This window comes from Phalangium opilio, unplaced genomic scaffold, assembly GCF_054372755.1.
Source record: "Phalangium opilio isolate 3A_F unplaced genomic scaffold, DU_Popi_V2 ptg000061l_1, whole genome shotgun sequence".
Classification (NCBI taxonomy): Eukaryota; Metazoa; Arthropoda; class Arachnida; order Opiliones; family Phalangiidae; genus Phalangium; species Phalangium opilio.
The window spans coordinates 1,843,456-1,915,544 of record NW_028324178.1 but is presented as its reverse complement, the minus strand read 5'-3'; the positions used below and the strand labels follow the sequence as shown (position 1 = coordinate 1,915,544).

The window sequence follows — 72,089 nt, the reverse complement described above, 5'->3', positions numbered from 1 at the left end:
CTGATGGAACCATATAGGCTTCGACACTAATACAAAATCTAATAATTTATACACAAATGTCCCCAGATATAAGGTTGGAAGACGGTTTAGGTCCCCACTTGTAAATCTGAAATCAGCTCAGAACTTAAGTGTTAAGCCTTTAAAAGGTCCGATTACCTAAATTTCATTATAATAATCAATATTTAAACTATAAAATTAAAATATACATGAAATTAGAAAATGTGTGTTTAAAAGACCCCACTTGTCTGTTGAAATGACTGTGAAGGTCCCCACTTGTAAATTTATCGAGTGTGAAAAATGAAATTGAAATACCTGATGGAACCATATAGGCTTCGACACTAATACAAAATGTAATATTTTAAACATAAATGTCCCCAGATATAAGGTTGGAATACGGTTTAGGTCCCCACTTGTAAATCTGAAATCAGCTCAAAACTTAAGTGTTAAGCCTTTAAAAGGTCCGATTACCTAAATTTTATTATAATAATCAATATTTAAACTATAAAATTAAAATATACATGAAATTAGAAAATGTGTGTTTAAAAGACCCCACTTGTCTGTTGAAATGACGGTGAAGGTCCCCACTTGTAAATTTATCGAGTGTGAAAAATGAAATTGAAATACCTGATGGAACCATATAGGCTTCGACACTAATACAAAATCTAATAATTTATACACAAATGTCCCCAGATATAAGGTTGGAAGACGGTTTAGGTCCCCACTTGTAAATCTGAAATCAGCTCAAAACTTAAGTGTTAAGCCTTTAAAAGGTCCGATTACCTAAATTTCATTATAATAATCAATATTTAAACTATAAAATTAAAATATACATGAAATTAGAAAATGTGTGTTTAAAAGGTCTCACTTGTCTGTTGAAATGACTGTGAAGGTCCCCACTTGTAAATTTATCGAGTGTGAAAAATGAAATTGAAATACCTGATGGAACCATATAGGCTTCGACACTAATACAAAATCTAATAATTTATACACAAATGTCCCCAGATATAAGGTTGGAAGACGGTTTAGGTCCCCACTTGTAAACCTAAAATTAGCTCAAAACTTAAGTGTTAAGCTAGAAATAGGACTGATTACTTTAATTTCATTCTGATAATCAGTATTTTAACTATAAAATTATAATATACATGAAATTTGAAAATGTGTGTTTAAAAGACCCCACTTGTCTGTTGAAATGACTGTGAAGGTGACTTGTAAATTTATCGAGTGTGAAAAATGTAATTGAAATACCTGATGGAACCATATAGGCTTCGACACTAGTACAAAATCTAATAATTTATACACAAATGTCCCCAGATATAAGGTTGGAAGACGGTTTAGGTCCCCACTTGTAAATCTGAAATCAGCTCAAAACTTAAGTGTTAAGCCTTTAAAAGGTCCGATTACCTAAATTTCATTATAATAATCAATATTTAAACTATAAAATTAAAATATACATGAAATTAGAAAGTGAGTGTTTAAAAGACCCCACTTGTCTGTTGAAATGACTGTGAAGGTCCCCACTTGTAAATTTATCGAGTGTGAAAAATGAAATTGAAATACCTGATGGAACCATATAGGCTTCGACACTAATACAAAATCTAATATTTTATACACAAATGTCCCCAGATATAAGGTTGGAAGACGGTTTAGGTCCCCACTTGTAAATCTGAAATCAGCTCAAAACTTAAGTGTTAAGCCTTTAAAAGGTCCGATTACCTAAATTTCATTATAATAATCAATATTTAAACTATAAAATTAAAATATACATGAAATTAGAAAATGTGTGTAAAAGACCCCACTTGTCTGTTGAAATGACTGTGAAGGTCCCCACTTGTAAATTTATCGAGTGTGAAAAATGAAATTGAAATACCTGATGGAACCATATAGGCTTCGACACTAATACAAAATGTAATATTTTAAACACAAATGTCCCCAGATATAAGGTTGGAATACGGTTTAGGTCCCCACTTGTAAATCTGAAATCAGCTCAAAACTTAAGTGTTAAGCCTTTAAAAGGTCCGATTACCTAAATTTTATTATAATAATCAATATTTAAACTATAAAATTAAAATATACATGAAATTAGAAAATGTGTTTTTAAAAGACCCCACTTGTCCGTTGAAATGACGGTGAAGGTCCCCACTTGTAAATTTATCGAGTGTGAAAAATGAAATTGAAATACCTGATGGAACCATATAGGCTTCGACACTAATACAAAATCTAATAATTTATACACAAATGTCCCCAGATATAAGGTTGGAAGACGGTTTAGGTCCCCACTTGTAAATCTGAAATCAGCTCAAAACTTAAGTGTTAAGCCTTTAAAAGGTCCGATTACCTAAATTTCATTATAATAATCAATATTTAAACTATAAAATTAAAATATACATGAAATTAGAAAATGTGTGTTTAAAAGACCCCACTTGTCTGTTGAAATGACGGTGAAGGTCCCCACTTGTAAATTTATCGAGTGTGAAAAATGAAATTGAAATACCTGATGGAACCATATAGGCTTCGACACTAGTACAAAATCTAATAATTTATACACAAATGTCCCCAGATATAAGGTTGGAAGACGGTTTAGGTCCCCACTTGTAAATCTGAAATCAGCTCAAAACTTAAGTGTTAAGCCTTTAAAAGGTCCGATTACCTAAATTTCATTATAATAATCAATATTTAAACTATAAAATTAAAATATACATGAAATTAGAAAATGTGTGTTTAAAAGACCCCACTTGTCTGTTGAAATGACTGTGAAGGTCCCCACTTGTAAATTTATCGAGTGTGAAAAATGAAATTGAAATACCTGATGGAACCATATAGGCTTCGACACTAATACAAAATCTAATAATTTATACACAAATGTCCCCAGATATAAGGTTGGAAGACGGTTTAGGTCCCCACTTGTAAATCTGAAATCAGCTCAAAACTTAAGTGTTAAGCCTTTAATAGGTCCGATTACCTAAATTTCATTATAATAATCAATATTTAAACTATAAAATTAAAATATACATGAAATTAGAAAATGTGTGTTTAAAAGACCCCACTTGTCTGTTGAAATGACTGTGAAGGTCCCCACTTGTAAATTTATCGAGTGTGAAAAATGAAATTGAAATACCTGATGGAACCATATAGGCTTCGACACTAATACAAAATCTAATAATTTATACACAAATGTCCCCAGATATAAGGTTGGAAGACGGTTTAGGTCCCCACTTGTAAATCTGAAATCAGCTCAAAACTTAAGTGTTAAGCCTTTAAAAGGTCCGATTACCCAAATTTCATTATAATAATCAATATTTAAACTATAAAATTAAAATATACATGAAATTAGAAAATGTGTGTTTAAAAGACCCCACTTGTCTGTTGAAATGACTGTGAAGGTCCCCACTTGTAAATTTATCGAGTGTGAAAAATGAAATTGAAATACCTGATGGAACCATATAGGCTTCGACACTAATACAAAATCTAATAATTTATACACAAATGTCCCCAGATATAAGGTTGGAATACGGTTTAGGTCCCCACTTGTAAATCTGAAATCAGCTCAAAACTTAAGTGTTAAGCCTTTAAAAGGTCCGATTACCTAAATTTTATTATAATAATCAATATTTAAACTATAAAATTAAAATATACATGAAATTAGAAAATGTGTGTTTAAAAGACCCCACTTGTCTGTTGAAATGACGGTGAAGGTCCCCACTTGTAAATTTATCGAGTGTGAAAAATGAAATTGAAATACCTGATGGAACCATATAGGCTTCGACACTAATACAAAATCTAATAATTTATACACAAATGTCCCCAGATATAAGGTTGGAAGACGGTTTAGGTCCCCACTTGTAAATCTGAAATCAGCTCAAAACTTAAGTGTTAAGCCTTTAAAAGGTCCGATTACCTAAATTTCATTATAATAATCAATATTTAAACTATAAAATTAAAATATACATGAAATTAGAAAATGTGTGTTTAAAAGGTCTCACTTGTCTGTTGAAATGACTGTGAAGGTCCCCACTTGTAAATTTATCGAGTGTGAAAAATGAAATTGAAATACCTGATGGAACCATATAGGCTTCGACACTAATACAAAATCTAATAATTTATACACAAATGTCCCCAGATATAAGGTTGGAAGACGGTTTAGGTCCCCACTTGTAAACCTAAAATTAGCTCAAAACTTAAGTGTTAAGCTAGAAATAGGACTGATTACTTTAATTTCATTCTGATAATCAGTATTTTAACTATAAAATTATAATATACATGAAATTTGAAAATGTGTGTTTAAAAGACCCCACTTGTCTGTTGAAATGACTGTGAAGGTGACTTGTAAATTTATCGAGTGTGAAAAATGTAATTGAAATACCTGATGGAACCATATAGGCTTCGACACTAGTACAAAATCTAATAATTTATACACAAATGTCCCCAGATATAAGGTTGGAAGACGGTTTAGGTCCCCACTTGTAAATCTGAAATCAGCTCAAAACTTAAGTGTTAAGCCTTTAAAAGGTCCGATTACCTAAATTTCATTATAATAATCAATATTTAAACTATAAAATTAAAATATACATGAAATTAGAAAATGTGTGTTTAAAAGGTCCCACTTGTCTGTTGAAATGACTGTGAAGGTCCCCACTTGTAAATTTATCGAGTGTGAAAAATGAAATTGAAATACCTGATGGAACCATATAGGCTTCGACACTAATACAAAATCTAATAATTTATACACAAATGTCCCCAGATATAAGGTTGGAAGACGGTTTAGGTCCCCACTTGTAAATCTGAAATCAGCTCAAAACTTAAGTGTTAAGCCTTTAAAAGGTCCGATTACCTAAATTTCATTATAATAATCAATATTTAAACTATAAAATTAAAATATACATGAAATTAGAAAGTGAGTGTTTAAAAGACCCCACTTGTCTGTTGAAATGACTGTGAAGGTCCCCACTTGTAAATTTATCGAGTGTGAAAAATGAAATTGAAATACCTGATGGAACCATATAGGCTTCGACACTAATACAAAATCTAATATTTTATACACAAATGTCCCCAGATATAAGGTTGGAAGACGGTTTAGGTCCCCACTTGTAAATCTGAAATCAGCTCAAAACTTAAGTGTTAAGCCTTTAAAAGGTCCGATTACCTAAATTTCATTATAATAATCAATATTTAAACTATAAAATTAAAATATACATGAAATTAGAAAGTGAGTGTTTAAAAGACCCCACTTGTCTGTTGAAATGACTGTGAAGGTCCCCACTTGTAAATTTATCGAGTGTGAAAAATGAAATTGAAATACCTGATGGAACCATATAGGCTTCGACACTAATACAAAATGTAATATTTTAAACACAAATGTCCCCAGATATAAGGTTGGAATACGGTTTAGGTCCCCACTTGTAAATCTGAAATCAGCTCAAAACTTAAGTGTTAAGCCTTTAAAAGGTCCGATTACCTAAATTTTATTATAATAATCAATATTTAAACTATAAAATTAAAATATACATGAAATTAGAAAATGTGTTTTTAAAAGACCCCACTTGTCTGTTGAAATGACGGTGAAGGTCCCCACTTGTAAATTTATCGAGTGTGAAAAATGAAATTGAAATACCTGATGGAACCATATAGGCTTCGACACTAATACAAAATCTAATAATTTATACACAAATGTCCCCAGATATAAGGTTGGAAGACGGTTTAGGTCCCCACTTGTAAATCTGAAATCAGCTCAAAACTTAAGTGTTAAGCCTTTAAAAGGTCCGATTACCTAAATTTCATTATAATAATCAATATTTAAACTATAAAATTAAAATATACATGAAATTAGAAAATGTGTGTTTAAAAGACCCCACTTGTCTGTTGAAATGACGGTGAAGGTCCCCACTTGTAAATTTATCGAGTGTGAAAAATGAAATTGAAATACCTGATGGAACCATATAGGCTTCGACACTAGTACAAAATCTAATAATTTATACACAAATGTCCCCAGATATAAGGTTGGAAGACGGTTTAGGTCCCCACTTGTAAATCTGAAATCAGCTCAAAACTTAAGTGTTAAGCCTTTAAAAGGTCCGATTACCTAAATTTCATTATAATAATCAATATTTAAACTATAAAATTAAAATATACATGAAATTAGAAAATGTGTGTTTAAAAGACCCCACTTGTCTGTTGAAATGACTGTGAAGGTCCCCACTTGTAAATTTATCGAGTGTGAAAAATGAAATTGAAATACCTGATGGAACCATATAGGCTTCGACACTAATACAAAATCTAATAATTTATACACAAATGTCCCCAGATATAAGGTTGGAAGACGGTTTAGGTCCCCACTTGTAAATCTGAAATCAGCTCAAAACTTAAGTGTTAAGCCTTTAATAGGTCCGATTACCTAAATTTCATTATAATAATCAATATTTAAACTATAAAATTAAAATATACATGAAATTAGAAAATGTGTGTTTAAAAGACCCCACTTGTCTGTTGAAATGACTGTGAAGGTCCCCACTTGTAAATTTATCGAGTGTGAAAAATGAAATTGAAATACCTGATGGAACCATATAGGCTTCGACACTAATACAAAATCTAATAATTTATACACAAATGTCCCCAGATATAAGGTTGGAAGACGGTTTAGGTCCCCACTTGTAAATCTGAAATCAGCTCAAAACTTAAGTGTTAAGCCTTTAAAAGGTCCGATTACCCAAATTTCATTATAATAATCAATATTTAAACTATAAAATTAAAATATACATGAAATTAGAAAATGTGTGTTTAAAAGACCCCACTTGTCTGTTGAAATGACTGTGAAGGTCCCCACTTGTAAATTTATCGAGTGTGAAAAATGAAATTGAAATACCTGATGGAACCATATAGGCTTCGACACTAATACAAAATCTAATAATTTATACACAAATGTCCCCAGATATAAGGTTGGAATACGGTTTAGGTCCCCACTTGTAAATCTGAAATCAGCTCAAAACTTAAGTGTTAAGCCTTTAAAAGGTCCCATTACCTAAATTTTATTAGAATAATAATAAACATGCAAATCACAGAGCAAGCGGTAGTTATACCACAAAAAGATTAAGTAGACCTGAGCATTTCATAGATCTGAGCACCAACAGATGTCAAAGAATTGTGCACCAACATAAGTCATATGCTTATCGGTAATCTAGCTTAATTACCCGCCATCGGTAATCTAGCTTAATTACCCGTCATCGGTAATCTAGGTTAATTACCTGTAATCGTTAATCTAGCTTAATTACCTGTAATCGTTAATCTAGCTTAATTACCTGTAATCGTTAATCTAGCTTAATTACCTGTAATCGTTAATCAAGCTTAATTACCAGTAATCGTTAATCTAGCTTAATTACCTGTAATCGTTAATCTAGCTTAATTACCAGTAATCGTTAATCTAGCTTAATTACCTGTAATCGTTAATCTAGCTTAATTACCTGTAATCGTTAATCAAGCTTAATTACCTGTAATCGTTAATCTAGCTTAATTACCTGTAATCGTTAATCAAGCTTAATTACCTGTAATCGTTAATCTAGCTTAATTACCTGTAATTGTTAATCTAGCTTAATTACCTGTAATCGTTAGTCCAGCTTAATTACCTGCAATCGTTACTCTAGCTTAATTACATAAAATCATTTAGTTTTTGCAACGAAAGAGAGTAATAACGGTTTAAATAACATCCATGATGGGAATAATAACGGTTAAAATATTATACATGATGGGAATAATAACGGTTTAAATAACATCCATGATGGGAATATTAACGGTTAAAATATTATTCATGATGGGAATAATAACGGTTTAAATAACATCCATGATGGGAATAATAACGGTTAAAATATTATACATGATGGGAATAATAACGGTTTAAATAACATCCATGATGGGAAAAATAACGGTTCAAAAAACATCCATGATGGGAATAATAACGGTTTAAATAACATCCATGATGGGAATAATAACGGTTCAAAAAGCGTACATGATGGGAATTATAACGGTTAAAATATCATCCATGATGGGAATAATAACGGTTTAAATAACATCCATGATAGGAATAATAACGGTTGAAATATCATCTATGATGGGAATAGTAACGGTTTAAATAACATCCATGATAGGAATAATAACGGTTGAAATATCATCCAAGATGGGAATAATAACGGTTCAAAAAACATCCATGATAGGAATAATAACTCTTGAAATATCATCCATTATGTCAATAATAACTGTTTAAATAACATCCATGATAGGAATAATAACGGTTGGAATATCATCCATGATGGAAATAATAACGGTTCAAAAAACATCCATGATAGGAATAATAACTCTTGAATTATCATCCATTATGTCAATAATAACTGTTTAAATAACATCCATGATAGGAATAATAACGGTTGAAATATCATCCATGATGGGAATAATAACTGTTTAAATAACATCCCTGATAGGAATAATAACGGTTTAAATAACATCCATGATAGGAATAATAACGGTTGAAATATCATCCATGATAGGAATAATAACGGTTGAAATATCATCCATGATGGGAATAATAACGGTTTAAATAATATCCATAATGGGAACAATAACGTTTTAAATAACATCCATGATGGGAATAATATTGGTGTTGTACCAATCCATTACATATGCCCATAATGGTTCAAAACCAAACCGCATAGGGTTTGGTTTTCTGACAAAAGTGAAATATCCATTAATGGAGTAGAACTAAACCATTATTTTTTACAGTGTATGGCTTTGGAAACGAAAACCGACAGTAAAAATATTTTTGCTTCTCAACTCAGTGACTCATGTCACGTGTACTAGCCACTTTCCTCCCCCTTCCCCACAAAGCCTTTCATAATCAGGGCTCTACATAAGGATGTTTTTTTAGTAGTCAGCCTGACTAGTGATCCCCTTATCCCAATTTTTTTTAGTAGTCACTGACTAGTGAGACGCATGGTTTACGAATATTTGGGACATTTTTTACTAGTCAAGCTGACTAGTGAACCCCCAGATTTCGATTTATTTTAGTAGTCAAGGCATTTTTAGTAGTCAAATGCCTTGACTAGTGCCTTATGTAGAGCCCTGTTCATAATGTTTTGAAGCTTTTCTCTCTGTGGCTATATTGGCGTGGGCCGTGGGTCGGTGGGAACCAATTTTTTACGATTGTAAATTTGTAAAGAGCGGTCGTAAAGCTTACTTTCGCCTAGGCTGCTAATATCATATAGAAAAAAATACAAGTCCAATGGCTTGCATTGCCTTGCAAGTTCATAACCTTCTTTTTGAGCCATCTTCCCCCAATTTACTATCTTTTTGTTTTGAAACTGTTTTTGAATTGATTCAAAATAAAAATTACCAAACAATTAGTACTAAAACATTTAGATAAACGCCACGGCCAGTCGGCGTGGCCGATCGACCGGCCCCCAAAACCCTTATTTTGCCTCCGGCCCCGTGGGATATTGCCCACCAGCCCCCGTGGCCAGTCCGCCCCTGATTCTTAGTATATAGAAGGGAAAATTCTTAAATAACAAACTTTCATTGAAATGTGCGCGTGGTGGCGCATGGTTTAGAAATAACTTTTTTTAAAACCTATACAAAAAGGTTAACTAAACTTTACACTGAGAGATGTGCCTTTGCTAATCTATTGCTGTAAAGTTTTTTTGTGAAAAAAGTGCACCCCCTTGGTTGCTCTAACTCTGAAAATTCTTTTCACGTCGTATTCTTAAACCAGAAAATCTATTGAAAATTTTTGAAATTTTAAAATTTTAATTTAACCAGGACCCTTTTGTATATAAGATACTATCTTAAAAGGATATCCTCAATAAAAAGCATTTTTATTATTATTATTATTATTATGTAATGTTAAGCTCCGTAGAGATTAACAATAAGAGTTAGGATTGAGTATAAATTGAAAATCCCTGACGTGATTTTCTAAATTATGGGTCATTTAAAAATTTTATTGGACAAAGTTCTGTGAGCTGTTTTTATTTCCGGTCCAGGTCAGGATAGGTGAAACTATCTCAGGGCCGTAAATAAGCACAGGACACTGGACATTGTCCAATAAATATTTAAAATATTCCATAATTTTTATTTAAAACTAAAGGGGTCACCGGACGGTTGATCATGAATTTTTCCGAAGTTTTGATGGCTTGACCATTGATAAAGGATTGATTCGTCACTCTATAGGATGTGCAACTCCCTATACTAAATAGTAGACAAGTAGATACTAGCGCCACCAGGCTACCATGGCTGGAAAGCATAGCGTGAAAAATAAAATGTAATTAATACAAATTAAGGCTGAAGGAACAGATATTATATAAAAAAGACTTCGTTTGCCCAAGTCTTAAAAACAAAACGATAAGAGTTTTTCCAGTTGACTGAAGCGTGGATATTATTTTTTTCTATTGAATTTTAAAGACAATCCGTATTTTACTCCTCTTTAGAATTTAATTCAATCTCCTGATTTTACTGCTAATGGATTAGTTTCCTATAAATTAATTGAAATAAAAAATTACTTATCTCAGATTTTTCAACAATTCCATTTTCCTGAAACATTTTATCGTGCAGCTATTATTTTGAGGGATATCGTGTAAATTTAATCAAATTTAATCTTAATTTTTTAATTACCGGGAATATTCCTTTCAACACATCAAGTTTTCATAATGTTGTCAACTAAACAGCAACTCAACCAACACGTATAAAATCTTCTGAACAAGTACTGATATACACAGTTCAATAATTGTCACTGTGCTTAAAGAAACGGACCCCTTTATTAAATATAAGAAAGGTGATAACAGCCCCCTTTTGTATTAGAAAAGACCGCATATAATACATTATTAATGAGAGTATTATTTGAAAATTATAGTACGTTCTCCCTTGAAACATGGAGAAAGGGGGGAGGAGTCGAAATCTTGAGCCGAACTCTGGCCCGATCCGCGATATAATTTCCCACAAAAACGGGAGGATGGGGTGGGTTGAAATAGTGGGGGTCGCATCATCAACATCGTGGTAAACACACGTGACCTAGTTAGCTGGCGCCGTCTGTGGCACCATGGTTGCAAGTTTAATTTAATTGCCTTCTGCTACTTCGTGGCGCGTAGATTTCAACGGAGGAACGGAGGTAAGCTTTTTGTGAATTAGGTAATATTTCACGTATTAATTATTTGAATATGGGCATATACTGCGTGTATTTGAAACGATGGAAGCCTGGAACCATGTTGCCACTATATTTTGAATTTGCTAAGTCGAGACATGTTCGAGAGAGGACGTGATAAATGTAGCCAAAGAATCATAATGGTGGTTTTACCACGGTGTGAAAGAATCTTTCCCCATTCCATCCCCCACAGTTTTCTCCCACTTGGGGGTGAAACTTACTACGCATAGTGACCGAGAAACGCTACTCAATTCGACTCCTCCCCCTTTTCTCCATGCTTGAAAAGAGAACATTTCAGGCAAATGGAATTGTTGTTGAAAAATCTGAGATAAGTAATTTTTAATTTCAATTAATTTATAGGAAACTAATCCATTAGCAGTAAAATCAGGTGATTGAATTAAATTCTAAAGAGAAGTAAAATACGGATTGTCTTTAAAATTCAATAGAAAAAAAATAATATCCACGCTTCAGTCAACTGGAAAAACTCTTAGCATCTATTGCTATAAACAGATTTTAAATTTTAAGAGTAATTACTGTTAGTTTTAGGATTGTTCGGTCGTCTCTCTCTGTAAAGTTTAACGAGATCTTTTTCGTTTTTCCCAGGACAGATTTTGAAATAATCCAACTTTTTCAATAGGTTATATATGTCCAAATTACACTCGATTTTCAAAGTCTTATCAATTTTATCATTAGATATTTTTTTTAAGGCAATAATGGTCATACTAACGGGATCATCATTGACATCAGAATAACACTACTTCATGGTTCCTATTTTTAGTAAACACAACACCATCAAAGAGAATTTCCATCGACCATCCAGTTGGTGGTAATTCTAGAGGGCCGGTAGGCCCTTCTAGATAAGAACCCACACCCTCGCGTAATGTTAAATGAAAATTCACAGATTTTAGCTGCTTTTCCCATAGGAATAACATGGGATTTTTGGTACTCCAGCTTATCGAATCATTTAAAAACTAAAGCGAAGTTACGTTTCGGAATACTTTGAAATTAACAAGTAACTACTCAAGGTGTGCCTTTTTCAAGTTTCATCAAAATCAATTAAGTCTAAGTATGTTAATTTAATTAAAAATGTAAGTACCTCAAAAGATAATTCTACAGCAGACGACACACATTTTTCATTACACTACTGTAGACGACGCTAATTTGCCATTTAACCGCCTTGAAACTTTTACTTGATATTTTTCAATTAATATAACACTATATTTACTAAAAACTTCACTGGCGAGTCTAATTTTTGTTTAATTATGTGTCTCAGTTGAAATTCTTTACTTAAGATACCGTTTTAATTTATTTTTTAGATGTCAGTTTTGACCAAGGCTTAAGGTGCCTTACTTTGGCAGACTATTGAGTGAGTCTCTGCATCTGCAATGGGTGATTGTAAAAGCTTGAAGGATAGATGGATGGTTTCTAATTTTAGGATTTTCTTATTCTTACGAGATCTTAGCTACGTAGACTCCAGTGTCGTCTAGTTTTTTAAACAGATTCCCGGGATACACGGATTAGTCATAAAACAGTAATGGTGGTTAATTTTCTACAGCAGTTGTTTATGATTAATTTTCGGGATAGTGACCAGTCTTGGAAATAGCACAAGTCCTAATTCCACAGGTCCAAAACAAGTTTATTAATTGCTCGAACCAGTTTTTTATTCGAAATCCGGGGGTTACTGGTACTTGGGACCAGTTTATTAATTGAGAACTTTTATGAAAACTCAGGAGGGTACAGTTTCAAAATTCTAACTCCACGGATATAGACTCCTAGCCTTGACTGGTACTCATTTTTGCGGCTCTTGCCTTCCTTACTACAACCACAGCCCACTCGATCACGCTTTGGCTTCACAAGCTATGGAAGCCCCTCCACACAAATGTTTTTCCTATGTATGCGCGTGTTGGTAGTTTTGGACTTTTTCGCTCGATCAATCAAAGGAGCCAGCTTTTAACCTGAACGGCTATGGGAGTAACACAGTTATTTAGCCCTAATTTTAAACTGCTGGTTAAAATCTCTTGAAACCTTTAAAGATATGTGCAAAACTACGTTTGCTATTTTGTGGAAATTTTCAAAAGTTTCTCTTTTATAGTTTTTTGTATAAATATTAGAACGAAAATTAGCCCTAATTAAAGGGCTTGGTCTTCGAACGGTTTAATAAGTTTCTTTCGTTTTACTTGATCTAATCTCTTGAAATTTTAGTGAGAGGCATATTGAAGGGTTTTAAATTATGATGCAAAGTTTTCAAACAAACAATTCTTTTCCAAAAAGTTCATTAAAATTTTGTTTTACCAATGTATTGAAACAAACATTTGACTTCCAAAAAATTCATTATAAATTTGCTTTACCTATTTAGTCGCTAAGGGAAATTTTAGGAAAATAACTATTGGTTTTAAAACGTCGAAATTTTGCACGATAATTTAAAACTTTTCAATATGTGTTTCACTTAAATTTCAAGAGATTCGAACCAGTGAAACTGAAGGAAACAAATTTAAACTGTTTGAGACTAAGCCATTAAAGTATGGTCACTTTTCGCTTTAATGTTCATACAAAAAGCTTTGAAAGCGAAAAACTTCGCACAAAAATACCAAACATTATTTTGCAAATCTCATTAAAATTTTAACCAGTACTTTCAAATTTAGGACCAAAAAACGGTGTTCCTCCCATTAACGGCAATGTTAAGAGTTAACTCTGATTTGTGACATAATTTTGTGTATTTGGCGTTTTGAGGCCAATTGGGTTCTATAGCCCGTGAATCCAAAGTGTGATCGAATGGGCTGTGCATCAGCAAAATCAATTTTTAAAAGGATTAGCGAAAAATAAATTAGGGATAGGGTCACTGGTCCCAAAAACCAGTTTAATATTGTAGACGCTGGGGGTCACTGGTCCCGAGGACTAGTTTAAAAAAATCCTTATTTCCAAGACTGATAGTGGCATTGCAACGGTTTACGCCTACCGTTGCAGACGACAGTGTACCGAAGCTTCAATTTTTTGACCTTTGCTTTATACTCAGTAGTGTTGTGCGAGTATTCGATAAGACTCGAGTACTCGATAAGAGATTTTCTGAGACTCTAAAGCGTTTCGAGTATCAAATCAAGGCTCGATAAACACTCAAACCTGCTTTTGGAAGACCTTTTTTAACTCTGAAAATGGGATGTAGGAGCTATAAAAATCTACTAGACAGTCACGTTTATTAATTAATAGACGCATGTTATTGCCCTTTGGGTAGTTTAGATCATAATACAAGTGTAATGTAGTAGGGTAGTAGCTCCCAGCTGGTTCAATAGTAGAAGTAGAAGTAATAAAATACAGTTAAAAGGTCGTTGACTGTTATTATTATTATAGCTTTATTTTATTAATTTATTTTTCTAAAGCGACAAATTAACAGAAATTGTGGAAATACTAGAAAATCACTTCCCAATTGCTCGATAAATACTCGAAACAAATTTTCCAACTACTCGATAAATACTCGAAACAAATTTTCCAACTACTAGATACTCGATTCGAGTACTAGAGACTCGGCTCGATACTCGATAAGGGAAAATTTCAATACTCGAGACTCGAAATCAAAAATTCAAGGCTCGCACTGCCCTAATACTCAGTCCGCTGCCGTCAAGTAACTACCTCGACCCCAAACATCAAGTTCGTTCCTGTTACCACTAGGACCGTGCAGACTATTCGTTACTATTTGGTCGGATCAAATAATTTGGTCAAAATTGAGGTTTACTATTCGCACTAACGAATCAAATAATGGTTTTCAAAATTCTAGAATGCCAAATAATGAGCTTCGAAAAACCGACTATTCTATAGCGAATAAAACCACTAAAAAATGAATGTTTTTGTCAGTCAATTGACCAAATTATTTGGTATTCGAAACACGTTTTTTGAATTATTCTGTTGATTTTGTGAACTTGAGTGCAATGTGATATCGCTCCGCAGGCCCTGACGTGACTAGGCAGACAGCCTAAAAATTCTGATGAGGCTATTGTTAAATCGCTGCCTAGATAACGTAGGCGTTTGTCGAGTCGCGTGATCTATTAGGCTATAGCTGAAATCTGCCACTCAAGTCTTTAGAACTTCATAGACAAGAAAAATCCATTAAACGTTTAAAGGGTAATGAGTATTATGAACTTGTCGTTGAAATTCATTGTAACATGTCACTAAAGTATACTTATTAAAAAGTATGGTATCACCATGGAAGAGCTCATAAAGTGCAAAGCGAGTAGGAATATATTGAAAACTAACCTCATTTTGATTAAAATAAAACATTGGTTTGTTCTAAAGTTAAGGTTTGGAATGCTTTTGAATTATGAAGCAACTATTGAATGTTAAATTAAAAAGTAGAAGTTAGCCCCTCTGGTTTGCTAACGACCAGACGGGGGAAGATTTGCCCAACATCATTGGTTGGAACGAAAATCCAATGAAATTCGAGGTGGCTCTCATGTGACCGGAAACTCGCCTGCCCTGAAAGCTCAAGATTCATTCTCTCTGATGCAACGCGACGTCTTATTCGGGCGTCATAACATTTAACAGAGTCAAAGGGGGGCTTCTACTCCCTTTGTAAATTCTCTCTGATACAATAACACGGCTGGGCATCAATCCCTGGTTGTAGGAATCGACCGCCAGCGGGAAAAGTGGCCCGCAAAGGAAAAATAGACCTACTAGCGTCAATAGGCCCAAAAAGGTGGGAAAGACATATTTTTTGAGGGGAGATGGAATGCCGCCAATTCAAAACCTTCTTGCAGGAAACAGGTGAGATGGAGTTGAAACGAAATCCTCCCAGCGTTTCGGTAGAGTCGACGTGCGGTTTTATATTTCATTTATATTTTAAATCCTTGCCTGTCACGTGTTAAACAATCAAGCGCTACGTCACGCCATCAAAAAAAACCATATCGATGAGATGGTTTTTTTTTTATGGGCAAGCGCTGAGAATCATGATGTCAAAACCGGAAACGCGAAAAGGTGTAGAGTAGGGAAAATCTGACATGGCTTTGAGGGTTACTGAAATGTAAAATTTATCATTCGGCGATATTCTTAACTAAAATATTATTCGAGCTAAAAATAGATGGCGTAGCTAAATAAGGTTTTCCGCGCTAAAAATGAATTTTTGGCGTGAAAAATGAACTTTTTGCGCTAAATCTGTAACTTTTTCGAACTTGTTTCAGTTGACGGACCTTATATCATTTTATTTCTTCTTAACTATCTAAATAAATGTTTCCAAAGTATATTTAAAAGTTTTATTTTATTTCTGTTCAAAATTTAACAAAATGGGTAAAAAATGCGCTGTTTCCTCTTGTAAAAATACAGGAAGAAACAAAAAGGTTTCATGGCATAGGTAAAAACCCAATAAATTAAACTTTGACATTACTAATTTATTAGGTGAAAACCCAATAAATTAAACTTTGACATTACTAATTTATTAGGTGAAAACCCAATAAATTAAACGTTGACATTATTAATTTATTAAACTTAAAGTTTTTATCACAATAAGATTTCCAGATAAAGCAACTCGGTTAAACAAATGGCTTAAAACCATAGGAAAAACAGACTGGGTTCTAACTGCAAATGACGCGATTTGCGGAGATCATTTTGAGGCAAATGCCTTTCGGGAAAATATTTCCATTAAAGTACTGACAAGAACCGCGATTCCTTCTTTATTTTTACCGGAATCAAATGAGGATCTCCTAAATTCTCATTTTAGAGCTGGCATTGTAGTGTTTTGCAAAATAACTTTAGGTGCTTATTTACCTTGTTAATACAACTTACAGAAAACATACGCTAGAACAATCCCAAACGAAACCTTTCCCCAAACCACTCACGCGACGGTAAATGAAACGGTTGAAAATAGGCCTACTTTATTGCCAACTACTCAAGCGGTGATCAATATCACACTCCAAACTAGCCTACCTATGCCAAGTTAAATTGAGGACAACGAACCCGCGGAGCATAATCTAGACGAAAATGCAATAGAGGATATCGCATTAACTGTACAAGTTGGAACATCTTCCCAACGCACAGAAATGTATGACATCCCAATGGACATTGAAGAACACGATAGCACTTTGTTTGTTGAATGTACAGAGCTACACACTATATCATTGTAATTTTAGGGGGTTTGTCAAACATAAACGTATTTCCACAGCCTACACAAAACACACAAGCAGCTGAAAGTGTGTACAATTTAACCGATAATGAAGACCATCTCACTTTCACACACCCAAAAATGTCTGATCATGTATGTTAGTAATCACTCAGTCATCAACATAACATGTATTCAAGAACATTACTTTGCAGACTTATAACACAACCTATGAAAAACCACTTAGGAAATTGCAGGAAATGACTAGAAGAAAGGTTAAATAAATAAGCATGCACACGTTAATATAAATTAGTTTTTAATGAAAGTTGGTATCCATCATTAAGGATCGAGATATTCTCCATTTAAAAATGCAGTTAGCCAGTCAAATTAAAAAGAGAAGAGGAATCCAAAAGACATTGAGAGTGGCGAAGCAAAAGATCAGGCGTAGGACCAGAACGCTGGGAAGTTTGAAAGACATTTTGATGGCATTGCGGAAGGAGAAGCTAGTATTGGAGGAGAATCTTTCAAAAATTGAAGATCTGTATTCTCCATTTGCTAAAGACCTATTTCAACAATTGAAAGAAGCGGACCCAAAAAATCTGGGGAAAAAATCTTACAGTTCAACAGTTCGAGAATTTGCGATTACGCTTCATTTCTACAGCCCAAAAGCTTATCGTTACCTTCGAAAGTTCTTCTGCTTACCACACCTCAACACTAGGAATTGGGCTAGTAGAATTGATGGAGAGCCAGGCTTCATTGCACAAAGTTTCCAGTTTTTGACTAAAGCTGCTGAGAAATCACAGCACCCAGTTCTCGTAACACTTATGATGGATGAAATGTCTATTCGCAAAGAAGTCGGATGGAATGGTAAAGCCTTCGATGGGTACATCAATTATGGAACTAGCCTAGAAGCATCTGCTGATAACGACACCATAGCAACTTCAGCTTTAGTGTTCATGGTGGTTGCGATTAATAGCAGTTGGAAGATTACAATTGGTTATTTCTTTGTGCACGGAACACCTGCTTGGTTACTGGAAAGACTGGTGCGAGAAGCCTTCCATCATCTCGACTCAACTGGTGTTCAATGTTTTGCATTAGTATGCGACGGACTATCTTCCAACATTTCCATGGCTCAACGATTGGGTGTAGTTATCACATCTACAGAGATAAAATCATTATTTCCGAATCCTGGTAAAATTCAAAACATCATTAGTGATATACATATATAATTTGACAAGTAATTTCTCGGTGACTTTGCAAACAGCAAATCCAACAAAACAGGTAGTATTCATCCTGGATACTTGTTACATGCTGAAACTTTTAATGAACATGTTGGGAATTTTTCAAGTCATTTGAGATAAGAGAAACGGCTAAGTACTTCTTGCGTTGATCTGAAAAAAAAACCGTATCACTAATATATTAAATATTTCAATGTTAACAGCCAATACAGTGGGCATTAGTTGAGAGCCTTGAGCTCATCCAGGAAGAAGAGGGTCTGAGTTTGGTCAATAAACTAGGCCGATTTCATATAAAGTTCCACTCACAAAGGATGAAGGTAACTTTGGCAGCTCAAACTTTGATCGCTTCAGTGGTAAGTGCCATTAAACTTCTCAAACAAATCAGTGAGATTTTCAACACTGCGAAGGAAAAGTAAACTTTACTGAGACTGTTCATCGGTGAAGATCATAAAGGATTAAAGAAAGCTTTAAGCATTCTAATATTCCTTTATTTATCAAAGAACATTTGATATCCTCAATTCGAGAAATCCTTACGCTAAAGGATACAAGTCACCAATCAACAATTGTAACAAAGAAAAAGACAGAATAAGCCTCCTTAAATCGAAAGATTTAATGTTAAACCTTTGCGACGCCGAAGGGAACTTGATTTCAGAATCAACGAGAAAAACAGGACCTCTTGCTTTTGCTGTTTACAATACTGCTCTCATGCATTTAAGGAACACTTTATTTACCACCGAAGGACCATAAAATATTGATTAGCGTTAAAGTAAACAATAAGGGAAAAACTTTAATCGAATAATGTATTTTGCACAGATATCTTCCAACTTATGTCGCAAGATTATTAAGAGCTACAATTAGGTTGTTATCGACAAATGGGAGGTTCAAATAACAACCCCACAGTACAGTGGCGTAACGACGTTTGTTGGGCCCGCCCGCAGTTCGACAATTAGGGCCCCTTCCTGGGTGTCGAGATTTCAAAAAGTATGAAAGCATCACGAGAACGTTACTACTTTTCGCTTTCGTAATTTATAGCAATGCGTCTTGTTGCCACTCTCGACTAAAATTTCTGGCACATACATGGCTCACTCCCCTAAACTGCAATGCAGCAAAGTCCTGCATCGGTCGAGCCGGGCTTTCCACTTTTGAAAATTGTATCGGGCCGGGCCGGGTCGGGCTTTTAAAATTTTGGAAATTAACGGGCCGGGCCGAACTTGATTCTCATTTAATCCAAAATTCAAATGAAAGACAATTTAAATGAGTATAAGCTTCTAAAGGCCCGTTCGCAAAGGCGCTTTTAGCTCAAGCTGATTGAACAGAATGCAGTTCCCGCTTCCATTTACTCGATAAGCGTCTGCTTTACGCCGTCAGCTTCAGCTTCCGCGAATTTGTTCACATAAACGCTGGCTTGGTCGCACTGATTCCTGAATCTAATCTCTGGCGTCAAGAAAATAGAGGACAAACACAGGGAGCCCTATCAAATCTTCAAATAAATTTCATGAAAAAAAGGATTTTATTGGAGAAAAACTGTGCTTTTTTAGGAAAATATTGGAACAAAATTGCTTATATTTAGGCGTAAATTATGTAGAAAAATCTCATAATTAAAAATACTCCACTTTGAAAAGAGGAACTTAATTAAAGTATAATATAAAAAAATCTGACCAAGCAAAGCCAGCCCCGCAATTTCGGTGTATAGTCAAATGTGTTCGCGATAAAACAGCTAGATATTGATACATTAGATGTTAAAATACACGAAAATTTCGACATAGTCAAAAATACCGGATATTTTGGGACCTTTCATGAAATTATGTTATAATATAGGACATGTTCAAAAATATAAGATTTGAAATGGAATGATGCGAAGATAAAAATCGAGCTGAAGTATTGCTTTTATTGAATAAAAAGTATTTTTTGTTAAATAGGAAAAAAAGCTAAACCAAAATTTTCAATATATTTCTCTCTGTGTTCAGCTTTTAAAGTCTTTTCGGGACGAAAAGTTCGCTTAACTGTGCATTTTAGCAGACGACATGAAATAGCGCTGATCAGCTATATATCTAGCAGCGATAGATCGAGGCTGATTCCGACAATCAGTCTCTGCTACCAGCGTACGCCTGTATAAAACCCGCCAAAGCTCTTTTGAGAACAGTCATGGAAGACGCCGAAAGCGAACTCCGCCTACTCTCTCAGCAATCAGCTTGAGCTAAAAGCGCCTTTGCGAACGGGCCTTAAGAACAAATGTGACGAACAATTATCGAAAGAAATGAATAATACACGATGCTAAAGCAAATCTGAATTGAATTCATTGATTTTATGTAAAAAAATATAAAAATTACATCTTCACTACGTGTAACGGGCCGGGCCGGGCCTGTTCAATTCATGCAATGTGTCGGACCGGGCCGGGCTTGGTTAATGCATGTAACGGGCCGGACCGGGCCGAAAAACGAACTATGTACTCGGACTCGGGCCGGGTTTCGGGCTTATCCAAAATGCTAAAACCGGGCCGGGCTTGGGTTGGGCCTGAAAAACTCGGCCCGTGCAGGTCTCTGCAATGCAGGGCCTTAAAGTGTTAGTGTCATGATTTTCGTCATCCACAAACTAAAAATGCAAAAAATACTTGAAAAACCTAGTTTATTATAATATATTTACTTCTTTTTTTGGTTTCGTAGCAATTTATAAAATTGCAATCAAAGTATTGTGTTTTGAAAAGGCCTAGTTAAAATTTTGTTTCGTTTGTTAACGTAGTAAGGAGAAATTTTGACTCTTGATGTCGCTAACGTGACGCCTGTTCGCACCTGTTAGTGTCTCAGCGCCGCGTTAAGCCTATTTTTTCATATTCGCGCGGCATTAATAGTTTCGGGAGTCTCGGCCGCTCGCGCTTGGCTTTTCCGCTAGATGTTGTGAGTGACGTATCAAGGAAAAAAACCCGCCAAAAATCTTCGCAAATTTTTTTTTGCCCCCCAAATTTCAAGCTTTCGAAGTGTTTTTTCTGTGTTTTCCCTCATATTTAGATATTTATCAAGCATATTTTTGGAATCAGAAGAGTTTAAAGTCTCAAAAAAGTAAGGTTTTCTTTAGATTTGAGATAATTTTTAAACCTCGTCGCTATTCCTTTAACTGTTTCGGAGCATTTTTAAGAAAAACAAGATGGTCTAGCCCATAATTAAACCACATCGTTTACGTACTCTCACTATCCCTACTACAATAAATATACCTCTAGTGAAATATCCCCTAATATACCGGTCAGGGGGAATAATTTTCCAATGGCTGCTTGACAAAGTGAATCGCATATCACCAACGCCGGTTACTAATTTAACTACTAATACTACTACTACTACCACTAGTCTTCGGGTAAAACTATTAGTCCCATCGACACCTTGTAGCTAAGAAGAAACCAAAAAATTGCCAAAGCGCGCTGCTAGAATTCTCGTCCGCTCGGACCGGTTCTAAATCCCTCAAATTCCTCTCTCCATTGTAATTCACGATGACTCATAACTGACATGATTTAGAGTGTAGGTAATTCTATTTTATTGAGAACTTAAGATTCTTTAAATGAACGTATACCTCGCACCTAGATCTAAATATATGCTGAATGGATCACACAGATGTACTTTTTGATTTACTTGAAAAAGTGGCAATGTAGTAAAAAGAGACCAAATGACCAAATCAAGCTATTTAAAAAGGTCAGGTAGGAAGAGAGGTTTTCAGAGAAAACAAATTTTCAAAACAATATTTTACAACTAAACATATTTTAAAGCTCTGTGCAATAATTCAGTTCAAACTGTTGGCTTATATATTTAAATGTAAGGTCTGAGGCAAAATTATGTTGAGTTATTTTGGAGTGCAGCTCAGAATTCAAATTGTTATCATTTCATACAAAAACCTTAAAAAATCGTATAAATTCAATTATGTGAAAATTGTAAATAAAAAATTCCTGAGCGATTTCTTGATCTGACCAAATGAGATATCACTAATTCTGCGCTTAAAACGTCATACACCTGGGATTTTAAATAATAACTTAGAAATCTCAAAAATATAGGACTTTATTGGACAATTTGTGGAATTATAGGACACTTAAAAATATGGGACAATCAGTCTATAAGCAAAATTTGGAAAGGGCCCCCAAAAGCCTTGGGCCCGCCCGCAGTTGCGGGCTCTGCACCCCTGTAGTTACGCCACTGCCACAGTAGCGCAGTTTAAGTCTGTCTATAAGAGATTTTTCATGGCAAAGTTAGAAGCTTCCGGCTTTGTAAATATATTGGCCCTGAATGAAACATCGTTTCCTAACTTGTATGAAGCTTCTAACAATTTCCTCGAAAATTAATACCAACAAATCTCATGAGACAATTACTAATGAAAAAGAACAAGATGATGAGGCTGACATGGAGTTTTACTTCGATGGATCTAACTTGATCAGGGACAACATCCTTTGTCGTAAGAAAGCTTCGCAAAAATCGGAAATGCCATCAATGCAAAGCAGCGCTAGAAGAAACTCCAAATGAACCCATACTAGTTTCCATGATTATTGTCTTTCATCAAAAACGTTGATTTTGATTCGCGACCACGGTGGTTTGATCCATCCATCTAAGGATATTGTCAAAATCATTGATCTTACTGAAAAATGCATTAGAAGTCTTAATCTAGAAAAATGTGGTGGTTGCATTAAAAACCTTCCACTCAAAATTGAAACTCTTGGTTAGACTATGCTTAATGCATGAAAGCATATTTCCCACTCTTAACGGAGCACATGTATGACCAAGAGTTTCGATGGAACCACCATTTAAATCACATTGTTAAAAAGGCTATGAACATCTACACAGATATCAGGCTGAGGAAAATAGCAAAGAATATGAACGAGAAAATGAAAAGAGAGATTATTAGAAAATGACTGACCAAACTGATTTTATTCCAAGGACAATAATAGTCTATTTATAATTTGAATTTATTTATTAGTTGGTAACTTGGTACATTACACATTATATACGTACATTTTACATTCAGCGTTCATGGTTCGTTCATTCACTCCAAAAAAAATAATGTTTGTTTAACTAACCTGACAAATCACCATCAATTTGTTTAAATAATTAATTATCACTTCCCTCGAATTTCCTAGAATAAAATACACGCACAGACACAGTAGCAGACTACGCCGTTGAAAATATATTAAAATAGTTCTTCCCTTTTTGCACAGATGGCGCTGGGTGCATTTGATAAAGAATACTGTTTTTAACGTTGTATACTCACTAATGATAAGGTTAAAGTCTATGGGGACGCTTCCATGTTGTGACACTAGAGGTATTTATGTTCCTATCTCTATGGAAAAAGGATGGGGGAAATGACGTTGACGGCAGTGGACTGAACATATTCCCAAAAATCGTAAAGCGCAAAGTTCAGCTCTCCGTCGTCTGCAACGCGCGAAACCCAGTGGCGGCGACAGGGGTAGGCGACACAGGCTATAGGCTACTTTTCGTTTCAGTTTGGGGCCTATTACTTAAGCTATACTACATCTGTATATAGAATAATCCTTGCCATAGTTATTAAAATAAGAACGCTAAGGCTTACAATCTGTCGGTTAAATCAAGTATTAACCGTAATAGGCCTAGTGAACAAAAGTGTGTATAATTGAGGCGCAAGGTGTAGTAAACCATGGGTTTTAATTTTCGTGTCTGAATTGAAGAGACATTAACGGTTCAGAGTGAGCCGAAAGTTAAATACACGTTTAAATAATCAGGTTTGGGTTTTAGAATAGAAGAAAAGAGCGTGGTGGCCATTAGACCAGTGAAAGAGCCAATGGTAAACGGGTAGTAGCTACGGAGTGTTCATTCTTTTTATGGTGCGCAAGACTTTCAGTGCGTCTAGCCACAAATCAGCTTTGGTGTTATTTAACGTTAACACTCATGTTGGCAAACTAAGAATATTGTTGAGGTGAGACGAGACGATAGTGTTTACACTGCAGACCAGTTGTGTAAACAGCTGAAGTGTAGACAATTGGGCCTTTAAAACACATAAAGGTTATTTCTCTCCAAAATTTATACACTTCATTTCCTGTTCTTTTATCCATTGACTGACTTCCATGTGTCCAAGATTTATCCTTATTGGATGTTAAATGTCGTCTGCTTTACTATGTATTCTCTATTCTTGGAATGCTGCTTTATTAATTTGTAAATTTTTACTTCAAAAAAAAAAAGAGAAATAATTCCATATCTAGGTAAATAAGTTTGTTGTAGTAGACCTCTTGACTCGGAAAGGTAATATTTTGGTTTTTCCAACTTGTTTGATTATACTCTCAATCTCGTCCCACCTTTTAATGTTGGTGTGATCAGGGATAGATATAATTTTTAGAAGCAGGAAAAGGCAAGGCCTAACTTTTCGGTATTCAATTTGGAACAAACTATTCGATTCTGTATTTGATAAGGAAATTTTTTTGGTATTCCGTAACTAGTTTGATACCCAAAAGGTGGTGTTCGCACACCCCTACTTTTTACCTCTCCGAGTGACGATGACGTCACGGTGTTGAAAAAAGGTTAGAGTTCCCCAAAAAATAACCTTAAAGGTTTAAAAATAGAAACTGAAGTTCAAAAGAGTTAAAAAAACCGCAACCAATCGCCTTTAAAAATAAAACCAAATCATCTATAGAAGAGGCGTGAACGCCTGATCCTAACTTTACATTTCGGTGGAAGGGGACGTTCAGGTGTGGTGGGTCAAGAACCTAAAAGGATACCCCCCATTTCCCCAATTTAAAACACCCAATTCCCATTTACCCAAACCTCATTTAACCCAATTCCCAGTTCTCCTATCCCAATTAACCCAATATTGCATACCCAAAAAGACTCAAATAGAGTAGAATTTGATGGTTTTATTTATTTTTTTTTTCATTCCATAAGGGATAAATTTACTTGAAGTGTATAACCGCTCCAAAGAGAAAGAGACGTCCTCCTAACCAAACCTAACCTAACTTAACATAACGTAACAGTAATGTTTAGGAAAAGGGTTGTCATTTGAGAAGTCAATGAAGCTAAACATCAATATTTTGGAAAAGGCGTAACATTGTTAAATGATTTATAAAATATTACTAACCTAACATGACCAAACCAAACCTAAACTAACCTAACATAAAAGTAATGCTTTGGAAAAATCATATTATTTGAGTAGTCAATGAAGCTAAACATCAATATTTTGGAAAAGGCGTAACATTGTTAAATGACTTATAAAATATTACTAACCTAACTTAACCAAACCTAACCTAACCTAACCTGACAGTAATGTTTTGGAAAAGGCATATTATTTGAGAAGTCAATGAAGCTAAACATCAATATTTTGGAAAAGGCGTAACATTGTTAAATGATTTCTAAATTATTACTAACCTAACTTAACGAAACCAAACCTAGCCTAACATAACCGTAATGTTTTGGAAAAGGCATATTATTTGAGAAGTCAATGAAGGTAAACATCAATATTTTGGAAAAAGCATATTATTTGAGAAGTCAACGAAGGTAAACATCAATATTTTGGAAAAGGCGTATCATAGTTAAATGATTTATAAAATTTTACTAACCTAACTTAACCAACCCAAACCTAACCTAACATAAAAGTAATGTTTTGGAAAAATCATATTATTTGAGTAGTCAATGAAGCTAAACATCAATATTTTGGAAAAGGCGAACTATAATTAAATGATTTATAAAATATTACTAAGCTAACTTAACTAAACCCTAACCTACCTAACCCTAACTCAGAAAAAGGTATTATATATTTATTTTAAAATATTGCTTTTTTAATGGAAAATACGAATTAATAAAACGGATATGTTATTTGTGCCAAATTCCTGTGTTATCGCCTTTTGTGGCAAACGGGAATTGGGAGAAATACATTTGGTTGAATCAGGAATATATGATTTGGGTTAAATTCTTCCGATTGGGACGAATGAGATTGGGCGATATGGGGGGACACCACCTAAAAGACGTCATCCTATCTTTAGAAAAACTCTCCCTCTCGAAGCGTAGTCCATATCACACGTGCAAATAAATTTGTTTTTCTTTGTATATAAGTTCACGGACTTTAAAAAGCCTACGGGCCCCTTTGAAACTCACAACACTTTTGGAATTCAAACAAGGAGCTCTGCTCCAGTAAAAATAAAACTTAGAATACAACCTTAGTACTTTAATTTAGATAGTAAAAACTAAGAACCTTAGGAAGCAAATAAATGCTTCAAAATTTAGTATTTAGAAAACGTAGACCAGAAACTTAATTCTGGTAAATCTCGCGCAAAACAAAAAATATTTAGCGCGATTGGGATTTTTCAGTCGGTCCCGATTACGAATCTTACCGCCCAGCTCTCCCAGCTGTACATCAACATTACTTTATGGTGCCTCAGAAACCCGGGAAAATCTTAGGATTAAAGTCACGGTAAGGAGAAAAACTTTATAAAAATGCGAGTAGATATATAGTGGGCGTTCTGGGACAATGTTAATCTTATGGGGCTGCAACCATAGGAATAAAATGGGCTGCATGCAACTATTTTTTTGATATCAAAGGTCACGTGATCTGACGTCATAGGTCACGTGATCTGACGTCATAGGTCACGTGATCTGACGTCATAGGTCACGTGATTTGACCTCATAGGCCACGTGAGGCAGCCATTTTTTTAAAGATAAGATAAGTACGATGAAGTCACTGATAGGAGATAAGATAAGCACGATAACGTCACAGGAGCCAAACCCGGAAGTAAGGCGCGTGACGATGACGCGTCGGGAAATGCGCGCGACGTTGACGTGGCGGAGATAAGAAAACGCTTGACCGGCGGAATAAGATTTTTTAAGTTAGCGACGTTTACCACGCTCGGCATGAACACTAACGCACGTACATCGACGTTGAAATATGTTAAAGTTTCCGATAACGCGTATACACCGACTAGAGCGTCGAGCATGGCAGCGGGTTACGACTTGTACAGGTAAATTAACAAATGCCGTTAATACTTGACCCCTATATCTATAAGTCATAATTTATTATAGCGCGTACGATTACTCGGTGGCTCCAATGTCACGAACGTTGGTAAAAACTGATTTACAGTTATCGGTACCCGACGGCTGCTACGGAAGACTCGGTTTGTTTAAAAAAAACCTATTTTACGTAAAAGCGTTCGTCTATTTCATAGTTTATACTATTTTTTTTTAGCTCCAAGATCTGGTCTGGCGCTACGAAATTTCATCCATATTGGAGGTACGATTTAAAAAAATACATAAAACGGGCGTAGTAGCATTTCGCATAATCTTTCGCGCTATTGCAGGTGGTGTAATTGATCGAGATTATAATGGAAATGTGGGTGTTATAGTTTTTAATTTTGGTCAAAGCGAATAAAGGCACGAGAATCGCTCAACTTATTTGCGAGAAAATCGCGTACCCAGATCTAGAAGAGTGTAAAGTAAGGTAAAACATCTCATTAAATCGTCTCGAGTTGATAAAATAATTTATATTTTAAGACGTTACAAGACACGAGTAGAGGAAATAAAGGGTTCGGATCTTCGGGGTTAAATTAAGACGCAAAAAATTAACGTACTCGGAACTTTAATTAATCGCGAAATATATTTCTCGAAAATTTATTGTATTCTCGAATAATTAGACGAGCAATAAAATGATTGAGAAATATGGTTTTATCGTTTATTTACATTCGAGTGTTTTGTTTTGAGATGAGTACGGCGAATGACGTAGGGAGTACATTTCCGGTGACTGTATGATCTTGCTCCTCTTGTTTGAACTGATAAGATTAACTCGACCGTCGATAAGATATTTATGGAAAATTCCGTTGTAAATAAATACCGGTTAGATCCGGTTTACCAATTTCTAAAATAGCATTTCCCAAGATAAGATAAGATAAGGAACCTTCTAAAGAGATTTCGAGTTTATAAGCAGGTTCTGATGCGTAGCTCCGAAATCATTTTGTGTCGGGTTTTCCATGGATTAACAATCGAGATGTATAACTGCGAAAAGTGTTCCGAGACATTTAAGTCGCGTAAATATTAAAACCAGCACGTTCGTTCGCGACCGACGGAATAAGATTTTCTTGTTCGACGTTTCCGCTTCTTTTACTCGTCGAAATAATTTACATAACCACGTACGAAGAAGTCACCCCGGCGCGTCGGACGAGCTTCCATCCACTTCCCGCGGAGAGAAACGACGTCATTCGGACGAATAGGATCTCCCGCCCGCCAAACGCTCGTCACCACCACCACCACCACCACCACTACCGTCGTCGGAAGACGAATGCGAGGAAGTTCAAGCGCTGGACGGGGTAGTTTTCGCCGCGCGCGTGACGCCGAGGGAGATGGAAACCGACCCGGTAAAAATAATCAAAGCGCACGAGAATTCTATTTCTAGATATATTAACGATAGACTTCGTTTAAACCGCGGTGTTAAATGGTATCTAGTCGCACACGCGCGATTCATCCGCAAGCTAGCCGATACGGATTTGATCGCGGAAACCTTTCCTTACTTTCGCGGATTTAATTGCACCTCCTTAGGGTGCCGAAGTAATTCCGCGTCAAATCATCGAAAGTCTCCAAAAAATTGAACAATCCCTGTCGGAATTCGAACATGCCGGTAGCGGGTGGGTCCTAGATAAAATCATGCATTTACAACTAAATATTATCGCGTACGTCCCGCTCCGCGGTGGATCGTATATCGAACTACCTAAATGGATCGCCGATAAAAAGGCCGTTGTAAATATTAAAAATTTGGACGATAAGTGTTTCTTGTATAGTATTTTAGCTAAATTACATCCCGTTGATATTCACTCCGAGCGCGTAAATAACTATACAAATTACGTCGACGAACAAAATTTAGACTCTATATCGTTTCCTTTCAAATTCGACTCTTACAAACTATCGAAATTCGAACGAACGAACCAACTGACGGTAAACGTCTTCGCGTTGGAAAAATTTATTTTTCCGCTGTACGTCAGCGAAAACCGAGTCGCGAAAGACCGGCAAATCGATTTATTATTAGTTTCTCGGGGCAAGAACCAACATTATTGTCTGATTAAAAGCTTAAGCCGCCTATTGAGCGACGTTAAGAGACACCACAACACCGCCTATTATTGTCGCTACTGTTTGCATCGTTTTTCCGGCGTCAACGCTCAAAACAATTACGCCGAGCACGTTAAAGAATGTAACATCCACGACCCTCAACGTATTACCATGCCCACCAAGCAGCCTATCTTCAAATTCAGAAAGTTCGGGTGGTGTATGAGAGTCCCTTACGTCATCTACGCGGACTTCGAGTCGAATTTGTCGAAAATTATCACCTGTCTTCCTGACTCGCCGCTTTCGTCGACCACTGCTTTAGCTTCGCACGTTTCTTTTTTTCCTAATTTATTCGCGTCAAAAAATTTCATATTTTTTTAGGTACCGCTAGTAAACCGACGACCTATCGGGGTATAGACGCGACGACGGTATTTTTAGATAAATTAGGGCTCGAATCGGACCTTATCTTAGAAAAAATCAAACAGAATCGACAAATGGATTTATCACCCGCGGAGAAAGAATCGTATCGCGAGGCTAGCGTTTGTTACATTTGCTCTGAACCGTTTTCGAAAGATGACTGGAAAGTTCGGGATCACGACCATTACTCGGGAAAATATAGAGGAGCCGCCCATAATTCGTTTAATTTTTAACTAAAACCCCCGAGTTTCATACCCGTATTTTTCCATAATTATAGTCGTTACGACGCTCATCTTTTATTGCAACAAAATGGCAAAATCAAAGTTAAAAAAATCTAATGCATCCCGAGTAATAGCGAAACGTACATTTCCTTCTCTTTGGGTCATTTACGTTTCGTCGACAGTTTTCGATTCTTGTCGGCTTCTCTTGAAACGCTCGTTCAAAATTTAGCGAAAGACGGTCCGAACATGTTCCCAATTCTAAATTCCGTCTATACCCCGGACAAAGTCGAGCTGTTACTTCGCAAAGGCGTTTACCCGTACGATTATATGGACAACCAAGAGAAATTCGACCAAACGTATCTCCCGACCAAGGAAGATTTCTATGGTATTCTCACCGACTCGGGTATATCCGACGCCGATTACCACCGCGCGTCTAATCTGGGAAACGTTCGGGATTAGAAATATGGGGGAATATCACGACCTCTACGTCCCCGCCTACACTTTGCAGTTGGCCGACGTATTCGAATCGTTCCGAGCCCTCTGTATGAACTATTACAAATTGGACAGCGCCCATTCTTACACCAGTCCATGTTTCGTGTGGGAAAGCGCTCTCTACATGACGGATGTCGAGTTGGATTTGTTGTTGGATCCGGATATGCATCTCCTGATCGAAAAAGGGATTCGCGGTGGCGTTTCTACCATCAGTCGCCGTTTAGCTACCGCTAACAACAAATGCGTCCCCGAAACGCACGATCCGGTAAAAACAACGACGTTTCTATCTTATTTGGATTGTAACAACTTATACGCCGGATCCAATGCCGGTGAAAAATTTCAAATGGGAAAATTCGAAAACGTCCTCAACCACCCGGACGACGACCGACTGGGATTCATCGTAGAGGTTGATTTGGAATACCCCGCGGAATTACACCGGGATCATAACGATCTAGCTTTAGTCCCGCAAAAACGTACCATCTTAAAGTTGGAGCTGCCTTATTATTGCAAAGAACAACTGGATCATTGGGGCATTCCGCGTAAAGACTCTCTGCCTAGATTGGTTTCCGATCTCCGTCCGAAAGCCAAATACGTAGTGCATTACCGTAATCTAAAGTACTACGTTGAAAAAGGAATGAAAGTCGCCCGTGTCCATCGAATTTTATCTTTCGAGCAAGGAATTTTGCTCGCCGATTATATCGCTTTCAACACCGAAAAAAGGAAAATGGCCGCCAACGACTTTGAGAAAGATTTCTTCAAACTGATGAATAACGCCGTCTGCGGTCGCTATATATATTTGTTTTTTTCGGTAAAATTAATATTATTTTATCGTTATAGGTAAAACGATGGAAAATTTAAGGAACAGGATCAAATTCGAGTTGGTTCAAATTCCGAAAATAGCAGCGAAAAGAGCCAATTCGCCGGCTTTTGAAAAATTTACCGTTTTTCACAACGATTTGGTGGGGATTCATTTAACGAAGAAAAATATCACTTTGAATCGACCCATCTACACCGGATTTACCATCTTAGACCTCTCGAAACTGCTAATGTTTCGATTTCATTACGACGTCATCCGAGCTCGGTACGGCGACAAAGCGAAACTTTTGTTCACCGATACTGGTACGTTACCGCGTATTTTATTCGTAAAACTCGAAATCGTTTACTAAGAAAAAAATGGGGTAAATATTACAGATAGTCTCGCGTATTCCATCAAAACCGAAGACTTGTACGAGGACATGGGTCAAGAAGCCGACCATTACGATTTTTCCGGGTACCCAACCGACCATCCTCTTTTTAGCAACGTCAATAAAAAGGTACTCGGGAAATTCAAGGACGAGCTGAACGGAATGCCCTTTAAAGAACTCTGCGGCTTACGATCGAAAATGTATTCCATCTTGTCGGCGGACGGTGAGAAAAAGACCGCTAAGGGAATTTGCAAACGGTTGGTCAAAAAGACCGTTTTACACGAAGACTATAAGAACTGTCTGGTAAATCGTCGAGTTACCGTAGCGGAGATGAAACGGATCGTCAGTAAAAAACACGATCATACACGGTTCAACAAAACAAGCTGTGTTTGAACCCGTACGACGATAAACGTTTCATACTGGATGACGGTGTCTCGACGTTAGCTTACGATCACTTGGATCCTCCCCGAGACCCGGTATCCGACTCGATCTCCGACGAAGACAACGACGACTCGGTCCCAGCCGGAGACCTTTCAACCCGCCCTAATGACGACGTTATTCGTTAGAATACGTGTATAGCCGCGTATAGTTTCCGTCTCGCGTTTAATAATGTATGTATAATCGCTACAAAAATATTAAAAAAAACGATTTGTTAAGTTAAAAATTTTATTGAAAACTTCTTCTCCATAAATTCGGAAATCATAAGGTCGTTAATATTCGTATCGTTGGAAAATTTACTAACGATATCGTACAAATTTATCCCTCGACATCTATTTAAAGTAAAATATACGCAATAACCCCCGCACGTTTTGCCGGTGTTGTTTTGCAGTAGCTTCGAATTGAAAGTCACGGTTAAACTGTTTTTCTCGACAAAATTGATAAATTGAAAGAAATCCGGCGGGTAGCTGAAACTGTCGAAGAATTCGCAATTCTTCTTTCTCGAGAAATATATCACTGTTCAATGCTCGCCCGGAGTATTCGCTAATCCCGTATTGGCCACGTAAAATGATGGAAAAGAAGAGACGCGACGAGGTAATTTATCGGCCGCGAAGACGCCTCGAAAGAAATTTTTGGCCGCGGAATCTTTCTTTACTATTTCGGTTAGTTGTAGCGCATCCATAATCTTAGCTCGAATAATCGAAGAAAACCGCGCAATTTTTATCTATTTCAATCAAATTTTGAAACTCGCTATAGTAGATAACGCAAACGGTCTGGGTAAGAGCGTTTTCGAACTTTATCTCTAAACGTACGCTACCGTTTTTTATCACCTGAAAATGTTCGACGGAATGAGAGAGGTCCGGAGTCGAGTCAAAAACGAAAAAACAATTCCCGTTGGGAAACTCTTCTCTCGAAATAAAATTACTCTCGTCGATATTAAATTGCCCAGTTTGCAGAAACTAATTAATGTACGATCTAACGTACAGATTGTCATTGAAACTAGGAGATAACGGTTTGTGAGGTACCGAAACCCCGTCAACTTACAAAGCTACGTGATAAACCCCTATATTTTGAAAATAATTGAAGGGCGATTTTTTATAATCCCCTAAATACGCGTTCTGTTCGAGCAAGCCAACGACCAGTTTCTTCGGTATTTGACCGTTAAATAAGTTGTCTCGAATTGTTATTTTGGACCCTTGAGCGATGGAAAACGAATTGCATTCGGATCGGATAATTGGATATTTCATCGTCCCGCGTTGTACGGGGCTGGAATGAGCGATTAAAATTTCGTTAATTAAATGTACTTTTCAGATATATATAAACACGCCATTTCGAATTTGACTTTGTATTTCACGTCGGTATTCGTATGGAGACAAAATTCGTTCGGGTTTTTAGTGAATTTGAACTTTAGGTTCAAGATATTCGGGAGGTACCGCGATTGCTGACAAATGTACGTATGAAGCACACCCATTTTATCTATTACGCCATTGGCGGCTATCGCTTTTCGCGCCTTAAATCCGTCGTTACTGGCGGGCTCGTCGAATTTACCCGCCGTGTCCTTGTAAAACAGAGAACTCGTTAAGAAACTGGTTTTCGCCGGACCACCGAAAGTAAGCAAAGTTTGGATCATGCTTTTTTGAGCGGAAGCCGTGACGGATTTCTCGTTCATAAAGACGTGCACTTCGCTAAAGAGCGCGTGCAAAAATAAATTTTCCGGTCCCACAACTTTCGTCGCGTAATCGATGACCGCGCCATCGGCTCTGATAATTTTGGCTTGAACTTGTAAAAGAGTTTTGGAAATATCGATGTAACCTTCGAAATCTCCGGGAATAACGAACGTTATGGTAGCGTTTTCGTCCACGTTGGACACGGGATCAAATTCAATCCACTCGCCTCCGATTATACCGGACTGAGTAAGCGGTACTTCGAATAAATCCAACTCGGAAATCTTCAGGGCGCCCGATTTAGGATGAATCAACGTCATTCCCGCGCGCGCGTTTTCATAACGTTGACCGATTCGTAAAAATGTCGGAATATACGGGTCTCGACCTTCTCCTTTTGGCCTTCGCGACCGAACTAATCAGTTTCGGCTTCTTTCTTTTCTTTTTAAAACCGCTTCCCGTCATCGTCTTTCCGATTTCCGACGCGCCCATTTTATTTTTAATTTCGTCGCTCAATCGCGAAAGCTTTTCTTTCCCAGCTTCGGTACCTCGCGTTTTCAGCGTGCTTTTCAACGGAACACCGCTAACGACATCCGTAGCTACTTTCGCGCCGGTATTTAAAACTTTTTTACCGAGAAAAATCGCTCCCAATTTAAACAGCGGGAAAACGCGTCTAAACGCCGAGGCTACTATATTGGCTAATCCGTATCCGCGTTGCGCCGGAACACCGCGATAAAATGGTATACTTCCGTTTCCGGCTTGAGAAGCGTAATAATTTTCGAACTCGGGGTTATATTGCGAACTAAAATGCCCTTGATTTAAGTAATATCTCTCGAAATCCATCACCGTGACTCGACTCTCTCAATATCTTCCTTTCGAATGATGACGGTAGTATCTCTTACCGTTTACTTATAACGACGTCCACATTCTCTTCGGCCTGAAATGTAATGTGACGTGAACTTTACCTCGTTCGAATTGAACAAGAACTCCCAATTCGCTAGTTAATACTTATTTCCATAGTGTGAAACGAATTACTAGCGACGGGATGTAATGAGGACGCGTAAAGTCTTTATCTATAGTCTCGCCGTCTTTGCCCTGGACACTCACGACTCGAAGTAGAGGGGAACTAACGTCGCCTACGATTCGATTTTCAACAATGTCGGAGTAAACGAATAACGAATGCATACTGACGTTTAAATCGACCGTAAAATCTCCTAGATAATAATCGACGATACTAAAATCATCGACCATTTCTCTCGTAAAACCAAGCGTAATCGCCAAGAACCCCGATAAGACAACCGAGTAGTCCTTCTTCAAAGTGACCGATACCCGACGTTTGTGCGGAGAATATTCGAATATCACCGTCTTTTTATCGCTATTTTTCTTCGATAAAGATACGGCTTTCTCTACTTCGGAATTAAGAAAATGTATCAACGCCGTTATCGTATCGTAATATCCTTTCGGTAATTTTATTTCCGCCACGAATTGATTCTTCTTTACTAGCGATAGTAAGGCGTCTTCCTTGATGTTGTTCCAAGTTCTAGGATAACTTATTTCGGCTAACCCGACTTCGTAAGAACCGTTTAAATTAACGGTTTCCGTTAAATACGTACGAAACCGACTAATCCGATTATCGGGGAATTAACTCGTCGAAGAATCGGACGGTAACGTAACGTAGAAACTCATGATTTTTTTGTCACTATCTCTTTCACCCAACTATCGAAGGACGCCGGGTAACCTTTCCAGCGAACAAATTTTTCGGTTGTACCGTTGGAACAACGCCTTTCCTTCAATCTTAAATAGAGTATTTTCCAGGTCTTTCCCGACTTTCTGTACTTCCTCTTCGTAGAAGACACCCGAAATCCTCCGACTTATCTAACGGCGGCTTTCGAGGTAATCTTTCCGTTACTCGAAATAACTCCCCGCTCCAATTGGGTAAATAACCCTTCTCGAACGTCTTTTTGTTCTTGCTAATTCGAACGATATCCCCGATTTCGAAAGGATAAGAAATTGGAGGCGAGAAGTCTATATCGCCGTATAAATTTTTCCAAATTTCCCCGGAATTACGAGGTGTTACGTCAATCGGCTTACGTTTTATAGAGCTATGATAACTGTCGTTGTAAGCGTCGACTAAATCCTTCAGAACGTCGATATAATTTCGAGTATTATTTTCGGTGAAGTATCGAAACATACGCTCTTTTAAAGTGCGGTTGAAACGTTCCACTACCGACGCCTTCGTTTCGGAATACGTGGCGAAAAATTTTATTCCCAATCGGCGCAATCGTTTTTGCACAGCCGCGCAAACGAATTCGTTTCCGTTATCGCTTTGGATCGTTTTCGGCTTCCTTCCCGATTCTAAAATATTATTCAGGGCTTTAACCATGGTTTCTCCCTTTTTGTCATTAGTGGCAACGACGAAGGCGTATTTTCTAAATACGTCGATGCAGCATAATATATATCGGTAACCCCGGTTAAAACGACTCAAATTTTGTAAGTCTACCAAGTCTATTTGCCATTGTTCGTCGATTCCGTAAACTATGGTACGAAGAAATTTTCCACTTCTTTTAAATTTACTTTTATACCACAGGCGCGCGCGGCGCGATATAAATTCTTTACACCCCCGTAAGATCCCGCTCGCGACGCGTTATAATACAATTCCTTTAATTTTTCCATGATGTTCTACATCCCGTTCTTCTCGTGACTACATTCGGTACGCTAATGACTACCCCGCATTCGCTATTGAAACAATTATACTCGAAATTTTTTATTTACGCCAAATGTTACAAAACGACCCATTTTTTAAACCCTTCGCCTCCCATAATAATTCCGTCGTCTTCAGTGTTAGTATATTCGTCATCATCGTGAAACTTTTTAGTTTCGCTTTTGTAACGCGTTGACTGACTAGCACGAAGGTTCGTCGATTTGTACAAAGAACGAGGAACGTTTACGCTTGTCAAGTACTCGCAAAATTCGTCCGATCCTACGGGCTTTTTACTTTTTTTCGAACCCGGAACCGCGTACGTTAATAAATCTATGACGTGAGAACCGTTTACTGGACGTCCGCGGTAGATAAATTCGCCCTGTTCCGTCACCTCGAAGCTTGGCGAACGCGCTAACCACTTGAACAAAGTCATCGCTTTGCTAAGAATATAGGACAGGATTGCCGCGGCTATTTCGCTTTCCCAATTTTTCATCTTCGCTTTGCTAATATTCCGTTTAAGTTTCCGATTTACTCGTTGCTGTAATTTGTGATTGTAAATTTTTATTTTGTCGGTGTTACGTAAATTTCGTCGATTCATAACCTCGCTAGGATCGCTTTGCAATTCGAGCGTCGTATCTACGTTCGGTTTTATCAGGTTTTTTTTCGGACGATACTCGGGGATTCTATTGAAGTCTTTTCAAAACGTCCTCCGATACTAAAATCATCTTCTTGGCCATGGTTTAGTTCTTAATAGCTTTACTAATAGCGGCTCCAGCCGCCGAACTGAGAATCGATAGGATTCCCGGGATCAACAAAGGGAGAAAACCACCTTTTTGCCTGAGAATTTCCCTTCTTTTCGCGGTAGGTAACTTCCCGGATAGTTGACGTAATACAGAACGGTGTTTCTTTAATCGCGTCTTTTTGGTTTCTGTCAATTTCACGTTACCTCGCAATACATTTATACAACATTCGATTAAGGTTAGTATTTCATTTTGAGAAGCGAATTTAATGGCGGCTTTCCTTTGACGAGGGTTGCACGAGGTCAAAAATTTCGGAAAATTCGCGTGTTGACACAATTTCTTTGGACAAACCATTTCGCGGTTTAACGAGCTTTCGCGAGTGGACAATTGTCGTAGTCTCGATAGAACGTGCCGCGCGTATTCATTTTGAGCTTGATTGACGAATTTTCGGACACCCGTACTCTTCAATATTAATTACATTCGCGTTCAGGTACCTGGAAAAAAATTACGACTTTTCTAATCCTTTGGTAAAAAAAATGATATCGTTTTGCTAAAAATAATCATGATCCCTTCACTCCACCGCAAATCGCGAATGTTTTTGGTTAACCACACGCGTTGCCTTTTATCCTTGAGCGAAAGTTCCCTAAACGGATACGGCGGCTGTATCGTCCAGACCCGACTCTCGCCCGTTTCTGAAACAACTAAAGCGATTTCTTTCGCAATCCATTGACCCCGAACGCGTAAAAAATTGCCTTCGATTCTTTAACCATATTAAATCTAATTAACATAACTTTTAATAAATCCTTAAGATCAGAGAAACATCTTAGAAAAAAAAATATTAAAAAAACACTAAGCTGAATATGATAACAAATCTTTTTTCTACACTTCCTCCGGTAAAATCCCCGATCGTAATCGGTAATTATCGGGTGTATTCGGTTTTAAGTCCACAAACAGATAACCGTACGGTCGAGCTACAGCTTGTCTAAACGCGTCCGTAACGTATTTACTATTTCCGAAAGATATTTGTTTCGCGATTTGAATAATCGCCGACTGATCTCGAGGAAATTTGAAAATAACTAAATTATTAGAATTTAAATTCATCGTTCTAATTTGTTTCCCCGGATAATATAAATTTTGCATTATTTAAAATGAAGAGGAATTCCTATGATGAGTGCCCCTACAAAATAAATGCTTTGGTCCCATTGAACCGAATTCCCATTCGACAGAACGGCTTTTTTGTGGTGTCCCATTCGACCGAACGTAGCCAAAAGGTGCGATTATATTATAGTCCCATTGGACCGAAATTCTATTGAACTGGAAGAAGACATACTGTGTGGCTTTGCATTAAATATATTTTTAATTAATAGGAAAATCTTTTGGAAAAGGTGGCAGCTAATTAATAGGAGAATGTTTTGGAAAAAGTGGCAGCTAATTAATAGGAGAATGTTTTGTAAAAGGTGGTAGCTATTTAAAGGGAGAATATTTTGGAAAAGGTGGTAGCTAATTTCTTGGTTATTCGCTATCTCGCACAATAAGTCGTCTAAACTAACGAAATTTCTAACATTCGGGTCGAGCGTTTCCGTATCTAAAAGTCCCTGATAAAACTCCACCGAAGGCGTATGTTGTAATACGTTATTAAATAAATCGGCTTGATATTCCGTATAACACCAAATAATTCTTTCCGGCAATGGAACGATGCAAACGTCGATATGCCTAATTAACTCGGCCACGAAAACCGATTTTCCCGATTGGGTAGCTCCGGAGATGATTCCGTTAAACGGATGATGTAGCCTTATATCAATGTCACTCATGTTATTCAACAACCGCTTTGTTCGGAATCAATACCGTGATTGATATCCCTTTCTTTCCATTTATTTCATTTATAATAAATTCCCGTTCGAGTCACAAATAATTTCGTTTAGGATACCTTTACAAAACTTTACGCTTAGAAAGTTTTATTTAAAAATTCGTCGTGCACCTCTTCAAAATTTATCTTTTTCACAGCGTCGAGGTACTTTTCCCCTACTCGAGGCGACCAGTCCGGGAGTAAACACTGGTGTTTAAGTTAAGACGGGTGATCGACTTCGCACCCGGTGCAAGTTAATTATTTTATATTCTTAATTTCGTTTAATTAATTTGTAATCGGACTCGTTTAAAAATACTAGAATTCTCTCGAACTGGTCTAACAGGGATTCCCACATCTCGAGATTGGCGTTGAACCCTTTCTTAGTCGGTAAATATGATCCGTAACTCGTTCCGGTTCCTAACCTCATTTCCCGGATATCTACGACTCGCTGACTACGATACTCGCTCGTTTCGACGCGTTTCAAAGATTCTCCTAGAAACCTCGAAATCGACGGCGTCTCGTTGTTCCTCTTCAAAAAAAAAACGTAATCTCATTTTTAAACTTGAACAATTCTTCAATTTCCGTTTGCGAGAGAGAAATAGCGGAAGTTCCGTCGATATACCCTAATCTAACCCTACGGTCGGGAGTGATTGTCGCGATCTTTTTACGAGAGAGTTCGAATATTCCGCCTTCAAGCCTAAAAACGTGAAGATTTAAAAAAATCTCCTCCAAACTTCGAAAGTAAAAAAAAATAAGAGACTTACATCATGTGAAACGATCCTTCCCAATTCCTGTCCGAAAGACTAATAATCTTGCGACCGGCTGTGAACCGGTTTTATACCGTTTTCTTATCTCCGCCACGTCATCGTCGCGCACATTTCCCGACGCGTCATAGTCACGCGCCTTACTTCCGGGTTTGGCTCCTGTGACGTCATCGTGCTTATCTTATCTTAAAAAAATGGCTGCCTCACGTGGCCTATGAGGTGAAATCACGTGACCTAAGACGTCAAATCACGTGGCCTATGACGTCAAATCGCGTGGCCTATGACGTCAAATCGCGTGGCCTATGACGTCAAATCGCGTGGCCTATGACGTCAAATCGCGTGGCCTATGACGTCAAATCGCGTGGCCTATGACGTCAAATCGCGTGGCCTATGACGTCAAATCGCGTGGCCTATGACGTCAAATCGCGTGGCCTATGACGTCAAATCGCGTGGCCTATGACGTCAAATCGCGTGGCCTATGACGTCAAATCGCGTGGCCTATGACGTCAAATCGCGTGGCCTATGACGTCAAATCGCGTGGCCTATGACGTCAAATCGCGTGGCCTATGACGTCAAATCGCGTGGCCTATGACGTCAAATCGCGTGGCCTATGACGTCAAATCGCGTGGCCTATGACGTCAAATCGCGTGGCCTATGACGTCAAATCGCGTGGCCTATGACGTCAAATCGCGTGACCTATTACGTCAAATCGCGTGACCTATGACGTCAAATCGCGTGACCTATGACGTCAAATCGCGTGACCTATGACGTCAAATCGCGTGACCTATGACGTCAAATCGCGTGACCTATGACGTCAAATCGCGTGACCTATGACGTCAAATCGCGTGACCTATGACGTCAGATCACGTGACATATGAAGTCAAAAAAATGGCTGCCTGCAGCCCATGTTATTCCTATTGTTGCAGCCCCATAGGATTAACATTGTCCCAGAACTAACAATATATATCTTTTTATACAGTTTTCGATAGAATTATAAGTAACGAGATTAAATATAAGTTTTTCATTTCGACCATTTTAATTATATTTGATTTTGGAATCTTTGTAATTTGCTAAAAAATGATCTTTTTAAATTTGTTAATTTGCAAAGGAATCGATATTTACTTCTAAGCATTGTATCAATATTTCACATTTGATTTCTTTGCATTTTTTTATAATTACACGAAAAATTATATCACATAAAATATATAGTGTCACAATTTGGTTCACCAGGTGCTACATCTGTTAAAGTTTCAATAATATGAAGTAGGTTGGCGAAAATCATATTTTACATGGAAACACCTAGAAATACCATTGAAAAGACATACTCTTGTTGTGTTACAAATGAGAAAACAGGCAACCGGGAAAACATCAATTTTAACTTTATCCATTAATATTGCTTATCATCAAACAAAACCTTGATGTTTGAGTTGAATTTAACCTTTTTTCGATTGAACAAGTGCAGAAAAGTTGGTGTAACAGGAACGTTACTTGGGTGTCAACATGGAATTTTTACTTCTCTTATTATTTCAAAATATAATTGTCAAATTTTCAACAATATTATCCTATTTTACTTATCAAATCTGCGTGAACTTTCATCTGGGATCATGAATTTACGCCCTACTTATTGGTACCTTTTTTCCTAGGGCCTTTTATATTCCTCCCATTTTATTATCATTGGTGTTCACATTTGGGTCCCTTGTTCAACACTTTGGGTCAGGGTGTTTACATCTACCAGTGACTGTTCAGATTTGGGGTTTTCTAAGGGTTTGGGAAATATGATATTGTGGAAAATTTTGAAGTGTTAAAAAGCTGAAAACACACTGAATTGTGTCCAAAGGGTTTAAGGGGAGGTAAACGTCATCTTTCCTCGAGATTATTAAAGCATTCGTTTTCAATACTGAATTTCGAGCTACACTAACTTCTAAATCGTCGACTTTAGTTACAGTTAGAGAAATTTCCGCTTCAAAAACGTCGTTACCGTCAAACTGTTCCAATTTCTCGCGCTTCCCGATCATTTCCGAGCCGAAACTGATGCAGACGACAGCTTAAAAGGTCATGATCTCGATTTGTCCCACACATTCGAATAACCAATGAGACGCGAGGAAGGAGGAGCAGGCGGTTTAAGTTTTTGGCGCTTCCCCTCACAGTCAATCAGATATTTGTGTGGGGTCTATGTCCTCTTAAAGATTCCAAGTAGTAAATCTAAGTATTCCTGGACAAATATATAAGGTGAAAATTCGAAAAGCAAGCAATGTCTTGCCACTCTACTATTATAAATATTTAGAGGTTTGGATGATTTTTATCACAAGTAAATTCACTATTTTCATTTTCAAGTGTAGGTATGTACACACATGCTTACAAAATATAAAGTTTCACAACGATAATTGTTACTGTCGTTAGATGATCTAATCGATAGACAATAGGGATCATTATCTTTCCCTAACACAAACTTTATTAAGTAGACTTTTTAGGCCATTGATTGCCAACTACGCACAAGATGCTACTTAAATAGAAGTTGGAAACCAAAATATTATCTCTCCGAGGCGAGTGGAGGTCTAACCGCAAACTTCTCTGCCTATACAGGCTTTTTCTGAAAAGTGTATCAAAAATTAGGAGTGATGTTTTTCGAGCCATTTTGTTCTATGGCATTTTGCCATCCGAGCCACTGTCAGCAAGTTATAATTTGAATGCTTTATGGATGATTCCTTAATTAAATTAACATTTTCTTTTAATTTCATAAAGAAATTTAAGAAGTCATCCGTAAATAACTCCAATCTTTACTTTGAAAACCGTGAATAAATGTCATAGAACATTTTCGACTCAAGATGGCCCAAAGAACATCACCCTTAATCTCTGATAGACTTTTCGGAAACACACTATAAATGTAATTATTTCTCTTTATTGAAAATCAACTGCAGAAGTTAAGTTAAATAATTATGCAAAGCTCTGTTTACAATTACATTGGTGTGTAAGCACTATCCTCGAATTATACTTTCACCATACCCTGAGCCAGTGTCAATGTTAATGTTTGACCATACCGGAACCGATTTTTCTCAAGCTGCACTGAATTAATGGAACCTCCACCTAAAATGTAACCCGATTATTGTTGTTTTCATGACAGTTGGTTCCATGAAAATACCTAATAACACTCATTTTAATGTGTGTTTAACCTCAGAATAATATTAATTTGGGGTTAATTAATTAATTTGAACAGCTGAGTCTCTACAAAGATGACAGGAAAAACAAATGTAATTCAGCTCGTGTCGGAAATTAAGTGTTTTGTTTTCAATCAACTAAGAACAGATAAGTCATCAATATCAGGAAAGACATTAAGCAAAACTTTCCTTCTTTATCCTGAAATGTCCAAATTAGCGTTTAGGATATATATAAATGTAGCATAGTTTAATTAATATATAAACACCTATCAATATCAAAAGTCATTCTTAGAATAACGAAATGAAACGAAGCTTTATAGCTTGAAACCTACTTAACGCATGGAAATTCCAAAAACAATTCCCTTTATTTTCGTTTTATATTGTGAAGAAAAAAGGTTTAGTAGGATTTTTTCATAGAGATATAAGGAAAATATTGCAGACAGTATGAGTCACGGAGTAAAATCTGCATTCTAGATATAAAACGAGTTTCACAAGATTTCTCGTTTGTCATTCATCCGAAATCGACATCTCTATTGGCTCTCACAAACATTTCGCGAAAACAATTTCTTTACTTGGCCCATATTAACTTTCGAGTTTCCTTGATATGTAATAAATAAGTAAGTTCTTAATTACTCGCTATATATTAACTATGAATTGCATGTAGTGATCTACTTCGTAAGCAATTTTCATTAATTGTCAAAAGAAGATTCCCTTAGCGGAGTTAAATTTATTAAATAATTTAAATATAGTAATTGATATTAATTATTTTCGTCGACTGTTCCTTAAATGAATTCTAGTTAAATATTTTTAAGAAACTTTCGTCCTAATATCATCAGAAACTTAGCTATTATTAACGATTGACACCTATCCTATGCCTCTCCGCGATATTCTGGAAATAGCAATATATAAGTCAGACTGGTCAGACGATTCCCATCAAATGAAGGGAAAAAAGTGCATTAGCGTGAACCTTTAATAGAGCCGACTGTCATGACGACAACAATATTGCGATATCAGTTATCGGACAATACTTAACAGTCATACTCGTTGCTGTATGACTAGAGGATATTGTTTACACACCAACCTATTTGTAAATAGAGCTTCGAATAATGCTTAAATAATTCAGTAATTTTAACTTTAGCGGTTGCTTATAAATAAAGAGCGGTAACTACATACGAAAGTAAATTAGTTTGTAGGTATTCATCGACTGGATTCGGAGAGGTAATATTTTGGTTTTGAAAATTCTTGGAATCAGTTCAGTAGTTCTAGAGATTGCCCACTACATACATTAAAACAAAGAAACAAATTTTACCTTAATATATTATTAGTACAGATAAGAATAACTAAAAATACTTAACAATAAAAAATTACAATTTAAAACTATATAAGTTTTAATTACATCGCGTAAGGTTTCCTACTTCATTAACCTATAAAATAGAGCCATGTGTCGTCAAGACGTCAATGCGTCACATTATTCATTATATTCGATTTACGACGAATAGGCGAAATTTTTCTTTGTAAAATACAGTGCTCGCCTTTTCTTGTATTGTGTTGTAGAATCAATGTTAACTCGATCCCAAGAAAGAGAGATGTGTGACAAATTTTGAACGCATCTGTTTCCTTTTTAGGCTATTGATACGATGATCACATTTGAAATAAAAAAATCAAGAAATGAACTCATGATTTCGACATGGTTGGTATCATAAATAATGGGTTAAACATTAAACAATCTTAATAATTGCACAGATCATAAATCTTTGAAAACTTGAAAAATAACGCATTGGTTATCGGCAACTTGTAACCGTCCACACCAAGCTTCTCCTCCCAGGGAAAAAACCCGCGTCGTCTGCTTTGCTCGGGTTCTATTTTTTTATACTAAATTTTGTATAATGCCAAATTGTCCCGAAGTGGCGCCTTAAGCGCCACCGCTGTCAAACTTACTAAAAAACATTAGTTCGCTGGGATAAAAACCCCCGCCTACAATCTGTAAAAAGTCAGTTGCAGTTCCTTTGTACACGCGCTAAGTTCAGACGTGTTTTTGTTTAATAAAGACAAGTATTATTTCTACTACGAATGTCTTCTTTCGACAATGGACTACTTGGTAAATATAGTTAGTCATGGACAATAAGTCCTTTAAACGGGTAACCTGGGAACTTCTCAGTTTTTCTAGTTTTAATTTAAGTTCTTTGTGAGCCGTGAAATTAAGCCCCCTTCCTACTTTTAAATTTTACGGTTACATAAAGTGGCGAGCTTGCCAGGACCCGTTAAGACTATCATTACCTTTTGTAATTAAACGCGTACTTGTGACATTACTTGTGCCTTTGCTTGAACTAACTGTCGCGTCATGAATCCCGCCGACCCACAAGCTTTGTTCGCGGTGCTCAACGCGCAGTTACCGAGATCCTATACTCCCCCGAGGAGGAACACTCCTCCTCCAAGCCTTGGTACTAGTCCTACCCATGGACAAGGACAAGCGGCAGGAGGAATCCCACCTCCGCCGCCGCCACCGCAAGGTGCAGCGTCAAATGTGTTGATTCAAACTATTCAAACGCTTGCGACTACGTTAGCGAACATAGGAACTAGACCAGCCGCCAAAAATAGGCCAAAACCACCCCGCACTTAATATTTAGTGATGTTGAAGGTGAAAGCGTGCCGGAATTTCTTCGGACTTTGACGGAAATCGCGGATTATCACAGCATGACAGATTCTGACATTATCGCGCTTCTACCCCAAATATTAAGGGGCCGTGCATTAATCTGGTTTAGAGACTTAAATAGGCCTAATCAAACCATTACGTGGCGTACAGTAAAAGGCGCGTTTAGAGACTATTTCTTTTCTGTACGAGCGGAGGAATCCCTCCGCCTAGAAATAGCGCAGTTTAAACAACCCGCCAATGTGTCTTTTGACGCGTACATCGCGAGAATTACCGCGATGAATCAGAACCTACGCGTTCCGTACACTGACTCTGAACTTGTTGGTATTTGCAAGAGAAATATCCTCCACGAAATACGCATCCATGTCTTCAACGACAACATAAGGACAATGCGCAGTTTTATAGAGAAGGGCCGCGTAACAGAAGAAATTTTACGAGCGACCCCTTCTAGCTTGTTGTATCCTACCGAAAGGGCAAAGTCTACCTCGCGTGAATCCAGTGGGAGAAGAAATTCTCCCACAGCCGCGGTTTTCACAAAACCTCCGGGGGGAGGTGCAAAATCAAAGGTTGCGACATCAACCGCAAGAAATACCAATAGACCAAAGACTCCTACACATGTTAAGCCAGAGCAAAGCGATTTAAGTCGCGTAGAATGCTACAAGTGCGGACTCTTTGGGCATTACGCCACAACCTGTCCGGACAAACAGGAAGTCGCGCAAAGACAGGTTTCGGAAAACGCGAAAGCGGGAAGACAAAAAGAGGATCGTCTTCCCGCCGCGGGAAGAAACTAAAGCCCCCTATGGAAATTGGCTCTATGGATGTGCGTCGCTGTGAGGTTGATCCTCCCGTGGCCATAGAAGCCGTGTATTCGCATGGGACTTTCGCGAATAGACTAGATTCAGGCGCTGATGCATGTTTTATCAGCTTATATCAGTGGTGTAATTTAGTCAGAACTTTAAAACCAGACTTAGTACTTCCGGAAGAAGAAGAGACTCAATGCATAGTGTTAGGCGATGGACGTTATACCTTCACAAAGGGACGAGCGCGAATAGACTTCCGCTTAGGACAGTTGAAACTAAAGCAGGAGTTTCACGTAGTTCCCTCACTGCCGAACGATTTTATTCTGGGAAAAAATTTCCTGTATAACCATCGTGCCGTTTTGGATTTTGGTACAAAAACGTGTCAGATTGACGGAACAACGTTTCCTTTCGTGCTTAATCTCCCGGGGTTAAAGACTCCAACACCTCAGATTATCGAGGATATTGAACAAGCTGTCGCGTCGTCTACACTGAGTCCGAAACAGAAGGAAGATTTAAAAACCTTATTACTACGATTTCCAAAACTATTTTCGGAAAAAGCGGGACGTACTAACTTAGTATATCACGAGATACACACTACCACCGATGTTCCCGTTAGTCAAAGCGCGTATCGTGTTAGCGACGAGAAAAGACGGATAATTGAAGATCATCTTCACGAAATGATCCGCGACGGAATCGTGAAGCCCTCCGTTAGTCCTTACGCGTCGCCTGTGGTACTTGTCCACCAGAAATGCGGAAAGATACGTTTCTGCGTCGACTATCGCGCTTTAAATAAAGTGACCGTGAAAGATCCGTATCCGCTACCGAGAATAGAGGAACTGTTAGGGAAAATGGGTGCCCCAAAGTTCATCACAGCACTGGACTTGAAGAGCGCCTATTGGCAGATAGATCTCCATCCGCAAGTGAAAGCAAAGACCGCTTTTATCACGCATGCGGGAAAGTACGAGTTCGAAGTACTTCCGTTCGGTCTATGCAATGCGCCGTCGTCGTTTCAACGACTCATCGACGAAGTCTTCAGGGATAGACATCACTTTTCCATCTGTGTCTATCTGGATGACCTCGTCATTCCATCCAGTACTTGGGCTGACCATTTACAAGCCTTGGAATATGTCTTTCACCGACTGTCTGAAGCGGGACTTACGCTTCAGACTAAGAAATGTCGCTTTGCTCAAAGCGAAGCGACCGTGTTAGGGCATATAGTAAATGAACGAGGGATTCATATTGATCCTTCCAAGACTAGGGCTATCGTAGACTTTCCCGTCCCAAAGAACGTGAAAGAAATCCAAAGATTTCTGGGCATGGCGGGATGGCACTCACGATTCATCCCGCAGTATTCCAAAATCGTTGCCCCGTTAAATCACCTCAAGAAGAAAGACGTTCCGTTCCAGTGGCGGAAAGAACAGCAGGAAGCGTTCCAGGCCATCAAGGATGCGATCTGTATGGCGCCTCCTTTAGCGGCTTACAACCCTAATTTGCCGTGTATCCTGACAACGGATGCTAGTGACGCCGGACTTGGAGCTTTCCTGTCGCAAATTCAAGATGACGTCGAGGTACCTATTGCCTATGCCAGTAAACAGCTGACCGACGTCCAGAGAAGATACACCACTACGGAAAAGGAATGTCTTGCCATCTATTGGGGAAATGGAAAGTTCAGGCCATACTTGGAGAACATACCGTTCACTGTGATCACCGATCACAAAGCTCTCCAGTGGTTGTTCACACTGAAAGAACCAAACCCTCGACTTGTTCGTTGGGCAATGTACTTGCAGACGTATGACTTCAAGATCATACACAAGAAGGGAGTTGAGAACAACGTTGCGGACGCATTATCAAGAGCGCCTGTCTCGCTATTAGCCATGTCCTTGGAAGACATGACTTCACCGTCCTCGTCAGAAGATTCCAGTCCAGCGGAATCCTCTTCAATGACGTCGACCTCGTCCTCAACCACCAGCGGATTAGCTTCTCCCGCCAATCACGCATTGTACCACTCTTTCACGCTGGAAGAAGTGCGAAAAGCCCAACAAGATGAACAAGCCACCAATGAAATCATAGTCCAGTTATCAGGAGATAATCCTCAACGACATCGGTACTACGAACTAAAGAACGATGTCTTGTATCGAAAGGCCTATGGGAGACAACCAGCAAAAATCTATTTGCCACAGCGGTTCCGGCGGGACGCCATCCGCTTATTTCACGACCACCCTCTATCTGGACATCGAGGTCGAGATCGTACCTTCGATAAGGTTCGGGCCAGATACTGGTGGCCATCGGTTCGGCAGGACGTTACCCAATACGTCCGCGGATGTCCTTTGTGTCAAATGCACAAGGCCCGTAATAGAAAACGTCCAGGTCTCATGCAGCCTACGGCCATTACTGAGCCCTTTGATTTGCTGGGAGTGGATATAATGGGACCTCTACCAGGAAGCCGACACCATCACAAATACCTTCTGGTTTTCACGGACTATGCTACCAAATTTGTAGAACTGTACACAAATGTCCCCAGATATAAGGTTGGAAGACGGTTTAGGTCCCCACTTGTAAATCTGAAATCAGCTCAAAACTTAAGTGTTAAGCCTTTAAAAGGTCCGATTACCTAAATTTCATTATAATAATCAATATTTAAACTATAAAATTAAAATATACATGAAATTAGAAAATGAGTGTTTAAAAGACCCCACTTGTCTGTTGAAATGACTGTGAAGGTCCCCACTTGTAAATTTATCGAGTGTGAAAAATGAAATTGAAATACCTGATGGAACCATATAGGCTTCGACACTAATACAAAATCTAATATTTTAAACACAAATGTCCCCAGATATAGGGTTGGAAGACGGTTTAGGTCCCCACTTGTAAATCTGAAATCAGCTCAAAACTTAAGTGTTAAGCCTTTAAAAGGTCCGATTACCTAAATTTCATTATAATAATCAATATTTAAACTATAAAATTAAAATATACATGAAATTAGAAAATGTGTGTAAAAGACCCCACTTGTCTGTTGAAATGACTGTGAAGGTCCCCACTTGTAAATTTATCGAGTGTGAAAAATGAAATTGAAATACCTGATGGAACCATATAGGCTTCAACACTAATACAAAATCTAATATTTTAAACACAAATGTCCCCAGATATAAGGTTGGAAGACGGTTTAGGTCCCCACTTGTAAATCTGAAATCAGCTCAAAACTTAAGTGTTAAGCCTTTAAAAGGTCCGATTACCTAAATTTCATTATAATAATCAATATTTAAACTATAAAATTAAAATATACATGAAATTAGAAAATGTGTGTTTAAAAGACCCCACTTGTCTGTTGAAATGACTGTGAAGGTCCCCACTTGTAAATTTATCGAGTGTGAAAAATGAAATTGAAATACCTGATGGAACCATATAGGCTTCGACACTAATACAAAATCTAATAATTTTTACACAAATGTCCCCAGATATAAGGTTGGAAGACGGTTTAGGTCCCCACTTGTAAATCTGAAATCAGCTCAAAACTTAAGTGTTAAGCCTTTAAAAGGTCCGATTACCTAAATTTCATTATAATAATCAATATTTAAACTATAAAATTAAAATATACATGAAATTAGAAAATGTGTGTTTAAAAGACCCCACTTGTCTGTTGAAATGACTGTGAAGGTCCCCACTTGTAAATTTATCGAGTGTGAAAAATGAAATTGAAATACCTGATGGAACCATATAGGCTTCAACACTAATACAAAATCTAATATTTTAAACACAAATGTCCCCAGATATAAGGTTGGAAGACGTTTTAGGTCCCCACTTGTAAATCTGAAATCAGCTCAAAACTTAAGTGTTAAGCCTTTAAAAGGTCCGATTACCTAAATTTCATTATAATAATCAATATTTAAACTATAAAATTAAAATATACATGAAATTAGAAAATGTGTGTTTAAAAGACTCCACTTGTCTGTTGAAATGACTGTGAAGGTCCCCACTTGTAAATTTATCGAGTGTGAAAAATGAAATTGAAATACCTGATGGAACCATATAGGCTTCGACACTAATACAAAATCTAATAATTTTTACACAAATGTCCCCAGATATAAGGTTGGAAGACGGTTTAGGTCCCCACTTGTAAATCTGAAATCAGCTCAAAACTTAAGTGTTAAGCCTTTAAAAGGTCCGATTACCTAAATTTCATTATAATAATCAATATTTAAACTATAAAATTAAAATATACATGAAATTAGAAAATGTGTGTTTAAAAGACCCCACTTGTCTGTTGAAATGACTGTGAAGGTCCCCACTTGTAAATTTATCGAGTGTGAAAAATGAAATTGAAATACCTGATGGAACCATATAGGCTTCGACACTAATACAAAATCTAATATTTTATACACAAATGTCCCCAGATATAAGGTTGGAAGACGGTTTAGGTCCCCACTTGTAAATCTGAAATCAGCTCAAAACTTAAGTGTTAAGCCTTTAAAAGGTCCGATTACCTAAATTTCATTATAATAATCAATATTTAAACTATAAAATTAAAATATACATGAAATTAGAAAATGTGTGTAAAAGACCCCACTTGTCTGTTGAAATGACTGTGAAGATCCCCACTTGTAAATTTATCGAGTGTGAAAAATGAAATTGAAATACCTGATGGAACCATATAGGCTTCGACACTAATACAAAATGTAATATTTTAAACACAAATGTCCCCAGATATAAGGTTGGAAGACGGTTTAGGTCCCCACTTGTAAATCTGAAATCAGCTCAAAACTTAAGTGTTAAGCCTTTAAAAGGTCCGATTACCTAAATTTCATTATAATAATCAATATTTAAACTATAAAATTAAAATATACATGAAATTAGAAAATGTGTGTTTAAAAGACCCCACTTGTCTGTTGAAATGACGGTGAAGGTCCCCACTTGTAAATTTATCGAGTGTGAAAAATGAAATTGAAATACCTGATGGAACCATATAGGCTTCGACACTAGTACAAAATCTAATAATTTATACACAAATGTCCCCAGATATAAGGTTGGAAGACGGTTTAGGTCCCCACTTGTAAATCTGAAATCAGCTCAAAACTTAAGTGTTAAGCCTTTAAAAGGTCCGATTACCTAAATTTCATTATAATAATCAATATTTAAACTATAAAATTAAAATATACATGAAATTAGAAAATGTGTGTTTAAAAGACCCCACTTGTCTGTTGAAATGACTGTGAAGGTCCCCACTTGTAAATTTATCGAGTGTGAAAAATGAAATTGAAATACCTGATGGAACCATATAGGCTTCGACACTAATACAAAATCTAATAATTTATACACAAATGTCCCCAGATATAAGGTTGGAAGACGGTTTAGGTCCCCACTTGTAAATCTGAAATCAGCTCAAAACTTAAGTGTTAAGCCTTTAAAAGGTCCGATTACCTAAATTTCATTATAATAATCAATATTTAAACTATAAAATTAAAATATACATGAAATTAGAAAATGTGTGTTTAAAAGACCCCACTTGTCTGTTGAAATGACGGTGAAGGTCCCCACTTGTAAATTTATCGAGTGTGAAAAATGAAATTGAAATACCTGATGGAACCATATAGGCTTCGACACTAGTACAAAATCTAATAATTTATACACAAATGTCCCCAGATATAAGGTTGGAAGACGGTTTAGGTCCCCACTTGTAAATCTGAAATCAGCTCAAAACTTAAGTGTTAAGCCTTTAAAAGGTCCGATTACCTAAATTTCATTATAATAATCAATATTTAAACTATAAAATTAAAATATACATGAAATTAGAAAATGTGTGTTTAAAAGACCCCACTTGTCTGTTGAAATGACTGTGAAGGTCCCCACTTGTAAATTTATCGAGTGTGAAAAATGAAATTGAAATACCTGATGGAACCATATAGGCTTCGACACTAATACAAAATCTAATAATTTATACACAAATGTCCCCAGATATAAGGTTGGAAGACGGTTTAGGTCCCCACTTGTAAATCTGAAATCAGCTCAAAACTTAAGTGTTAAGCCTTTAATAGGTCCGATTACCTAAATTTCATTATAATAATCAATATTTAAACTATAAAATTAAAATATACATGAAATTAGAAAATGTGTGTTTAAAAGACCCCACTTGTCTGTTGAAATGACTGTGAAGGTCCCCACTTGTAAATTTATCGAGTGTGAAAAATGAAATTGAAATACCTGATGGAACCATATAGGCTTCGACACTAATACAAAATCTAATAATTTATACACAAATGTCCCCAGATATAAGGTTGGAAGACGGTTTAGGTCCCCACTTGTAAATCTGAAATCAGCTCAAAACTTAAGTGTTAAGCCTTTAAAAGGTCCGATTACCTAAATTTTATTATAATAATCAATATTTAAACTATAAAATTAAAATATACATGAAATTAGAAAATGTGTTTTTAAAAGACCCCACTTGTCTGTTGAAATGACTGTGAAGGTCCCCACTTGTAAATTTATCGAGTGTGAAAAATGAAATTGAAATACCTGATGGAACCATATAGGCTTCGACACTAATACAAAATCTAATAATTTATACACAAATGTCCCCAGATATAAGGTTGGAAGACGGTTTAGGTCCCCACTTGTAAATCTGAAATCAGCTCAAAACTTAAGTGTTAAGCCTTTAAAAGGTCCGATTACCTAAATTTCATTATAATAATCAATATTTAAACTATAAAATTAAAATATACATGAAATTAGAAAATGTGTGTTTAAAAGACCCCACTTGTCTGTTGAAATGACTGTGAAGGTCCCCACTTGTAAATTTATCGAGTGTGAAAAATGAAATTGAAATACCTGATGGAACCATATAGGCTTCGACACTAATACAAAATCTAATAATTTATACACAAATGTCCCCAGATATAAGGTTGGAAGACGGTTTAGGTCCCCACTTGTAAATCTGAAATCAGCTCAAAACTTAAGTGTTAAGCCTTTAATAGGTCCGATTACCTAAATTTCATTATAATAATCAATATTTAAACTATAAAATTAAAATATACATGAAATTAGAAAATGTGTGTTTAAAAGACCCCACTTGTCTGTTGAAATGACTGTGAAGGTCCCCACTTGTAAATTTATCGAGTGTGAAAAATGAAATTGAAATACCTGATGGAACCATATAGGCTTCGACACTAATACAAAATCTAATAATTTATACACAAATGTCCCCAGATATAAGGTTGGAAGACGGTTTAGGTCCCCACTTGTAAATCTGAAATCAGCTCAAAACTTAAGTGTTAAGCCTTTAAAAGGTCCGATTACCTAAATTTTATTATAATAATCAATATTTAAACTATAAAATTAAAATATACATGAAATTAGAAAATGTGTTTTTAAAAGACCCCACTTGTCTGTTGAAATGACTGTGAAGGTCCCCACTTGTAAATTTATCGAGTGTGAAAAATGAAATTGAAATACCTGATGGAACCATATAGGCTTCGACACTAATACAAAATCTAATAATTTATACACAAATGTCCCCAGATATAAGGTTGGAAGACGGTTTAGGTCCCCACTTGTAAATCTGAAATCAGCTCAAAACTTAAGTGTTAAGCCTTTAAAAGGTCCGATTACCTAAATTTCATTATAATAATCAATATTTAAACTATAAAATTAAAATATACATGAAATTAGAAAATGTGTGTTTAAAAGACCCCACTTGTCTGTTGAAATGACGGTGAAGGTCCCCACTTGTAAATTTATCGAGTGTGAAAAATGAAATTGAAATACCTGATGGAACCATATAGGCTTCGACACTAGTACAAAATCTAATAATTTATACACAAATGTCCCCAGATATAAGGTTGGAAGACGGTTTAGGTCCCCACTTGTAAATCTGAAATCAGCTCAAAACTTAAGTGTTAAGCCTTTAAAAGGTCCGATTACCTAAATTTCATTATAATAATCAATATTTAAACTATAAAATTAAAATATACATGAAATTAGAAAATGTGTGTTTAAAAGACCCCACTTGTCTGTTGAAATGACTGTGAAGGTCCCCACTTGTAAATTTATCGAGTGTGAAAAATGAAATTGAAATACCTGATGGAACCATATAGGCTTCGACACTAATACAAAATCTAATAATTTATACACAAATGTCCCCAGATATAAGGTTGGAAGACGGTTTAGGTCCCCACTTGTAAATCTGAAATCAGCTCAAAACTTAAGTGTTAAGCCTTTAATAGGTCCGATTACCTAAATTTCATTATAATAATCAATATTTAAACTATAAAATTAAAATATACATGAAATTAGAAAATGTGTGTTTAAAAGACCCCACTTGTCTGTTGAAATGACTGTGAAGGTCCCCACTTGTAAATTTATCGAGTGTGAAAAATGAAATTGAAATACCTGATGGAACCATATAGGCTTCGACACTAATACAAAATCTAATAATTTATACACAAATGTCCCCAGATATAAGGTTGGAAGACGGTTTAGGTCCCCACTTGTAAATCTGAAATCAGCTCAAAACTTAAGTGTTAAGCCTTTAAAAGGTCCGATTACCTAAATTTTATTATAATAATCAATATTTAAACTATAAAATTAAAATATACATGAAATTAGAAAATGTGTTTTTAAAAGACCCCACTTGTCTGTTGAAATGACTGTGAAGGTCCCCACTTGTAAATTTATCGAGTGTGAAAAATGAAATTGAAATACCTGATGGAACCATATAGGCTTCGACACTAATACAAAATCTAATAATTTATACACAAATGTCCCCAGATATAAGGTTGGAAGACGGTTTAGGTCCCCACTTGTAAATCTGAAATCAGCTCAAAACTTAAGTGTTAAGCCTTTAAAAGGTCCGATTACCTAAATTTCATTATAATAATCAATATTTAAACTATAAAATTAAAATATACATGAAATTAGAAAATGTGTGTTTAAAAGACCCCACTTGTCTGTTGAAATGACGGTGAAGGTCCCCACTTGTAAATTTATCGAGTGTGAAAAATGAAATTGAAATACCTGATGGAACCATATAGGCTTCGACACTAGTACAAAATCTAATAATTTATACACAAATGTCCCCAGATATAAGGTTGGAAGACGGTTTAGGTCCCCACTTGTAAATCTGAAATCAGCTCAAAACTTAAGTGTTAAGCCTTTAAAAGGTCCGATTACCTAAATTTCATTATAATAATCAATATTTAAACTATAAAATTAAAATATACATGAAATTAGAAAATGTGTGTAAAAGACCCCACTTGTCTGTTGAAATGACTGTGAAGGTCCCCACTTGTAAATTTATCGAGTGTGAAAAATGAAATTGAAATACCTGATGGAACCATATAGGCTTCGACACTAATACAAAATGTAATATTTTAAACACAAATGTCCTCAGATATAAGGTTGGAATACGGTTTAGGTCCCCACTTGTAAATCTGAAATCAGCTCAAAACTTAAGTGTTAAGCCTTTAAAAGGTCCGATTACCTAAATTTCATTATAATAATCAATATTTAAACTATAAAATTAAAATATACATGAAATTAGAAAATGTGTGTTTAAAAGACCCCACTTGTCTGTTGAAATGACGGTGAAGGTCCCCACTTGTAAATTTATCGAGTGTGAAAAATGAAATTGAAATACCTGATGGAACCATATAGGCTTCGACACTAATACAAAATCTAATAATTTATACACAAATGTCCCCAGATATAAGGTTGGAAGACGGTTTAGGTCCCCACTTGTAAATCTGAAATCAGCTCAAAACTTAAGTGTTAAGCCTTTAAAAGGTTCGATTACCTAAATTTTATTATAATAATCAATATTTAAACTATAAAATTAAAATATACATGAAATTAGAAAATGTGTGTTTAAAAGACCCCACTTGTCTGTTGAAATGACTGTGAAGGTCCCCACTTGTAAATTTATCGAGTGTGAAAAATGAAATTGAAATACCTGATGGAACCATATAGGCTTCGACATTAATACAAAATGTAATATTTTAAACACAAATGTCCCCAGATATAAGGTTGGAATACGGTTTAGGTCCCCACTTGTAAATCTGAAATCAGCTCAAAACTTAAGTGTTAAGCCTTTAAAAGGTCCGATTACCTAAATTTTATTATAATAATCAATATTTAAACTATAAAATTAAAATATACATGAAATTAGAAAATGTGTTTTTAAAAGACCCCACTTGTCTGTTGAAATGACGGTGAAGGTCCCCACTTGTAAATTTATCGAGTGTGAAAAATGAAATTGAAATACCTGATGGAACCATATAGGCTTCGACACTAATACAAAATCTAATAATTTATACACAAATGTCCCCAGATATAAGGTTGGAAGACGGTTTAGGTCCCCACTTGTAAATCTGAAATCAGCTCAAAACTTAAGTGTTAAGCCTTTAAAAGGTCCGATTACCTAAATTTCATTATAATAATCAATATTTAAACTATAAAATTAAAATATACATGAAATTAGAAAATGTGTGTTTAAAAGACCCCACTTGTCTGTTGAAATGACGGTGAAGGTCCCCACTTGTAAATTTATCGAGTGTGAAAAATGAAATTGAAATACCTGATGGAACCATATAGGCTTCGACACTAGTACAAAATCTAATAATTTATACACAAATGTCCCCAGATATAAGGTTGGAAGACGGTTCAGGTCCCCACTTGTAAATCTGAAATCAGCTCAAAACTTAAGTGTTAAGCCTTTAAAAGGTTCGATTACCTAAATTTTATTATAATAATCAATATTTAAACTATAAAATTAAAATATACATGAAATTAGAAAATGTGTGTTTAAAAGACCCCACTTGTCTGTTGAAATGACTGTGAAGGTCCCCACTTGTAAATTTATCGAGTGTGAAAAATGAAATTGAAATACCTGATGGAACCATATAGGCTTCGACATTAATACAAAATGTAATATTTTAAACACAAATGTCCCCAGATATAAGGTTGGAATACGGTTTAGGTCCCCACTTGTAAATCTGAAATCAGCTCAAAACTTAAGTGTTAAGCCTTTAAAAGGTCCGATTACCTAAATTTTATTATAATAATCAATATTTAAACTATAAAATTAAAATATACATGAAATTAGAAAATGTGTTTTTAAAAGACCCCACTTGTCTGTTGAAATGACGGTGAAGGTCCCCACTTGTAAATTTATCGAGTGTGAAAAATGAAATTGAAATACCTGATGGAACCATATAGGCTTCGACACTAATACAAAATCTAATAATTTATACACAAATGTCCCCAGATATAAGGTTGGAAGACGGTTTAGGTCCCCACTTGTAAATCTGAAATCAGCTCAAAACTTAAGTGTTAAGCCTTTAAAAGGTCCGATTACCTAAATTTCATTATAATAATCAATATTTAAACTATAAAATTAAAATATACATGAAATTAGAAAATGTGTGTTTAAAAGACCCCACTTGTCTGTTGAAATGACGGTGAAGGTCCCCACTTGTAAATTTATCGAGTGTGAAAAATGAAATTGAAATACCTGATGGAACCATATAGGCTTCGACACTAGTACAAAATCTAATAATTTATACACAAATGTCCCCAGATATAAGGTTGGAAGACGGTTTAGGTCCCCACTTGTAAATCTGAAATCAGCTCAAAACTTAAGTGTTAAGCCTTTAAAAGGTCCGATTACCTAAATTTCATTATAATAATCAATATTTAAACTATAAAATTAAAATATACATGAAATTAGAAAATGTGTGTTTAAAAGACCCCACTTGTCTGTTGAAATGACTGTGAAGGTCCCCACTTGTAAATTTATCGAGTGTGAAAAATGAAATTGAAATACCTGATGGAACCATATAGGCTTCGACACTAATACAAAATCTAATAATTTATACACAAATGTCCCCAGATATAAGGTTGGAAGACGGTTTAGGTCCCCACTTGTAAATCTGAAATCAGCTCAAAACTTAAGTGTTAAGCCTTTAATAGGTCCGATTACCTAAATTTCATTATAATAATCAATATTTAAACTATAAAATTAAAATATACATGAAATTAGAAAATGTGTGTTTAAAAGACCCCACTTGTCTGTTGAAATGACTGTGAAGGTCCCCACTTGTAAATTTATCGAGTGTGAAAAATGAAATTGAAATACCTGATGGAACCATATAGGCTTCGACACTAATACAAAATCTAATAATTTATACACAAATGTCCCCAGATATAAGGTTGGAAGACGGTTTAGGTCCCCACTTGTAAATCTGAAATCAGCTCAAAACTTAAGTGTTAAGCCTTTAAAAGGTCCGATTACCCAAATTTCATTATAAAAATCAATATTTAAACTATAAAATTAAAATATACATGAAATTAGAAAATGTGTGTTTAAAAGACCCCACTTGTCTGTTGAAATGACTGTGAAGGTCCCCACTTGTAAATTTATCGAGTGTGAAAAATGAAATTGAAATACCTGATGGAACCATATAGGCTTCGACACTAATACAAAATGTAATATTTTAAACACAAATGTCCCCAGATATAAGGTTGGAATACGGTTTAGGTCCCCACTTGTAAATCTGAAATCAGCTCAAAACTTAAGTGTTAAGCCTTTAAAAGGTCCGATTACCTAAATTTTATTATAATAATCAATATTTAAACTATAAAATTAAAATATACATGAAATTAGAAAATGTGTTTTTAAAAGACCCCACTTGTCTGTTGAAATGACGGTGAAGGTCCCCACTTGTAAATTTATCGAGTGTGAAAAATGAAATTGAAATACCTGATGGAACCATATAGGCTTCGACACTAATACAAAATCTAATAATTTATACACAAATGTCCCCAGATATAAGGTTGGAAGACGGTTTAGGTCCCCACTTGTAAATCTGAAATCAGCTCAAAACTTAAGTGTTAAGCCTTTAAAAGGTCCGATTACCTAAATTTCATTATAATAATCAATATTTAAACTATAAAATTAAAATATACATGAAATTAGAAAATGTGTGTTTAAAAGACCCCACTTGTCTGTTGAAATGACGGTGAAGGTCCCCACTTGTAAATTTATCGAGTGTGAAAAATGAAATTGAAATACCTGATGGAACCATATAGGCTTCGACACTAATACAAAATCTAATAATTTATACACAAATGTCCCCAGATATAAGGTTGGAAGACGGTTTAGGTCCCCACTTGTAAATCTGAAATCAGCTCAAAACTTAAGTGTTAAGCCTTTAAAAGGTCCGATTACCTAAATTTCATTATAATAATCAATATTTAAACTATAAAATTAAAATATACATGAAATTAGAAAATGTGTGTTTAAAAGACCCCACTTGTCTGTTGAAATGACGGTGAAGGTCCCCACTTGTAAATTTATCGAGTGTGAAAAATGAAATTGAAATACCTGATGGAACCATATAGGCTTCGACACTAGTACAAAATCTAATAATTTATACACAAATGTCCCCAGATATAAGGTTGGAAGACGGTTTAGGTCCCCACTTGTAAATCTGAAATCAGCTCAAAACTTAAGTGTTAAGCCTTTAAAAGGTCCGATTACCTAAATTTCATTATAATAATCAATATTTAAACTATAAAATTAAAATATACATGAAATTAGAAAATGTGTGTTTAAAAGACCCCACTTGTCTGTTGAAATGACGGTGAAGGTCCCCACTTGTAAATTTATCGAGTGTGAAAAATGAAATTGAAATACCTGATGGAACCATATAGGCTTCGACACTAATACAAAATCTAATAATTTATACACAAATGTCCCCAGATATAAGGTTGGAAGACGGTTTAGGTCCCCACTTGTAAATCTGAAATCAGCTCAAAACTTAAGTGTTAAGCCTTTAAAAGGTCCGATTACCTAAATTTCATTATAATAATCAATATTTAAACTATAAAATTAAAATATACATGAAATTAGAAAATGTGTGTTTAAAAGACCCCACTTGTCTGTTGAAATGACGGTGAAGGTCCCCACTTGTAAATTTATCGAGTGTGAAAAATGAAATTGAAATACCTGATGGAACCATATAGGCTTCGACACTAGTACAAAATCTAATAATTTATACACAAATGTCCCCAGATATAAGGTTGGAAGACGGTTTAGGTCCCCACTTGTAAATCTGAAATCAGCTCAAAACTTAAGTGTTAAGCCTTTAAAAGGTCCGATTACCTAAATTTCATTATAATAATCAATATTTAAACTATAAAATTAAAATATACATGAAATTAGAAAATGTGTGTTTAAAAGACCCCACTTGTCTGTTGAAATGACTGTGAAGGTCCCCACTTGTAAATTTATCGAGTGTGAAAAATGAAATTGAAATACCTGATGGAACCATATAGGCTTCGACACTAATACAAAATCTAATAATTTATACACAAATGTCCCCAGATATAAGGTTGGAAGACGGTTTAGGTCCCCACTTGTAAATCTGAAATCAGCTCAAAACTTAAGTGTTAAGCCTTTAATAGGTCCGATTACCTAAATTTCATTATAATAATCAATATTTAAACTATAAAATTAAAATATACATGAAATTAGAAAATGTGTGTTTAAAAGACCCCACTTGTCTGTTGAAATGACTGTGAAGGTCCCCACTTGTAAATTTATCGAGTGTGAAAAATGAAATTGAAATACCTGATGGAACCATATAGGCTTCGACACTAATACAAAATCTAATAATTTATACACAAATGTCCCCAGATATAAGGTTGGAAGACGGTTTAGGTCCCCACTTGTAAATCTGAAATCAGCTCAAAACTTAAGTGTTAAGCCTTTAAAAGGTCCGATTACCCAAATTTCATTATAATAATCAATATTTAAACTATAAAATTAAAATATACATGAAATTAGAAAATGTGTGTTTAAAAGACCCCACTTGTCTGTTGAAATGACTGTGAAGGTCCCCACTTGTAAATTTATCGAGTGTGAAAAATGAAATTGAAATACCTGATGGAACCATATAGGCTTCGACACTAATACAAAATGTAATATTTTAAACACAAATGTCCCCAGATATAAGGTTGGAATACGGTTTAGGTCCCCACCTGTAAATCTGAAATCAGCTCAAAACTTAAGTGTTAAGCCTTTAAAAGGTCCGATTACCTAAATTTTATTATAATAATCAATATTTAAACTATAAAATTAAAATATACATGAAATTAGAAAATGTGTTTTTAAAAGACCCCACTTGTCTGTTGAAATGACGGTGAAGGTCCCCACTTGTAAATTTATCGAGTGTGAAAAATGAAATTGAAATACCTGATGGAACCATATAGGCTTCGACACTAATACAAAATCTAATAATTTATACACAAATGTCCCCAGATATAAGGTTGGAAGACGGTTTAGGTCCCCACTTGTAAATCTGAAATCAGCTCAAAACTTAAGTGTTAAGCCTTTAAAAGGTCCGATTACCTAAATTTCATTATAATAATCAATATTTAAACTATAAAATTAAAATATACATGAAATTAGAAAATGTGTGTTTAAAAGACCCCACTTGTCTGTTGAAATGACGGTGAAGGTCCCCACTTGTAAATTTATCGAGTGTGAAAAATGAAATTGAAATACCTGATGGAACCATATAGGCTTCGACACTAGTACAAAATCTAATAATTTATACACAAATGTCCCCAGATATAAGGTTGGAAGACGGTTTAGGTCCCCACTTGTAAATCTGAAATCAGCTCAAAACTTAAGTGTTAAGCCTTTAAAAGGTCCGATTACCTAAATTTCATTATAATAATCAATATTTAAACTATAAAATTAAAATATACATGAAATTAGAAAATGTGTGTAAAAGACCCCACTTGTCTGTTGAAATGACTGTGAAGGTCCCCACTTGTAAATTTATCGAGTGTGAAAAATGAAATTGAAATACCTGATGGAACCATATAGGCTTCGACACTAATACAAAATGTAATATTTTAAACACAAATGTCCCCAGATATAAGGTTGGAATACGGTATAGGTCCCCACTTGTAAATCTGAAATCAGCTCAAAACTTAAGTGTTAAGCCTTTAAAAGGTCCGATTACCTAAATTTTATTATAATAATCAATATTTAAACTATAAAATTAAAATATACATGAAATTAGAAAATGTGTGTTTAAAAGACCCCACTTGTCTGTTGAAATGACGGTGAAGGTCCCCACTTGTAAATTTATCGAGTGTGAAAAATGAAATTGAAATACCTGATGGAACCATATAGGCTTCGACACTAATACAAAATCTAATAATTTATACACAAATGTCCCCAGATATAAGGTTGGAAGACGGTTTAGGTCCCCACTTGTAAATCTGAAATCAGCTCAAAACTTAAGTGTTAAGCCTTTAATAGGTCCGATTGCCTAAATTTCATTATAATAATCAATATTTAAGCTATAAAATTAAAATATACATGAAATTAGAAAATGTGTGTTTAAAAGACCCCACTTGTCTGTTGAAATGACTGTGAAGGTCCCCACTTGTAAATTTATCGAGTGTGAAAAATGAAATTGAAATACCAGATGGAACCATATAGGCTTCGACACTAATACAAAATCTAATAATTTATACACAAATGTCCCCAGATATAAGGTTGAAAGACGGTTTAGGTCCCCACTTGTAAATCTGAAATCAGCTCAAAACTTAAGTGTTAAGCCTTTAAAAGGTCCGATTACCTAAATTTCATTATAATAATCAATATTTAAACTATAAAATTAAAATATACATGAAATTAGAAAATGTGTGTAAAAGACCCCACTTGTCTGTTGAAATGACTGTGAAGGTCCCCACTTGTAAATTTATCGAGTGTGAAAAATGAAATTGAAATACCTGATGGAACCATATAGGCTTCGACACTAATACAAAATGTAATATTTTAAACACAAATGTCCCCAGATATAAGGTTGGAATACGGTATAGGTCCCCACTTGTAAATCTGAAATCAGCTCAAAACTTAAGTGTTAAGCCTTTAAAAGGTCCGATTACCTAAATTTTATTATAATAATCAATATTTAAACTATAAAATTAAAATATACATGAAATTAGAAAATGTGTGTTTAAAAGACCCCACTTGTCTGTTGAAATGACGGTGAAGGTCCCCACTTGTAAATTTATCGAGTGTGAAAAATGAAATTGAAATACCTGATGGAACCATATAGGCTTCGACACTAATACAAAATCTAATAATTTATACACAAATGTCCCCAGATATAAGGTTGGAAGACGGTTTAGGTCCCCACTTGTAAATCTGAAATCAGCTCAAAACTTAAGTGTTAAGCCTTTAATAGGTCCGATTGCCTAAATTTCATTATAATAATCAATATTTAAGCTATAAAATTAAAATATACATGAAATTAGAAAATGTGTGTTTAAAAGACCCCACTTGTCTGTTGAAATGACTGTGAAGGTCCCCACTTGTAAATTTATCGAGTGTGAAAAATGAAATTGAAATACCTGATGGAACCATATAGGCTTCGACACTAATACAAAATCTAATAATTTATACACAAATGTCCCCAGATATAAGGTTGAAAGACGGTTTAGGTCCCCACTTGTAAATCTGAAATCAGCTCAAAACTTAAGTGTTAAGCCTTTAAAAGGTCCGATTACCCAAATTTCATTATAATAATCAATATTTAAACTATAAAATTAAAATATACATGAAATTAGAAAATGTGTGTTTAAAAGACCCCACTTGTCTGTTGAAATGACTGTGAAGGTCCCCACTTGTAAATTTATCGAGTGTGAAAAATGAAATTGAAATACCTGATGGAACCATATAGGCTTCGACACTAATACAAATACTAATAATTTATACACAAATGTCCCCAGATATAAGGTTGGAATACGGTTTAGGTCCCCACTTGTAAATCTGAAATCAGCTCAAAACTTAAGTGTTAAGCCTTTAAAAGGTCCCATTACCTAAATTTTATTAGAATAATAATAAACATGCAAATCACAGAGCAAGCGGTAGTTATACCACAAAAAGATTAAGTAGACCTGAGCATTTCATAGATCTGAGCACCAACAGATGTCAAAGAATTGTGCACCAACATAAGTCATATGCTTATCGGTAATCTAGCTTAATTACCCGCCATCGGTAATCTAGCTTAATTACCCGTCATCGGTAATCTAGCTTAATTACCTGTAATCGGTAATCTAGCTTAATTACCTGTAATCGTTAATCTAGCTTAATTACCTGTAATCGTTAATCTAGCTTAATTACCTGTAATCGTTAATCTAGCTTAATTACCTGTAATCGTTAATCAAGCTTAATTACCAGTAATCGTTAATCTAGCTTAATTACCTGTAATCGTTAATCTAGCTTAATTACCAGTAATCGTTAATCTAGCTTAATTACCTGTAATCGTTAATCTAGCTTAATTACCTGTAATCGTTAATCAAGCTTAATTACCTGTAATCGTTAATCTAGCTTAATTACCTGTAATCGTTAATCAAGCTTAATTACCTGTAATCGTTAATCTAGCTTAATTACCTGTAATTGTTAATCTAGCTTAATTACCTGTAATCGTTAGTCCAGCTTAATTACCTGCAATCGTTACTCTAGCTTAATTACATAAAATCATTTAGTTTTTGCAACGAAAGAGAGTAATAACGGTTTAAATAACATCCATGATGGGAATAATAACGGTTAAAATATTATACATGATGGGAATAATAACGGTTTAAATAACATCCATGATGGGAATATTAACGGTTAAAATATTATTCATGATGGGAATAATAACGGTTTAAATAACATCCATGATGGGAATAATAACGGTTAAAATATTATACATGATGGGAATAATAACGGTTTAAATAACATCCATGATGGGAAAAATAACGGTTCAAAAAACATCCATGATGGGAATAATAACGGTTTAAATAACATCCATGATGGGAATAATAACGGTTCAAAAAGCGTACATGATGGGAATTATAACGGTTAAAATATCATCCATGATGGGAATAATAACGGTTTAAATAACATCCATGATAGGAATAATAACGGTTGAAATATCATCTATGATGGGAATAATAACGGTTTAAATAACATCCATGATAGGAATAATAACGGTTGAAATATCATCCAAGATGGGAATAATAACGGTTCAAAAAACATCCATGATAGGAATAATAACTCTTGAAATATCATCCATTATGTCAATAATAACTGTTTAAATAACATCCATGATAGGAATAATAACGGTTGGAATATCATCCATGATGGAAATAATAACGGTTCAAAAAACATCCATGATAGGAATAATAACTCTTGAATTATCATCCATTATGTCAATAATAACTGTTTAAATAACATCCATGATAGGAATAATAACGGTTGAAATATCATCCATGATGGGAATAATAACTGTTTAAATAACATCCCTGATAGGAATAATAACGGTTTAAATAACATCCATGATAGGAATAATAACGGTTGAAATATCATCCATGATAGGAATAATAACGGTTGAAATATCATCCATGATGGGAATAATAACGGTTTAAATAATATCCATAATGGGAACAATAACGTTTTAAATAACATCCATGATGGGAATAATATTGGTGTTGTACCAATCCATTACATATGCCCATAATGGTTCAAAACCAAACCGCATAGGGTTTGGTTTTCTGACAAAAGTGAAATATCCATTAATGGAGTAGAACTAAACCATTATTTTTTACAGTGTATGGCTTTGGAAACGAAAACCGACAGTAAAAATATTTTTGCTTCTCAACTCAGTGACTCATGTCACGTGTACTAGCCACTTTCCTCCCCCTTCCCCACAAAGCCTTTCATAATCAGGGCTCTACATAAGGATGTTTTTTTAGTAGTCAGCCTGACTAGTGATCCCCTTATCCCAATTTTTTTTAGTAGTCACTGACTAGTGAGACGCATGGTTTACGAATATTTGGGACATTTTTTACTAGTCAAGCTGACTAGTGAACCCCCAGATTTCGATTTATTTTAGTAGTCAAGGCATTTTTAGTAGTCAAATGCCTTGACTAGTGCCTTATGTAGAGCCCTGTTCATAATGTTTTGAAGCTTTTCTCTCTGTGGCTATATTGGCGTGGGCCGTGGGTCGGTGGGAACCAATTTTTTACGATTGTAAATTTGTAAAGAGCGGTCGTAAAGCTTACTTTCGCCTAGGCTGCTAATATCATATAGAAAAAAATACAAGTCCAATGGCTTGCATTGCCTTGCAAGTTCATAACCTTCTTTTTGAGCCATCTTCCCCCAATTTACTATCTTTTTGTTTTGAAACTGTTTTTGAATTGATTCAAAATAAAAATTACCAAACAATTAGTACTAAAACATTTAGATAAACGCCACGGCCAGTCGGCGTGGCCGATCGACCGGCCCCCAAAACCCTTATTTTGCCTCCGGCCCCGTGGGATATTGCCCACCAGCCCCCGTGGCCAGTCCGCCCCTGATTCTTAGTATATAGAAGGGAAAATTCTTAAATAACAAACTTTCATTGAAATGTGCGCGTGGTGGCGCATGGTTTAGAAATAACTTTTTTTAAAACCTATACAAAAAGGTTAACTAAACTTTACACTGAGAGATGTGCCTTTGCTAATCTATTGCTGTAAAGTTTTTTTGTGAAAAAAGTGCACCCCCTTGGTTGCTCTAACTCTGAAAATTCTTTTCACGTCGTATTCTTAAACCAGAAAATCTATTGAAAATTTTTGAAATTTTAAAATTTTAATTTAACCAGGACCCTTTTGTATATAAGATACTATCTTAAAAGGATATCCTCAATAAAAAGCATTTTTATTATTATTATTATTATTATGTAATGTTAAGCTCCGTAGAGATTAACAATAAGAGTTAGGATTGAGTATAAATTGAAAATCCCTGACGTGATTTTCTAAATTATGGGTCATTTAAAAATTTTATTGGACAAAGTTCTGTGAGCTGTTTTTATTTCCGGTCCAGGTCAGGATAGGTGAAACTATCTCAGGGCCGTAAATAAGCACAGGACACTGGACATTGTCCAATAAATATTTAAAATATTCCATAATTTTTATTTAAAACTAAAGGGGTCACCGGACGGTTGATCATGAATTTTTCCGAAGTTTTGATGGCTTGACCATTGATAAAGGATTGATTCGTCACTCTATAGGATGTGCAACTCCCTATACTAAATAGTAGACAAGTAGATACTAGCGCCACCAGGCTACCATGGCTGGAAAGCATAGCGTGAAAAATAAAATGTAATTAATACAAATTAAGGCTGAAGGAACAGATATTATATAAAAAAGACTTCGTTTGCCCAAGTCTTAAAAACAAAACGATAAGAGTTTTTCCAGTTGACTGAAGCGTGGATATTATTTTTTTCTATTGAATTTTAAAGACAATCCGTATTTTACTCCTCTTTAGAATTTAATTCAATCTCCTGATTTTACTGCTAATGGATTAGTTTCCTATAAATTAATTGAAATAAAAAATTACTTATCTCAGATTTTTCAACAATTCCATTTTCCTGAAACATTTTATCGTGCAGCTATTATTTTGAGGGATATCGTGTAAATTTAATCAAATTTAATCTTAATTTTTTAATTACCGGGAATATTCCTTTCAACACATCAAGTTTTCATAATGTTGTCAACTAAACAGCAACTCAACCAACACGTATAAAATCTTCTGAACAAGTACTGATATACACAGTTCAATAATTGTCACTGTGCTTAAAGAAACGGACCCCTTTATTAAATATAAGAAAGGTGATAACAGCCCCCTTTTGTATTAGAAAAGACCGCATATAATACATTATTAATGAGAGTATTATTTGAAAATTATAGTACGTTCTCCCTTGAAACATGGAGAAAGGGGGGAGGAGTCGAAATCTTGAGCCGAACTCTGGCCCGATCCGCGATATAATTTCCCACAAAAACGGGAGGATGGGGTGGGTTGAAATAGTGGGGGTCGCATCATCAACATCGTGGTAAACACACGTGACCTAGTTAGCTGGCGCCGTCTGTGGCACCATGGTTGCAAGTTTAATTTAATTGCCTTCTGCTACTTCGTGGCGCGTAGATTTCAACGGAGGAACGGAGGTAAGCTTTTTGTGAATTAGGTAATATTTCACGTATTAATTATTTGAATATGGGCATATACTGCGTGTATTTGAAACGATGGAAGCCTGGAACCATGTTGCCACTATATTTTGAATTTGCTAAGTCGAGACATGTTCGAGAGAGGACGTGATAAATGTAGCCAAAGAATCATAATGGTGGTTTTACCACGGTGTGAAAGAATCTTTCCCCATTCCATCCCCCACAGTTTTCTCCCACTTGGGGGTGAAACTTACTACGCATAGTGACCGAGAAACGCTACTCAATTCGACTCCTCCCCCTTTTCTCCATGCTTGAAAAGAGAACATTTCAGGCAAATGGAATTGTTGTTGAAAAATCTGAGATAAGTAATTTTTAATTTCAATTAATTTATAGGAAACTAATCCATTAGCAGTAAAATCAGGTGATTGAATTAAATTCTAAAGAGAAGTAAAATACGGATTGTCTTTAAAATTCAATAGAAAAAAAATAATATCCACGCTTCAGTCAACTGGAAAAACTCTTAGCATCTATTGCTATAAACAGATTTTAAATTTTAAGAGTAATTACTGTTAGTTTTAGGATTGTTCGGTCGTCTCTCTCTGTAAAGTTTAACGAGATCTTTTTCGTTTTTCCCAGGACAGATTTTGAAATAATCCAACTTTTTCAATAGGTTATATATGTCCAAATTACACTCGATTTTCAAAGTCTTATCAATTTTATCATTAGATATTTTTTTTAAGGCAATAATGGTCATACTAACGGGATCATCATTGACATCAGAATAACACTACTTCATGGTTCCTATTTTTAGTAAACACAACACCATCAAAGAGAATTTCCATCGACCATCCAGTTGGTGGTAATTCTAGAGGGCCGGTAGGCCCTTCTAGATAAGAACCCACACCCTCGCGTAATGTTAAATGAAAATTCACAGATTTTAGCTGCTTTTCCCATAGGAATAACATGGGATTTTTGGTACTCCAGCTTATCGAATCATTTAAAAACTAAAGCGAAGTTACGTTTCGGAATACTTTGAAATTAACAAGTAACTACTCAAGGTGTGCCTTTTTCAAGTTTCATCAAAATCAATTAAGTCTAAGTATGTTAATTTAATTAAAAATGTAAGTACCTCAAAAGATAATTCTACAGCAGACGACACACATTTTTCATTACACTACTGTAGACGACGCTAATTTGCCATTTAACCGCCTTGAAACTTTTACTTGATATTTTTCAATTAATATAACACTATATTTACTAAAAACTTCACTGGCGAGTCTAATTTTTGTTTAATTATGTGTCTCAGTTGAAATTCTTTACTTAAGATACCGTTTTAATTTATTTTTTAGATGTCAGTTTTGACCAAGGCTTAAGGTGCCTTACTTTGGCAGACTATTGAGTGAGTCTCTGCATCTGCAATGGGTGATTGTAAAAGCTTGAAGGATAGATGGATGGTTTCTAATTTTAGGATTTTCTTATTCTTACGAGATCTTAGCTACGTAGACTCCAGTGCCGTCTAGTTTTTTAAACAGATTCCCGGGATACACGGATTAGTCATAAAACAGTAATGGTGGTTAATTTTCTACAGCAGTTGTTTATGATTAATTTTCGGGATAGTGACCAGTCTTGGAAATAGCACAAGTCCTAATTCCACAGGTCCAAAACAAGTTTATTAATTGCTCGAACCAGTTTTTTATTCGAAATCCGGGGGTTACTGGTACTTGGGACCAGTTTATTAATTGAGAACTTTTATGAAAACTCAGGAGGGTACAGTTTCAAAATTCTAACTCCACGGATATAGACTCCTAGCCTTGACTGGTACTCATTTTTGCGGCTCTTGCCTTCCTTACTACAACCACAGCCCACTCGATCACGCTTTGGCTTCACAAGCTATGGAAGCCCCTCCACACAAATGTTTTTCCTATGTATGCGCGTGTTGGTAGTTTTGGACTTTTTCGCTCGATCAATCAAAGGAGCCAGCTTTTAACCTGAACGGCTATGGGAGTAACACAGTTATTTAGCCCTAATTTTAAACTGCTGGTTAAAATCTCTTGAAACCTTTAAAGATATGTGCAAAACTACGTTTGCTATTTTGTGGAAATTTTCAAAAGTTTCTCTTTTATAGTTTTTTGTATAAATATTAGAACGAAAATTAGCCCTAATTAAAGGGCTTGGTCTTCGAACGGTTTAATAAGTTTCTTTCGTTTTACTTGATCTAATCTCTTGAAATTTTAGTGAGAGGCATATTGAAGGGTTTTAAATTATGATGCAAAGTTTTCAAACAAACAATTCTTTTCCAAAAAGTTCATTAAAATTTTGTTTTACCAATGTATTGAAACAAACATTTGACTTCCAAAAAATTCATTATAAATTTGCTTTACCTATTTAGTCGCTAAGGGAAATTTTAGGAAAATAACTATTGGTTTTAAAACGTCGAAATTTTGCACGATAATTTAAAACTTTTCAATATGTGTTTCACTTAAATTTCAAGAGATTCGAACCAGTGAAACTGAAGGAAACAAATTTAAACTGTTTGAGACTAAGCCATTAAAGTATGGTCACTTTTCGCTTTAATGTTCATACAAAAAGCTTTGAAAGCGAAAAACTTCGCACAAAAATACCAAACATTATTTTGCAAATCTCATTAAAATTTTAACCAGTACTTTCAAATTTAGGACCAAAAAACGGTGTTCCTCCCATTAACGGCAATGTTAAGAGTTAACTCTGATTTGTGACATAATTTTGTGTATTTGGCGTTTTGAGGCCAATTGGGTTCTATAGCCCGTGAATCCAAAGTGTGATCGAATGGGCTGTGCATCAGCAAAATCAATTTTTAAAAGGATTAGCGAAAAATAAATTAGGGATAGGGTCACTGGTCCCAAAAACCAGTTTAATATTGTAGACGCTGGGGGTCACTGGTCCCGAGGACTAGTTTAAAAAAATCCTAATTTCCAAGACTGATAGTGGCATTGCAACGGTTTACGCCTACCGTTGCAGACGACAGTGTACCGAAGCTTCAATTTTTTGACCTTTGCTTTATACTCAGTAGTGTTGTGCGAGTATTCGATAAGACTCGAGTACTCGATAAGAGATTTTCTGAGACTCTAAAGCGTTTCGAGTATCAAATCAAGGCTCGATAAACACTCAAACCTGCTTTTGGAAGACCTTTTTTAACTCTGAAAATGGGATGTAGGAGCTATAAAAATCTACTAGACAGTCACGTTTATTAATTAATAGACGCATGTTATTGCCCTTTGGGTAGTTTAGATCATAATACAAGTGTAATGTAGTGGGGTAGTAGCTCCCAGCTGGTTCAATAGTAGAAGTAGAAGTAATAAAATACAGTTAAAAGGTCGTTGACTGTTATTATTATTATAGCTTTATTTTATTAATTTATTTTTCTAAAGCGACAAATTAACAGAAATTGTGGAAATACTAGAAAATCACTTCCCAATTGCTCGATAAATACTCGAAACAAATTTTCCA

General features: G+C 35.8%; 2 protein-coding genes and 1 pseudogene across 2 annotated transcripts; 2 read left to right on the top strand and 1 right to left on the bottom strand.

Annotated features, from left to right (window-relative positions):
• The first annotated feature begins 27,321 nt into the window (after positions 1-27,321).
• LOC149663565 (deoxyuridine 5'-triphosphate nucleotidohydrolase-like) lies at positions 27,322-28,014 on the top strand (annotated as a pseudogene).
• A 150-nt stretch (positions 28,015-28,164) lies between these two features.
• LOC149663564 (uncharacterized) lies at positions 28,165-30,593 on the top strand. The gene is made up of 5 exons (XM_089841961.1): positions 28,165-28,206; positions 28,671-28,814; positions 28,996-29,662; positions 29,878-30,133; positions 30,317-30,593. The coding sequence occupies exons 1-5, from the start codon at positions 28,165-28,167 to the stop codon at positions 30,591-30,593; spliced, it is 1,386 nt and encodes a 461-aa protein (XP_089698087.1).
• A 2,175-nt stretch (positions 30,594-32,768) lies between these two features.
• Positions 32,769-34,232, bottom strand: LOC149663563 (uncharacterized). Its single transcript, XM_089841960.1, has 4 exons — positions 33,703-34,232; positions 33,293-33,514; positions 33,174-33,207; positions 32,769-32,972 (listed from the first exon to the last, which is right to left on the bottom strand). Exons 1-4 carry the CDS (start codon positions 34,230-34,232, stop codon positions 32,769-32,771), a joined length of 990 nt encoding a protein of 329 aa, XP_089698086.1.
• Between the last annotated feature and the right edge of the window lie 37,857 nt (positions 34,233-72,089).

Coding starts and splice junctions, on each gene's coding strand:
- LOC149663564 (XM_089841961.1), top strand. CDS start 28,165: ATGAGTACGGCGAATGACGTAGGGAGTACATTTCCGGTGACT. Junction 28,815..28,995: donor GGGAGATGGAAACCGACCCG/GTAAAAATAATC, acceptor GCACCTCCTTAG/GGTGCCGAAGTAATTCCGCG. Junction 29,663..29,877: donor TAACATCCACGACCCTCAAC/GTATTACCATGC, acceptor ATATTTTTTTAG/GTACCGCTAGTAAACCGACG.
- LOC149663563 (XM_089841960.1), bottom strand. CDS start 34,232: ATGACGTTGATTCATCCTAAATCGGGCGCCCTGAAGATTTCCGAGTTG. Junction 33,208..33,292: donor GGGGTTTATCACGTAGCTTT/GTAAGTTGACGG, acceptor TACATTAATTAG/TTTCTGCAAACTGGGCAATT. Junction 32,973..33,173: donor GCAATTTAATATCGACGAGA/GTAATTTTATTT, acceptor TGATTGAAATAG/ATAAAAATTGCGCGGTTTTC.